The 60,644-nt window shown below is 33.3% G+C and overlaps 3 protein-coding genes across 3 annotated transcripts; 1 reads left to right on the top strand and 2 right to left on the bottom strand.

Annotated features, from left to right (window-relative positions):
- The first annotated feature begins 11,846 nt into the window (after nt 1–11,846).
- LOC127732501 (zinc finger protein 808-like) lies at nt 11,847–15,890 on the top strand. Its single transcript, XM_052241536.1, has one exon. It carries the CDS (start codon nt 12,112–12,114, stop codon nt 14,068–14,070), a length of 1,959 nt encoding a protein of 652 aa, XP_052097496.1. The 5' UTR covers nt 11,847–12,111; the 3' UTR covers nt 14,071–15,890.
- A 10,906-nt stretch (nt 15,891–26,796) lies between these two features.
- On the bottom strand, nt 26,797–30,681 carry LOC127732502 (gastrula zinc finger protein XlCGF57.1-like). Its single transcript, XM_052241537.1, has 2 exons — nt 30,603–30,681; nt 26,797–28,942 (listed from the first exon to the last, which is right to left on the bottom strand). The coding sequence occupies exon 2, from the start codon at nt 28,890–28,892 to the stop codon at nt 27,054–27,056; it is 1,839 nt and encodes a 612-aa protein (XP_052097497.1). The 5' UTR covers nt 28,893–28,942; nt 30,603–30,681; the 3' UTR covers nt 26,797–27,053.
- An 8,590-nt stretch (nt 30,682–39,271) lies between these two features.
- On the bottom strand, nt 39,272–43,874 carry LOC127732473 (zinc finger protein 658B-like). Its single transcript, XM_052241511.1, has 2 exons — nt 43,805–43,874; nt 39,272–42,092 (listed from the first exon to the last, which is right to left on the bottom strand). Exon 2 carries the CDS (start codon nt 41,967–41,969, stop codon nt 39,465–39,467), a length of 2,505 nt encoding a protein of 834 aa, XP_052097471.1. The 5' UTR covers nt 41,970–42,092; nt 43,805–43,874; the 3' UTR covers nt 39,272–39,464.
- Nucleotides 43,875–60,644: the final 16,770 nt, after the last annotated feature.

The following is a 60,644-nucleotide window of genomic DNA, read 5'->3' as shown; positions in this document are numbered from 1 at the left end:
TTGCACAAAGTCACGTTTTTCTCTGACTGTTCATGACGTCTTTACCCTAAATCCATTGGATGTTGGATGTGTATGGATTGATAATTTAGTCTTAGATGCATGATTTTTTTTATTAGTTGTTAGTGGCTTTGAACTAGCTGTCAGTAACTGCGAGTACTCTCAGATCTGTACTTAGTGTCTTTTTGTTGTTTGGATGTACAAGTACCCGGCCACGTCCACTTGTATTTGTAGTATTTGTATTTTTATCCATCTGATGAGTTAAGCCTCTTTCAACTGATTTTTATAGTTCGTTCTTATGTTGTACTGTTACACCACTATCCCAGGTTAGGGGGAGTGTTGGGATCCCGCTAACATGTTCAACCCCGCCACATTCTGTATATATGTGCCTGTCCCAAGTCAGGAGCCTGTAATTCAGTGGTTGTCGTTTGTTTATGTGTTACATATTTGTTTTTCGTTCATTTTTTGTACATAAATAAGGCCGTTAGTTTTCTCGTTTGAATTGTTTTACATTGTCATTTCGGGGCCTTTTTTAGCTGACTGTGTGGTATGGGCTTTGCTCATTGTTGAAGGCCGTACGGTGACCTATAGTTGTTAATTTCTGTGTCATTTGGTCTCTTGTGGGGAGTTGTCTCATTGGCAATCATACCACATCTTCTTTTTTATATTCAGTCATAAATGGACATTTATACATGTTTTATGAATAAGGCTAAATAAAATATATATGTGGTTCCAGTTACCCTTCCAGTAACCTGCCCTACATTTTAGTCTATTTGTCGAGCCTGCGACTTTTGTCGCAAAAGCGAGATAAAGCGATCCTACATTCCGTCGTCGTCGGCGTCGTCCACAAATATTCACTCTGTGGTTTAATTTTTTAATATTTAAATAACTTTCTTTAACTATGCTGGATTTGTACCAAACTTGGATAGAAGCTTGTTAATGATCAAAAGCTAGTATCTAGAAGGAAATTTTGTAAAATTTATTCATGTTTTTCTGTATGTTACTTATACTGTGGATTTATTATTATTCGTGGGATACCATTTTTTTTTTATTTCGTGGGTATCGGTGAACCACGAATTTCAATGTTCGACAAAGTACACATTTTCTATAGGCTTGTATGCAGACTTTGGCAAAACAACGAAATCAAATATCCACGAAAACACATTTTTTCCGCAATCCACGAAAATTGGTACCCACGAAAATAAACGAATCCGCAGTATTACTTTTAAATGTACTTAGTTTTTCTTCCAGTTAACATTACATATATGATCATGATAGACATGATAGAAGTTTAATGTCTTTTTTCGGCTCTTTCGGTTCTTGGTCTCTTTCTCTGCATTGGTTTCCTAGCTATTGACTTTGCCTTGTTAACAACTTAATACAGTTCATCAGAGGCAGTTGTGACATTGTCATGTTTTCGTTTCTTACTGTCCAGTACGAAATTATTATAGAGCTTCCTTTTTTCCTCGTCTGATTTAATTAGTTTTCCAGATATCATCAGCAAAGATCATTCATTGTTTGTAGGAATTGACAGGAATATAATCTCCTGAATGATGCAGTGCTGATCTAAGATAGATGAACTGAAAGTCCACCATGTCAAACAGTTTTTCGACCAAATCTGCGGTTATGTTTTGGCTTCCAGTTGACTGCCACTTTCATTACATGGTTCATAGATTCTGCGTTATTGTTTATCCACAATTTGTTTGTGCCCAAACGTCTATTTGCTGCATTTAAAAACTCGCGAACTCTTGGTTTAAAACTCGGTTCGTAGTATTTTAGAAACTGAGGGTAATGTGAACATAAATCCTTAAGTTGTGCATATGCACTTGCAAATTACAAAGTATCGTCTTGCACTGGCTATGCCGTCGTCCCCAAAGATTGCGTAAATAATGTGTTTTCTTTCTTGTGAGCTGACACCAACACGATCTTGTAAGTAATGCTGCACATTGTCTTTCAAATGTTTTGTACATAAACGTCGTTTTGCTGTTGGAAAAGCCGAACTCTATATTCTCATGGAGTCGAAGTTCGACATCATCTATCGCAAGTTTCAGTGTGGCAGAACTGTGGGAAAAGAAAGCTCTATAGGTTGTATATGATGCATCCTTGTGTAGCAGCATTGGTCCTGCGAAGATTGGATGGTCTTTATTTCTTTTCAGTGTACCCGCAGGTTCTTATAAACTACATAGACGTAACGTCAAAGCTACCCAGATTGAAGGTTCTGACTTTTGTGACAGGAAATATTTTAAATCTGAAATTTGGTCTTCTGTATAACAAACTATTGCCTGTACCTGGTTCTTGTTATGAATAATCAGTTGTACAAACGGATGTACAAGGACTTATAGTATGCCACTAAGATGCGGTGCTGTTACATGTAGATATTGATATTTGATGCATAAATTAAAAATTTTATAGAAAAATCATCACAAATAAAAGAGTTATTGAACATTGTTTGACACGTGCCGGTTTTTCTTTGATATTGCCGAAAATCATTGAATCGTTGTAACAGCACCGCATCAAGTCTTTAGTGGCATACTATAAGTTCTTGGTGCGCTAAGGGCTCCTTCGCCATGTTTAGACGCACCCCAGTACTTTAGGATAACAATTATTTAAAAAAAAAAACACGTCTCATGGTTTAGTTCGTCCTCTGCTCTTGATCTTTCATCCGTTGTTGTTTACGGATATAGGTTCGATGGGCCGGGGAAAAATACATTTCAGAAGTTATTTCGATATTTCATGAGGCTGTATTTGTCATTTATTCTGGACAATAACACCGCAATATCGAAATAACAGTCTTATCGTAATATACGTTTTTGAGGTTCGATGGGCCGGGGAAAAATACATTTCAGAAATTATTTCGATATTACACAATTTTGTATCTGTCATTCATTCTGGACAAAAACACCGTAATATCGAATTACTGAATCAGATATATATCTACAGCACTAGAAAACAGACTATGTAAATTTTGTTTCTTAAATAGTGTTGAATCTGAAAAAAATATTTCTTTTAAATTGCTCCTTATATATGATTAAATATGCAAGTTAATTTTATGATAAAATTACATAAAAATTAAAATATATATTTTATTTTTATATTTTTATACTTTCTTAAACCCCATTCATTTCAGAGTACTGTGATATGTAAATAATTTGTCAATCAATATGTGCCACTATAATTAAAAAAATATTTATTTATTATTCTGAATTGTGTTACATACAACGAATATATATATACTAGCCTTTCATATTTCAAATTTCAACGAAACCAAGGATTTGTATAGTAAAAATCCTTGACGAAACAGATTAAAATTACTATTTAAATATTTTTTCCTTAACTATTGTTAATTAAATTTCACGTTTCTATTTTGAAAGATGGATATCTTAATTATAACATAATTAAATAGTTACATATAACATATTTGTTTATTACATTTTGACATTGGAATGAATACTTTATTGCAAAAAGCATATATATGCTATAGCAACGAAAACATATTTACAACACGACAAATGATAAACAGCAGAGATCAATACATAAAAATCATTAAAAGAAAACAAATAACATTAAGTAACAATATGTGATTTGATTGACCACGCAGATTTTATGTAATTACACAATTTTTATGGCCCCGCAACAAAGTTGTCGGGGCCATATAGTTTTACCCTTGTCCGTCATTCCGTCATTCTGTCATTCCGTCATTCCGCAACAAACCATTATACGGACTTTTTTTCTAAACGCCTTCAGATATTGGGCTGATTTTTAAGTTAACCATGATGAGTTACAGATCAAGTTTAAATTTCGTTCCGCTCTGCTAATGTTTGTCGAAATTACGGGCTTTGGACTTTGATAAATTGTTGAAAATCACAGTTATACGGACTTATTTTTCTAAACGCTTTTAGATATTGGGCTGATTTTTGGTATGTGAGTTAACCATGATGAGTTACAGATCAAGTTTGAGTTTCGTTCCGCTCTGCTAATTTCTGTAGAAATTACGGGTTTTGGGCTTTGATAAATGGTCGAAAATCACAGTTATACAGACTTTTTTTCTATACGCCTTCAAATTTTGCGCTGATTTTTGATATGTGAATCTACAATGATAGGTTACAGATCAAGTTTATGTTTCGTTACGATATGCTGATCTTCATGTTGTTTCAACACATCTTCAGTACATCCACTTCCTGTTTGCTGATAGTTTGAAATTTAACTACTCATTGATCAAGGAAATTTTTCATCAAACTAGTATTGGTCTTGAGAGCTGGATACTATCCATGCATGTTTGTGTCCACATGTGTTGTTGAAATTGCAGATTTTTCAACTTTTTGAGACGGGGCCATTCGTGTCGTTCCGACACATCTTGTTTAATATGTAAAACAGACATTAACTTAAATAACTACTGTAATTTAGTAATGTTTGGCCAAGAACAGTAGAATTTTAGCAAATATTTAGGCATAATTGATCTATAGGCAGGGCATACTAACAAAAAGTGGTACTCGTTTTTTAAACGCACTGCATATTACAACATTTACATACACGTAATTCTCTAGCCATGTCAGTATATCTTCCTGTTTCAATGTTCAGCTTTAGTGCACCACTACGTAATTTAGTTAAAAAGTGTGAATTATAACAGCAATTTACATAATGTTCAAACCTAAATTCTAACTTTATATTCTTATAAATACTAAGTTTTTCGCTCATTTCTACAGATGATAACCAGCTTTTTATATACTGATCTTTAATTCTATTCTTAATTACATCAATAATATGATTGTTGATACCATATATAATTTAGACCACAATCAAATAATAAGTCACGTACATAAGAAGCCCAGTTTCTTTTGCCATTATTGGCATCTTCAAGTAACAATTTATAAACATCATAAACATCATAAACATCATAAACATCATAAACAAAAGGTGTTTTGTTAGTTAGAATATTCAACCAGTATTTCAAAATTCTAAATTTTCTCATAATATACATAGGAAAATGGCCAAATTCTCCATATAAATAACAATTTGGAACAGTTTTTTCAACTTTTAAAATATATCGACAGAAACGATTGTGAATAATCCCAACATCTTTACCTCGATTTAAACCCCATATTTTCGAAGCAGAATTCAGAACAGACGCCATCATACTGTCAAATAGACCAAGTTGTTTCTTCTTTGACAAGTACAAATCTTTGACTGAGTTTAACAATGACGATAAAGCTCGTGAACCCTTTTGGGTCACACGTTTCTGGGTCTGTACGGATTTTCCATTAAAATAAAACATCATACATGTATTCAAACCCGTCGGAAGAAATGATCCTTACTTCAAAATCATGTCCAGCAAACAACATAACTTTAGAAAGACTAATGGCTCAGATACATCGTCAAAAGTCCATTGCTCCAAACACCAGCATTTCGACAATAAATTTAAAATTAATTTTTAAAAATAATGGCACTGCAGATTGGTTGAAAGAAAACACGGAGGAACAGAAAATAATCTTATAGTTAAATGCAGACAAATGGGGGAAGAAAAGAGACAAAGAAACATCAGAGATTTCATTAAAGTTTATAATGAAAAGTCAACAATTATAGAAACAGGAATAAAAGAAAAGGAACTAAAGGAAGCAAAAATTCAAAATGAAAAGGAAAAACTTATTTCGGAAATCAACAATTTAGGTGGGAAATGGACAAAATTAAACAAAATTGATTCTTTCATTTCAACTTGCAAAACCAAGAAGCTTAAAATAAATGCCGTTAAAGCACAAATAACGTATAGAAAAGAAATAGAAGTCCAAAAAGTAGATACCAATTCAAAACATCTTTTTAAAAAGTCTCTTGACCTTCCTGAGCTTACAGAAAATTAAATAAAAATAATACAGCTTGAACAATCTTCTTCTGAAAACAGAGAAGTACATGTAGAAGACATGGAAACCAATGCTTCGACAAATGCCAATGAAAACAATGACAACGGCTTACCAATGAGTATTGATAGCGATAGCAACAACAATGTCACATGTATTATGGACACGTCCATAAATGAAGTGGAAAATAACAACCTTCCAACAAACTATGTAGGCAAACATATACTTCATATATGGGATGAAGGAAGCAACTAACTAACCGAGTATGATGGCAAACTTTTAGAATATAACAGCTGAACAATGGCATTTAGGGTAATTTCCTGCTTCTTGAATACCCTCAAGCGCATGTATTCATCAGCAATGTACTATGCACAATAATACTCCACACAAATTATTCGATGTATTTACACTCATATTGTATTCCATAAAACTTAATCATTTTAACAGTTGTAATGTTGGATTTAAAATGACTGCTTACCCTAAACATCCCATTAGGATATAATCATTTTAACAGTTATAATGTTGGATTTAAAATGACTGCTTACCCTAAACATCCCATTAGGATATAATCCTAACAATTTTTAGTATCACCATAACAATACATGTGATTTAATTTGAATTCATCAAAAATAAATAAATTTGGTGTATTTACTGTCCTCTGATTGGTTAAAAGTATTATTTTCAATGTTGTCAATTTTTAAGGCGACACGCCCACTCTGACGTTGTGTATTCATACGCCAACATGTGTGTACGTTGTTATTGTTAATATAAATAATTTAAAAAGCTCTTTGGTCCTTATTTTTGATAGAAATTTATTTATAATGAATGGCTATTTTTTATTTTGAATTTATTGAACCATAAAATTAATTTTTGACTCTTCACATTTTACATAATCCGCTTCGCAGATTATTCAATGTGAAGAGTCAAAAATTAATTTTATGGTTAAATAAATTCAAAATAAATAATAGCCATTCATTAATTAAATAGGGAAGTTAGATCATAAAACCAGATTTGTTTGGTTATGATTTATATATACTGCAGTCATTGTTTAACACATTTTATTACCATAATGAATAATTATTTTCCTTACTTCTATTAGATAAACACATAATTTTGAATTGAAGCTTCACTAGTTATAATAATAGCAAGAGAATATTTCTATTTTCAAAGCCTAAGTTGTATATCTTAATAAGATAAACGTTAATTAGCAGTGAAAAAATTGTAACTTTAATGTTAAACTGAAGGAACACCCTGAAAAGTAGCTCATACGTATAGAAATGAGAGTTGTGCATGATTACCAATGAGTCAACTCTCCACCAAAGACCAAACAGAAGTTGCTGATTGAATGTTCTTTATTTTAATTGTTATGCTGGTTCACAGGTTCCACTTGGAACTACTAGTAATATTTTAAAAGATTTTGAATTATGTTTCAAGCAAAAACCAAAAATTCAATATTTAAAAAAGAATTGAAAATGGACACAAGGAATTTGTCATAGAGACAACAAAGATCAGAAAACAGCAAAAGGCCACCAATGGATTTTCAACGCATTGAGAAAATCATGCACCCAGAGGCTGGCTTCAGTTGGCCCTAAACAATAATGTACAATGTATACTAAAATGCTGAAATTAATTGTTATATATCTACAGGTACAAACAGGTCTTTAAGATATAGAAATATTTTACGCATAAGTGACAATTTGCATTATTGGTTCTTTTGTTATATAAACAAATAGAGTGGAAAACCGTGTTTGTCATTTTAGCTTTTTCTTCATTACAGGTTGCATATTGGAACAGCAAAAAAAAAGACACAAATTCCATAAAAGACTACTAAAATACGACCTTACACTGAAGAATTTGAAGATGATTTGAAGAGTGGTGATCTAAAAATAATGTAGGTCAATATGTTTTTATGAGATAGATTAATTTAAAAAAAAAAGAGTTCACTCTCTATGCTATTCAGTAAATAATGATTTTTTCACATATTTTCCTTAAAGTTAACTAGTTTTATCAAAACTTACTTCGGGGCCTCGGTGTCCGAGTGTTTTAAGTAGTTACTACTGTAATCACTAGCCAGTCAACACTGAGGTTGTGAGTTCGAACCCCGCTCGTGCGGGTGCACTCGGCTCCAATCTTAATTGACTAGGATTGTCGGTTTTCCTATCGAAGGTCGGTGGTTTTCTCCGTGCACTCCGGCTTCCTCCACCAATAAAAACTGGTCGCCACGAAATAGCACAAAAGCGGTGCTTAAAAGCGGCGTTACAACACCAAAAATCAAATCAAATCAAAACTTACTTCTAAATTAAAAATTTTAAGTACAATGAATAACAAAATTGCACAGAATTAGGGTTGAACCTATTTAATCTAACCAAATTAGATAAAAAAAAATCAGTTCTTGTAATTGTGAAATAATAAAAGATTTTGATTTTTTTTTTAATTTATAATATACAAAACTATTAACTATAATTGTAACCTACCATTCATAGTTGATTTTATATATTCATTTATTTTCAGAAACTAATTTCAAGAAACAGACTATGGAATAAAAGTGCCATTTCATTACATGTGAGCAACAAAAATAAACTTGAGTTATCTCTCTTTGATAAAACACTTTTGATGGAAAATGTCCAAAATGTCCAAAATGGAAAAATTATAAGATTTTGAAAAGTTTAATACTTGATTTAGATTAGCCAACCAATGAAATTGTTTTTAGACAGGTGAAGGTCACCAGATATTGATTATTTAAAGAAAATACATAGGTATTGGACTTGGATTTTTTTCCTGACATAGCTATCATAACCATCCAATATTTTATTTGCTATGAAGAGGACACTTGCTGTATGGCTTTTGGCATAAATTGTTTCGGTTCTTTTGTTATCTTTTCCTGTTCAATCTTAAATCAGCCCACTCAATTTGATGATCCGACTCCGACAAAAAAAACATAAATTGACCCCCCCTCGAAGTTAAATGGTTGCTCCCTTATTTGTTGTTTTATATATAATTATATATATATATGTGTGTATTTAAAGGGTTCTTTTTAATTCCAATAAATTATAGGTACATTGACCTACGGATAAAGAACTTTTTAAAAAGGTTCCACAAAATTCACTATTATGCATTTCAATGTTTGCAGTCGTGCGTTCCATAGGTATATTATCTTTAGAATTACCTCCCTGTGAACTTTGTTTTGATCTGCATGACATCGAAATTAAGAGCGTTTATCTTAACTAGTCTAACAAAAGGTAAGTTTTTATATTTGTTGCATTTTGATATATCAATTTCTATATTCGCTGAACCTCGAATTATAATAATATTGTGTATTTTTAATCAAATTCTCAATAGTTCCTATTTCTTTGTTAGAATGTTAAATGTATGGAAAGTATTTTTAACATTAATAACATTACTGTAAACTCTATGTACAATGCATATTTGAAATAAACAAAATCAAAATGCATATAATGTTCGCACAGGTATTTAAAGGGGTCTCTGAAAAAAAATACCTGTATACTTAAACATGTTAAACAGATGTATTGTCATGATTGTATTAATTAAAGGTATGATTTTTTCAGTGCCTGTGGATGTTCGTCATGTAATATATTGTTTTTCTTGCATGTTTCCATTGTATCTGTTTTTTCTAGTAATTTTATATTGGAGCAACCATTCAATTTCAAAAGGGGGTGGGGGTATGGGTTTTTGTCTGAGTTTAAGACATTTTTTTTTCGGCAAAGCGCAAACATTTTTTTGTAGTTTTTTACACTATCAATCAAATTATATTTTTCAAAATTAAACACTATAAGGCCAGGGTTTTTTTGATTTGTTGAATTACGGATTTTTCACTCTAAAAGTCGGGTCGGTTGGTCGAAGGATTTGGTCGGTCGAATAAAAAAGACCGAAAAATATGTAAAAACAAGAATGTGTCCACAGTACACGGATGCCCCATTCTCACTATATTATTTTCTATGATCAGTGGACCATGAAATTCGAGCCTAAAATCTAATTTGGCAATTAAATTAGAAAGATCATATCATAAGGAACATGTGTACTAAGTTTCAAGTTTGTTGGACTTTAACTTCATCAAAAACTACCTTGACCAAAAACTTAAACCTGAAGCGGGACAGACGGACGGACGAACGAACGGACGAACGGACCCACAGACCAGAAAACATAATGCCCCTCTGCTATCGTAGGTTTCACCTTCCTAACAATATGTTTGGTATGCTATTTTTTTTTTTATTGTCATCATTTCTTAAATCCTAGTTCCATGTAATATTATTGCTCAACTGTTTTAATCATAAAATGCATGCTATCGTCATACAGTTTCCAAAAAGGGGGCTTATGTCCAGGGACAAAGACGAAATTAAATAGTCATTTCACGAACTAGAAAAAAAAACCAGATCCGCATAGCCATGTTAGCTTTCTATCAATTTCAGGAAACTTGGTGAATACTGATCTTCAAGCAAGAAAAATAATAAGTAAAAAATTGAAAACATGCTGTACGAAATATTATAAGCTTTACGTACCAAGGTTACCATTTGTGTCAAAAACGTAATAGACTTGTCCACTGGAAAGACGAGTATATCGGATTCATCAGTTGTCATGCATTCCCGTTTTTGATATCCAAATGGACGAATTTTTTTATCATCTATGAAACAAGAAAATTCCAAATTGTTTGTGATATCTATTAACTTTATCTTGACGAATCCACGTTTGAACAGAGTCGATTTCATCTATAAAAAGAGGGGCGAAAGATACCAGAGGGACAGTCAAGATGATACATCTTGCGGAATTATGACAAAAAAGAGAAACGGACTTATTGTAAAGGGTTTTAAACACAGCTTTCGCTCCACAAAATTATTTGCGCAAACAACATTTCAAGGTCAGTTATGACCGATTTATCTATTTTTAGATACGTAGATATACGGATTATTTTTGATTTTTTTTTTTTTTCACAACACAACGTGTTATCAATTCTGTTAGTGTTTAATGCATTTCATTCCTTAAAAAAAATTATTTTTATTTATATTTCAGGGATAATGTTTTTGTTAGGGTCGGCAGGAATAAAAAAGCATAAAATATCAATTTTATTTTTATTCTGCAAATCGGCAAAACTAGTGTCAGCGGATCCGTAAACCAACAAATTAAAAAAAAACCCTGGCCTAAGCCGGGTATGGGACAAATCTGGATTCTGAATGACCTCAATATGGTTAACCGGATTTTCAAAAGAAAATTGGTTATTGAATTGGGGATGTAAGGCTGGCGGTTAGGTGGGCGAGTGGCTGACAAACAGCCCTTTGATTAACATGAAAACGCTTTGACATTTTTTTTCAAATTGAGATATGTTGTTTTCTTTGAATAAATGAATGTCAAATTCAATTTTTCAAATTTCGCATCAAAGAAATCAACTGTTATGAAATACTTATTAATTTCTCCATCATTACTGTAAGTGTTCAAAGTGAAATAACTCAAATGAATATAACAAAACTTATTTTCACTATTTCCGTTCAAAGGGAAATTACTCAAATTCATATAAAAGTATAACTCCTGGCTATTGAAGGTATTCTCTTGTATACTAATTCTAACAGTAGACTTAGATTTTGGATATTGGACCATAATAGATAAATGTCCAATTGCAATTTTGTCAGTTCTTTAACCACATTCATGTTGTGTCACAAACCTATGCTGTGTCAAATATTCAACCACCAGTCCACCGCACACCAAATTCAGAGCTGTTTTAAGCTTAAATGGTGTGTCTATACTAGCTCAATTGTTCAGGGTTCTACCTCTGCTGGAAATTCCGGTATGCTGTGACTCTTACAGGCTCTTGTTATTTTCTAAATTTAGGGTTCAGGATACATTTTAGGATAAAAACATAACCCCCTTCTCCCTTATATAATTATAAGAGTTCACATTGTTGATAAAACATTAATTCTTATTAATATGTAGCTCAATGTTACTATATTCACTGAGTAATAGTTAAATTTTATCATTTTTAGATCATCTGGCCGAATTACGTTTTAAAGAGTGGACAAGAAGGTGCATTATAAACAGCATAGCATTAATAAAAGGTTTAATCATCATGATCATAGAAATATAGCAGGCATTACTACAATCTCTGTTATTCTAATCAGACTAGACAATTTAGAGATGTTATACGGAAAATAAAGAGATTTTAACAGTTATCTCCCCTGACCAACCTACAGACATTTCAGAGATTTCTTACTGCGGACAGGACAAGACAGATCCTGAACAACTTACAGACAATTTAGAGATGTTACACGGCGGACAGGACAAGACAGAAACACATATGGTTTCTGTTACTGAAATCTCCCCTGAACAACCTTCAGACAATCAAGAGATGTTCCAGGGCGGACAGGACAAGACAGAAACAAATATGGTTTCTGATACTGAAAAGAAAGATAAACTAACATTCATTCCTCTTGATCAGACCAGTTCAGACCAACTGATGGACGAGGCATATCAGACTAAAGAGAAGGTTGATGTTGGTAATGGATGTGATAAAGAGTACCAGGGTAATGATTGTGGTAAAGAATGTCATGGTCATGTTTCTGGTAAAGAATGTCATAGTAATGTTTGTGGTAATGAGTGCAAAACAAGAATATGTGGTAAACAGTGCCAAGGAAAGGCGTGTAAGTCATGTAATAAAGAATGTCGTCAGACTCGGGTCTTAAAGACTCGTATTATAAAACAAAAAGGCTACAAACCTTACAAATGTGGAGTGTGTAAAGTAGATTTCGGTAGGAAGGAACACCTAGAAATGCACATGAGGACACATACTGGTGTTAATCCATATCAATGTGATATATGTGATAATAAGTATAGCCGGCATCATCACTTACGGAGACATATGAATACACATACTGGTGCTGAACCATTCACATGTGATATAAGTAATAAGGCATTTAGCCAGTCTCATCACATGTTACACAATGGTCATGGTGGACAGGAGAGGACAGGAACAGATGGATTTTCAGATACGGAAAATAAAGAGATTTTAACAGTTATCTCCCCTGACCAACCTACAGACATTTTAGAGATGTTACACGACGGACAGGACAAGACAGAAACACATATGGTTTCTGTTACTGAAATCTCCCCTGAACAACCTTCAGACAATCTAGAGATGTTCCAGGGTGGACAGGACAAGACAGAAACAAATATGGTTTCTGATACTGAAAAGAAAGATAAAATAACATTCATTCCTCTTGATCAGACCAGTTCAGACCAACTGATGGACGAGGCATATCAGACTAAAGAGAAGGTTGATGTTGGTAGTGAATGTGATAAAGAGTACCAGGGTAATGATTGTGGTAAAGAATGTCATGGTAATGTTTGTGGTAAAGAATGTCATGGTAATGTTTGTGGTAATGAGTGCAAAACTAGAACATGTGGTAAACAGTGCCAAGGAAAGGCGTGTAAGTCATGTAATAAAGAATGTCGTCAGACTCGGGTCTTAAAGACTCGTATTATAAAACAGAAAGGCTACAAACCTTACAAATGTGGAGTGTGTAACGTAGATTTCGGTAGGAAGGAACACCTAGATATGCACATGAGGACACATACTGGTGCTAAACCATATCAATGTGATATATGTGATAATAAGTATAGTCGGCATCATCACTTACGGAGACATATGAATACACATACTGGTGCTGAACCATTCACATGTGATATATGTGATAAGACATTTAGTCAGTCCCATCACATGCGGAGACACAGGAGAGCACATACGGGTGAAAAACCGAGTAAAGTTTGTAAATGTGATGTATGTGAAAAGGAATTTAGTCAAAGTTCAGAGTTAAACAGACACATGAGAACACATTCTGGTGATAAACCTTATCAATGTGGGGTGTGTGATCAGGCTTTCAGTAGGAAGGAATACTTACCAACTCACATGAGAATACATACTGGCGATAAACCGTTTGCATGTGATATTTGTGGTAGAGGTTTTACTTGTAAAAAAGACGTGCAAAGACACAAACAAAGGCATTTTAGACATGATGAACGTGGTGGAAGACCCTATAAATGTGATATGTGTGATAAAGATTTTATTCGGATATCAAACTTAAAAGTGCACATGAGAACACATTCTGGTGAGAGACCATATTTGTGCGAGATATGTGGTCTAACATTTAGCCTTTCAATTTCTTATACTACACATGTGACAAAACATAATGCAGAAAAGGCCAAATTACTTAAATCAAAGTAAGCGAAATAAGGAATTCCTATAGCTGACACTCCACCTATTTTTATGCCTCCGCCGTAGCGGAGGGGGCAATAAGTTTTACCCTTGTCCGTCTGTACGTACGTACGTCCGTACGTCCCAAAATTGGTTTCCGTTCTCTAACTTGAGTTTACCTCAACCAAATGTTATGAAACATATTCACAATGCTAATTACAACAAAACACAGATCAAGCTTGAATTTTGGTGGCTTCACTCTAACCGTTCTAGAGTTATGCCCCTTTATAAATGGAAAAACTGCAAAATTTTTAGTTTCCGTTCTCTAACTTAAGTTTGCCTCAACCAAATGTTATGAAACTTATACACAATGCTAATCACCACCAAATACAGATCAAGTTTGAATTTTGGTAGCGTCACTTTAACCGTTCGAGAGTTATGCTCCTTTATATAAATGGAAAAATTACAAAAATTTTATTTTCCGTTCTCTTACTTAAGTTTGCTTCAACCAAATGTTATGAAACTTATACACAATGCTTATTACCACCAAATACAGATCAAGTTTGAATTTTGGTAGCGTCACTTTAAGCGTTTTTGAGTAATGGCCCTTCATAAATGGAAAAATTGCAAAATTTTTAGTTTCCGTTCTCTAACTTAAGTTTGACTCAACCAAATTTTATGAAACATATACACAATGCTTATTACCACAAAATAAAGATCAAGTTTGAACTTTGGTGGAGTCACTTTAACCATTCTCGAGTTATGCCCTTTATAAAAGGAAAAAATGCAAATTTTTAGTAAAACACAGATCAAGTTTGAATTTTGGTGGCATCACTTTTATTGTTCTAGAGTTATGCCCCTTTATGAATTGAAAAATAGCAAAATTTTTATTTTCTTCTAAATATCAATTTATTTTTAAAATTAGAGTTATCTTCCTTTATCCATGATTATAGTTGAATCAACTACAATCAATGCTTTATACAATGCAATGTTTAATTTTTTAAAGGATGAAACTCTAAACAAATTAACTATTTGTATTGCCTTACGTTTTTGATATACGTTTGAAAAATATTGCTAACAAATAAGGGAATACTCATTTAGCTCTGAGCGTCAGTGGGACTAATTTAAACATATTCATAGTGAATTTGGAAACAAGTTATTACAACATATATCAATCCTTTTCCACTTTGCGGGTGCGAGTGCTGCCTTGTAGCGGCATTAGCCTGCTCTTTTTCGAAATCTACAAAGATGTATTTTACGTGCAAGAGATATGGCTCTCTTAACACACGGGTCAGCCATTTATCGTCCCCTTCCGACGGACTATCATCGTTAATCAAGACCATGCTCGCAAATGGTGTCACGGAAGAGCCGAAAATTTAGTCCCTGAAATGTTCTCCCCGTAATCGAACCAGAAACCTCTGTGTTAGAAGTCCGATGCGCTAACCACTACACCACGGCTCTCACTGTTAGCAATGCCATAGTTATGCGTTATCACTATTATAATATAGGAGTTTTCTTAGTGGAAATGATTATAAGCTATATATGTAGGACTGTAAAGTATATGAATATATTTAGAAATAGACTGTTCATTATTAAACATTTTGAAGATAATTACAGATACGTTTTATAGATTTTTAAAAGACATTGTGATAAATAACATTTTGGATGGGTTGTTTTCTTTGATAAATTGTTTGAAGAATTTTGTGGTACTAGTCATATTAATACATGTACGTATTTATTTAACTATTTTTATTTATGTTTTTATATTTTGTATGCATGTGTTTATCTTCTCCGAAACCTTTGTATTGCATGGTCTATATGTTTTATGAGAAATAAACTATCTATCATTAAAACCATTGAAACGTGAAAAGCTCTTTTATCAAAATGGTACATAAAAAGTGGAGTCAAATTCATTGATCGGTCAGTGTCAAATTCTTAAAAGAGAGGCGAAAGATACTACAGGGACTTTCAAACTTATAGGTCGAATATAAACTGACAACGCCATGGATAAAGAAAAACCAGACAAACAACAGGAGACAAACATGCAGAAGACAAAAACTAAAGACTGAGCAACAACGTATATACCAAGTGTGGTCTGTTAGTCAGTATTTTGTATGCATGTGTTTATCTTTTCTGAAACCTTTGTACTGCATGGTTTTACATTTTTATGAGAAATAAACTATCTATCATTAAAACCATCTGTTAGTCAGTACAACTTTTGGTTCTACTATATAAATATATATCTGTTATGATTCTTTCATCAATACAAAATATTTACAAATTAAATTTATTAGTTACGACTCTGTCAATAAGGGGGCTTTAGGTTTGCATTCCATCTGTCTGTCTGCATGTCCATCCTTCAGTCCGGTAAATCAGTTTATCACACTTTTTTTCTTCATGCTTGAGAAGATATTGATTTGATATTTGGTGTATTAGGTTATCATAACAAGTTACAGATAAAGTTCGATTTTTTTTCCGGTGCTGATGTTTTTGTGCAGAGTTATGGTCCTTTGAATTAGAAAATTCACTCAGCTTTCGGCACTTTTTGTTGTCATTCCGGAAGATAATTGTTATATGGTTTTATAATGACAAGTTACAGATCAAGTTGGAATTTTGTTCCGGTCTGATGATTTTGTGCAGGGTTATAGTCATTGGACTTAGATATTCAGTTTTCAACACCTTTTTTCGTCATGCTTGAAGATATTGACTTGATATTTGTAATATATAGTTCACACCATGACAAGTTATAGATCAAGTTAGAATTTTATTCCAATACAATGAATTTTTAACTGGTAGGGGCCATGAATTATTCTCATAATTCTTGTTCTTCTAATTTTCGTCCTGAAACGAATACATGTAGATTGATACGGGTTGTGCGGTTTCTTATCTGGAACAAATATACTTATTTTCATCTTAATGTTCGGTTGTATTTCTTTCAAATATACACTATAGCTGAAATTCAGACGGGATTTTGTGTACTAAAACCATCTATCGCATTCTACACTTGTAAGCCTGAAGCACAGAGCGATCATGACAAGCTTTGGAATTTTGTCCTTGTGTAAAAGTATTATAGAAATACAAAGGATACGGGGTGTCCATCCATGACAAAATATCAGTACATTTTTAGCAAAAAAAAAAACAAAAACAAACCCACACAAAATATGTCTTCGAACGTTCAGGTGAATTTCCCGGAAAAATGCACCAAAAATAATTACAGGAGTTGTTTCCCCTTAACCAAGCCAGATTCATAATGGCGGGCCTTTTTTGTCAATGCACCATTCTAATATGACGTGCTTCTTTCGCTTTGTAAATAACACCGTGATAAAATTCTCGATATATCTATACCTAACCTAACCCCTAAATAAAATTGTGTGCTGGTTCAGTGAAAATGGGCGTCACACTTAACTCCAAAACATATAAATGAACTAGAATTAAAAAAACATACAAGACTACCAAAGGCCAGAGGCTCCTGACTTGGGACAGGCGCATAAATGCGGCGGGGATAAACATGTTTTGTGAGATCTCAACCCTCCCCCTATACCTCTAGTCAATGTAGAAAAAAAAACCACATAGTTATACGCACAGTAAAACTCAGTTTAAAAGAAGTCCGAGTCCGATGTCAGAATAGGTAACAAAAGAAACTAAGCAAAATGACAATGATACATAAATGAACAAAGGACTACTAGCAGTTACTGACATGCCAGCTCCAGACCTCAATCAAACTGATTGAAAGATTATAACTTCATCATATGAAAATCAAGTACAATCCCTCCCATTAGGGATTTAGTATCATACCATCATAAAATATATGAGAAGAACATAACCCGTATTATGCCAACAACGGAACCTATTTGCAAACGCTATGCCGATTTTATTGTTTTGAAAATTGCAATTAAAAAAATGACTACAGAACTTTTATTCTTTTTCGGATGTATGACAAAAAGAATTAATGCACCAAAGCTTGAAGATATACAAAATTAAAATAAATTAAAATTCCGCGAAAGTCCATTTATGCTTTTGGCGCATTGAAGTCATTTCAAAACATACAAATGAAAATGCTAAAGCTGAAGGTTTTTCCGTTACTTGAACCATCGAAATTCGTGTAATATTACATTAAAATGCATTTTTGAGGTAGGTGTTGTTTTATTTTCTATTCTTTTGCATTATTCGCATATTTACTGATTTCAGCAAGTCAACATGGCGGCTCCTTAGTTACGAAATGTCGCTTACGAGAAAAACATATAAATTAAAAGTGCCAAATTATGTGTTTGAGAATTAAAAGAATTGAGCACATTTTTATTAGCAGTTATTTACGATATAATTTAGGCAAGCTACAGATTTATTGTTTTTTTTAGCTTTATCTAACAGGGAGTTTAAAAAAAAGCCATAAGGTTGCGTACGATGTTCCTACAACACGACGTTACACCAAAAATGGGACGCCAAAGAGTGTTTTCTGAAATTTTGACATCGATTAATTCGGTTTTTATATAATATATTGCTGGATGATTCTGTCTCTGTTTTTTTGTGATGTATTTTTACCATGAATAACCTAAAGTGGTAGACATCGATTTAACAATTAATTTACCCTTAATTCACCTTAAAATGCTGTATTGTCGTAAGTAATGTAGGAAGGAAAAATGGGACGGAAGTATACGGTTTTCAATAAATAAACAATCTCATTAAAATCCGATGTTCTGTTTTAATGAGATTGAATAAATAAATTAATACAAAATTTTAGATGTACACAATTTTAATCACATGCTGCTAAAATTTCATGGTGCATATCATCTGTCATTATAAATTTTCCTTATCTTGATTCAACCCCAATACAAATATATACTGTAAGTAAATCCAAACATTTTACCCTTGATTTATTTGAATTGAATTGTATTTTCCTTGACACACAATTTGTCGGAATTATACAACCCTTCAAACCACTACACGGAATCCCGGATTTGAAGAGGTATGCAAATGTAATGTAAATGTATTCAGAGACCGACATTTAAATATATTTACAAACCGCTACATTTAGTTTATCTTGTCTTTACATGTAGTAAATATCAACATTTCTTGTGCTATACTCTCCTATGGGCGGTTATGAGAGACCGCGGTTTATAAAATATATTAACACCTAATCAAACCATTTTAAAGTTTAGAATTTGCATATATTTATGACCATCTCAAAACTTTTGCAAACTTATGCTTTTGTATACCTCTGCAAATGGAAATCTTTGTCATGTATTTTTCTATGATGTAAATTTATCCGCAAATGTGTTTCTTTGTCTAGGTAGCAAAGCATCATTAATCAAATAATTTTATAGGGGTTATAAAGTGTAAGGTACATCTACATTTGCCTGGTATGTAAACCAATTCAAAAGGAGAACTTTATAAAGAGGTGTAAAGCATCATTTCCTTTAATCTGCAGAGACCTGTCAAATATATTGTAAAGGAATATTTTTGTTAGTCTTTATAGTCGGCTGAAATGTATGTCAAATCAGAACACATCAAAAGCCTTTGAACATATTCCTAAATGTATTATTATTATTAAACTTTTTACAAACATTGTTGACAAAATTCAGTAACGTTTCAATGATGTTTTAAAAATATCCTGGACCTGTTATGGAAAATGTTTGGAAAATATTTTTAGCGCCATAAAACGTGATTTTGATATTTTTCTACGATATTTTTACGACATTTTTCAGAATTTTACAGATATCATATTTGTCTCAGTTTCTGATGGTCACATGCATGTACATGAGGGTATTCCATCAAGAAAGGTTGTCGGGTAAATGTGGATTGCGGATTAAGAAGTTAGATGTCAAAATTGAATTAACAAACTGAGGCGAATTTAACACGGATATGTATTTTCTCTTCAACAGTGTTTTATTCTCTGTTCTTTATTTTCATTCAAACTAAACTAAAAACGTTTTGTGGCAAATTGAATAAAAATAAACTTTATATGTATTTGAAGGCATTGTGTAAATAAACAAGTATAAATTCAGGCAAATATATCACGTCTTCAATAAGAATGATTTTAAACTGAGACTACTATAACAGTGTGTCACAGCAAAGATAACATAACACAAGTTTGAGCTTTCTAAAAAGCTATGGACTGCCTCGCTCTATCCTAATTTAAGGTAATATGTGTGCATGTGGTTGTTGATTTAATATTGGAAATGTGGTATTTTTAGATATTGATTGATATAAAATGGATTTACTTTAAGAGTGTGCCTAGATTGTCAGAAGTTATAAAATACAGATAATGTATTTTTGTAAATATTGTATAGGAACATTATTGAGCAAAGCAAATCGTGCATATTGCAGATTAAATAAGCAAATAAACACGTATTAATAAATTGATATTTTAATATTGAATTTATCTGTAAAATATATGCATAATAAAAACAAGCATGAATTAATTAATAACAGTTGATCGGAACTGAAATACACATAGTTAATTTTCCGGCATTTGATGTCTTATCCTGAGACGTGAAAAGTTTGTAATTCTTTATCTCATTTAAGCCAATGGCTGTTGCTGTATCTCAGCCGCATCATAATGCAACCAATCAGAATCTATATGTAATAAGAAATTAATTCAAGATGGCGTGTATGTCGACTGAAACTAATAGGTGGAACGGGGACCCAGTTATTTCCCCCATTGAAACGCATTGAAAATCATAGTAAATAAATGGAGTGCTGTCCAATAAATAATTTTGATAGCCACCTTGGGACTTCTGTTTCATGTTAGGCATTTGTTTCGAAGTTTCTAAGTACAATCTCAGTGCCTCATGACCGGCATTCCGTTGCAAAATTTTGTTTCGATTGACAACAGGGTAGGTCCATCTACTTCCGGGGAAGAATAAAGGCTAGAATTTAGGCAATTTACTCTATGTACCGACGCCTGATTACATTTAAATCAATCAAAATTTTTACAGAAATTCACGCTAGAAAGCCTACCCTTTCAAATAAATCTACATTCAGTTACAGAACTTGTGTAATAATAAAACTACACCATTTTAAATAAAAGTTATATATTTTTTTTAAGAACTGCATTCGTGGGTACCGGACTGGTTGCCGTAACTGGGATCCTATTCCTGTCAGACTTTAATTTTTTTTCCAGACTTAAAACTGCACTTTTAAAATAAAGATATACATCTCAGTAGTTATATATTGTGCAAAGTTTCAATAGATTTGATCCAATAGTTAAAGAGTTATTGATCCTTATCTATGACATCTCAAATACCAGAAAATTGATCGGATAAAATCATAAATTCATGAAGAAAATATTCTTAAAATCAGCAAAACTTTTTTATTTTAAAAGATATTTACATTCTGTAAATTGCACATGATAGATAAAGTCATTATTTGTATAGAAATCTAGTTAAAATTTTGCTGAAAAAAAATTAATTATAATTAATTTTTTAATTAAAAAAAAAATCTTATAAGAATTACATATGCAAAGAAGCATACCCCATAACAAGGGTATAAATCATGAGACTTAGTCTTCAAACAGTCAGCTAAGTTCATTTAATATACAATGGAAGAGGCTAGATGCATAGAAATTCTCACTTGTAGCTAAAACCAGTCAAGACGGCACCTCCTACAGTTTAACAAATGTCGAGGGAAATCCTGGATCTGCCTGAATGCTTAATGCTACTGTGCATTGTTATACTTGTGACTGTTCTAAATGTCCCACTAGTTCATACGTGTGTGGTGGTGGTGGACACTCAAACTGTTGGTGGCTGAGATCTATGTACTTGAGTCCAAACAAGTTAACCAACCTGAATATGGATAACAAAGACAAGTTAATAATGCAGGAACTTTTAAAAATGAAACTTAGCGAAGAAGTATTTATGAAAATGAAATTTAATCATAATACTCAAAAAGGTGAAGCTGTTAAGGGAGCACTAAGTGTTTCTTTACCAAAGAATGTGAACTTTTCTAGAAATTTGAAGGGAGGGCATCAGCAATAATTCACAATTTGAATAATGGTATAGCTTATTCCTTGTGACAAAAAGCAGAATGTATTGGTTTTAAAATCTCAATAGGTTCATTAAAACACTTCGACCAGATGTAAAGGGAGTGTGAACGGAACAAAGTAAACCAAAATACTCCAGAAAGGAAAAAGAAAAATTTACAACGCACCGGATAGAAGACTAAGGTTCATGTGGAAGAAAAGGATCGAAGTAAATGTACAGATATAAAAAAGGGCAACCTGATCCAAAACTTGATGCTGCATTTGTAAAAGCATAAAGGACGATCATTCATATGGTAGAGTAATACCTGCTAAGAAGAATATACCTACCAGAAGCTGTTCTTCAAAAGTTCCAAAATCAAAGGAAGATATAGCTGCATTCATCTACTGCTGAAAAAGATACAGACAAAAATAACGGTCCTTTTAAGGACCACCAAAATCTTTAAAAAGGAGTCTAAAATTGTTGTACATTCAGTTAAAATTGTTAATATAAGCTATAGCCCTACCCCTTATATATCTTCCAAAAAAATCCAGGCCCCAATCTTTAAAATTGGAGAGCCCCTGGCAAAATTTTCTGAGTTTACAAAATATTCTGTCGTTATTTATGTGATGCGGCTCTTCAGTAATGTGAGCCGCATTCTCACACAAACTTTTATGACACATAAAATGGCATAACGTGTTTTATTTAATATTTAAAACTTATCAAAAACTAATTAAAAACCATAAAACTGAATCTATGGGCTTTTTTCTTTTTCCAGGTCCCAGAAATAGGATACTGGAAAGAAATAAGCCCATATTTTCAATCTTTTGTTGTCCCCTGATCCCATATAAGACATTTGTTATTTCTTGCCAGGTGGCTCTTTTCTAATATTCTTTGCTGATATTTTTTGAAAATTCCCTCCATTTTAACTTACAAGTGTATGAATACATAATACCATCAAAATGACCTTACTTTGACCCCTTCTGAAACATTAAATTGAAAAACAAACTTTTAAAAATTTCATAAATTTAAATTTCAGTTTAATTTAAAAAGTTTAATTTAAATTTTAAAAATAATTACACCATTGTTTTTCTTATTGAATTTTCAAGTTTCTGGCCAAATTTCATCCATGTAACCCCAAAAATAAGCTTACAATTGCAGATTGAAGTGTTCAAAATATGCCCTCTGACAGGAACGGGGACCCAGTTATTTCCCCCATTGAAACGCATTGATAACTCAATAATGGTTAAAGTGACACTAACCAAATTCAACTTGATCATGTTGATCTGTGTTTTATCAGTGGAAGTCAAAATTAAACATTGCATTGTATAAAGCATGTAGTTGATTTAACTATAATCATGGTCAGACAAAGGAAGATAACTCCAATTTTAAAAATTACTTGATATTTAGAAGAAATTTTGCAATTTTTCCATTTATAAAGGGGCATAACTCTAGAACGGTTAAAGTGACGCCACCAAAATTCAAACTTGATCTGTGTTTTGTGGTAATAAGCATTGTGTATAAGTTTCATAACATTTGGTTGAGGAAAACTTAAGTTAGAGAACGGAAACTAAATATTTTGCAATTTTTCCATTTATAAAGGGGCATAACTCTAGAACGGTTTAAGTGACGCCACCAAAATTCAAACTTGATCAGTGTTATGTGGTAATAAGAATTGTGTATAAGTTTCATAACATTTGGTTGAGGAAAACTTAAGTTAGAGAATGGAAACTAAATATTTTGCAATTTTTCCATTTATAAAGGGGCATAACTATAGAACGGTTAAAGTGACGCCACCAAAATTCAAACTTGATCTGTGTTTTGTGGTAATAAGCATTGTGTATAAGTTTCATAACATTTGGTTGAGGCAAACTCAAGTTAGAGAACGGAAACCAATTTTGGGACGTACGGACGTACGTTCGTAGTACGTACAGACGGACAAGGGTTAAACTTAATGACCTCACCGCTACGGCGGGGGCATAACAAAATTAAGTGACTCAAAATGTTTCTGAAATGGAAGTAAATTAACAGGCTTTGCAATAATGCATCTGATTATTTTTTTTACACCGCTGACTTCATCTCAAAGCCTATGCAATATAGTATTTAGAATGAAATCAGCGGTGTTTGGAACATTGTTAGCCTTTAGGTGGGTTGTTGTCTCTCTGATATATTCCCTACTTCCATTAATTATGAATTTTATTTAAATATTTCAATTGATATTTCAGCTGCTGATCCAGTGGGCAATTCTACCCTTGTAACTACAGATTCATGGAAAAGTTCCTGACACCGAAAGTGCCACAAAAAATGCCAGACTTAACTAATTGGCAAGGTCAAGGCTCAGCTTTACCTCTTTACTGTATTGTCATCAGAAAACATTACAAATAATGACGAAATAATTTATATATTTTGACTGTAACACGTCTTCTGATTGGTTCTACACTGAACTGCGGTCAAGCTTAGCGAAAGGTCGTGCAACATAATCAGTCAAACAAACTTTATTAGATTAACTCGTTAAGGAACGATCGTTTTCATTGGTCAATTCAAACCTTCGACCTCACACCTGCGAAAATAGAACACGCGTACTATAAAGCTGAATGGACTGATCAGTATTCACGTAGCCGGTCAAGGTCGTTCAAAACTTCCATCGTCATATTCCCGAACATGATTGTGTTCTTGATTATCGCATGGCAATTCTAGCTTTTATACATGTGCATGTAAAATTTTAAACTTTAATCTTAACAGTCACGTCGAAATATTTAATTCAACTGTCTCCTCTCAATTGGTCCTGGATTAAGGGAGCTACCATTTTATTTTGATTGGGGGTGAAGGACTTGGATGAAACATTTTGTCCTGCATTTTTTTTAGTTGTTATCTCTGTCCTGTCTTTCTATTTTTCAGTCTGTTAGGTCCTGACTATATTTATTCGTTTATCCTGATTTTTTACATAAATCGTCATCCTGCCTTTTTTTGTCAAGTTGCTCACCCTGCCTTGTCTTTTATTCAATGGACTTGATGAATTAACGTTGTACTTGAAATGAAACCGTACTTAACTACAAAAATAACCAAATTACATACTAAAGATATTGCTCGATTTTTATAGTAAATGGGTTTGTGTTATAAACTGTCATGTTCATTATTCATATTCTTTCATAAGTTTTAGGATAGTGTGATTTTTTTTCTGATTTAGTTTACTTGATTTTGAAAAAAAAATCCCGAAATTCTAAGTAAATTCAGAACATGTAACCAGCCATGCTTTGTTTAGAGAAAAAATGGAGATGGCAAACCATGGCACAGTGGAAGGAAATGTACTTTATAAACTCTAGCGATATACTTTCTTAATTTATAATTAACTGTTTTGCTATCCTCGGTTGAAAATTATATATTGTAAATATTTAAATAGTTGCATAGAAAACAATCAGTTTTAAAAAGTGTGGTTATTCACTAAATGTATTGATAAAAGGTGACTCCATTTTCAAGTGTACATACTTTTACAGTAGTCATCCTTAATTTCTTAATATTTCGTTTATAAGTTTATCATACATGTATGATTTTGTATTTCATTTTAATACGCACGCAATTACAAGTACAAGTGCTGCATGCATAAAGAATATTACTTAACACAAATTATTAGTATAATATTTCAACCCCACTATTTGAAATTCACAAAATACTTATTTAATTATTTCGACCAAAAATCATTGTTTTTTACGTTCGTAGTAACGTAGTATATTCCATTGTCGGTCACCTGTGTCAATTCACGTGCACACAACAATTGTTGTTGTATTTAAATCTTTCGGCCAATGAAGTGAGACGTTACAAGTTGTTTGTTTGTGATACGCTAGAATGTTGTCAATGAATTATCAATCGCTAAACTTGACTGCATTTCAGTGTATCAGCACAAAGACATAATTTTGTTTTTGACCGTGACGTTTCAACGTTGTAACATGATTTATGCCTTTTTAGAATTAAATTATAAGGAAAGATTGTAATATTTTTCTTTTCTTATTCAGTGTGCACCACATTTTTTAGGTTATTTCTTCATAGAAAGAAAAAATATTACAGTCGTTCATTAACTGTTAAACTGCTGTAGTTAATATGTTATAAGTTCGAAGTATAAGTACAAGTTCGTTACAGTTTACATTTAACATGTTTAAAGTTATCAAGGATTATGAATGCCAAAAAAAAAAATTAAAAAAATGGGGAATGTGTCCATGGCACACATATGATGCCCCCGCTTGTCAATCATATAAAGTTATAAAGGGACATAACTGAAAAACGATAAGCATCAAAGTGATGATACCAAGAGTTTTGTGGTAATATCAATTGTATATAATTTCATAATTATTTGGTTGAGGTTAACTTAAGTTAGACAACGGAACCGAAAAATTCAGCATTTTTCCATTTGTAAAGGGGCATAAGACTAAAACAATAAGATTAAAGAGTGACACTCCAACATGCCCAAAATTCAAACTTGATCTGTATTTTGTGGAAATAAGCATTGTGTATAAGTTTCATAACATTTAGTTGAGGCAAACTTAAGTTAGAGAACGGAAACAAAAAATTCAGCATTTTTCCATTTGTAAAGAGGCATAACTCTAGAACGGTTAAATTGAGGTCATCAAATTTCAAACTTGATCTGTATTTTGTGGTAATAAGAATTGTGTATAAGTTTCATAACATTTGGTTTAGGTAATCTCAAATTAAAGAACGGAAACCAACGGACGTACAGACGAATAATGGTAAATTTAACGAAATGCCCCCTCTGCTACGGCAGGGGCATAAAAGAAAAGTACTATCACAATCAATTTTGGTTTTATATTATTCAAACTGAGTAAGTACATGATATACGACATTATTCTACGTGTAATATAATTATATGGATTTGAGGATAACTTAGTTTGAGAGTTCAACATGTTCAATATTAGAATAAGATTTGGTTCTGACTAAACCATTAGCGCACACATTTTATTTGAAAAGTCAGACGTTCATATTCTGTATGTGAGTATCTGAACATTAAATTAGATACATCATGTCCATTTATCACATGTTTAGGATTTGTCAATGCGTTCTCATATGCATCCGTAAGTCTTGCCTATGACGAAATTTGGTTTCACATACATCACATCTATAAGGTTGTTCACCTGTATGTGTTCTCATATGTTCCTGCAAGGTATCAATCCGACTAAATCCTTTACCACACACATCACACAAATACGGTTTTTCACCAGTATGTGTTGTCGTGTGATTCTTTAAATCACTAGTTTTACGGAATCTTCTGCCGCATACACCACACTTAAAATTATGTTTTTCACCAGTGTGTATTTTCATATGCATACGTAGTTTTGATCGTTGGCTAAACAGTTTACTGCATACATCACAGTTAAAAGGTTTATCACCCGTGTGTATTCTCGTGTGTACCTTTAAATGGCATTTGTAACTGAAAGATTTACCACATATTTTGCATGTATAGGGGTTTTCGTCAGTATGCGTTCCCATGTGTATTAGTAAATCTTGTCGTTGTCGAAATACTTCATCACATACTTTACATTTTTTAGGTGTTTCAAACGTATGTGTTCTCATATGTCCATTTAAGGTATCACGTCGACTAAATCCTTTATTACATACATCACATATATATGGTTTGACACCAGTATGAGTTCTAGTGTGTGTCTTTAAGACACTATTTTGACGAAACCTTCTATCGCATACGTCACATTTAAAAGGTTTTTCTCCAGTGTGTATACGCATGTGTGACTTTAAGTGCTGCTTATAACTAAAACATTTACTACATACATCACAGGTATAAGGTTTATCACCAGTGTGTGTTCTCATGTGTGGCCGTAAGCTACCACTTTCAGCAAATCCTTTACCACATACATCACAGGTATAAGGTTTATCACCAGTGTGTGTTCTCATGTGTGTCTTTAATTGACTAGGTTGATGAAACCCTTTACCACATACATCACAATTATAAGGTTTATCATCATTGTGTAAACGCATGTGTGAACTTAATTGACTAGATCGTTTAAACGCTTTCCTACACACGTCACAATTAAAAGGTTTCTCATCATTGTGTATACGCATGTGTGAGTTTAAGATCTGTTTATGACTAAATCCTTTACCACATACATCACAGTTAAAAGGTTTATCACCAATGTGTATACTCATATGTCTTTGTAAATTTTGTCGGTGATTAAAATCTTTACCACATACCCCGCAATTATAAGGTTTGTCATCATTGTGTATACGCATGTGTGAATTTAGTTGACTAGATCGTTTGAACGCTTTCCTACATACGTCACAGTTAAAAGGTTTATCATCATTGTGCATAATCATGTGAGAGTTTAATTGACTGGGTCGTTTAAACGCTTTCCCACACACGTCACAATTAAAAGGTTTATCATCATTGTGTATACGCATGTGTGACTTTAAGTGCTGTTCAAGACTAAAACTTTTAGTACATACATCACAGTTAAAACGTTTATCATCAGACTGAGTTCGTTTTTGAGTATGCGACTGTATGATAAGTGTTTTATTATTTCCTTTATTGTATATGTCACATTTAAACGTTTTATTGCCAGATCGAATTGTTATATGTTCTTCGGACTTATCTACCGCTCTAGATCTTTTAACACGCACTTGACAAGTAGTGTCGGATTTTTCGTAACTTTTCAATCTATTACCACACACTTGAAAAGTTTCGGACTTTTCAACACTTTTCAACCCTTTATCACACACTTGACAAATATTCTCGAACATTTCTTCTTTTTCCAATCCTTTACTACACACATGACCAGTACAATCAGCAGTGAGTCTCGTGTCTTCCTTTGAAAAGTGACCTGTGTTTTGACCAAGAGATACATTCATAGAATTCGCTGTATTTTTGTTGCCCGTCATTTCTCTTGTTTTGTTCAATCTTTTTTTCCCTTTTTTTTCTGGCCTCAAGTCTTTAAAAAAGAAAAAAAATAGTCATAAACACAGTTTATTCCATTTTGAATTTCTAAACAAGGCTCTGTGTTGAAGGCCGTACTTTGACCTATAATAGTTTTCATTTTACAAATTGTGACTTGGATGGAGATTTATCTCATTGGCACTAGTACCACATCTTCTTATGCATGTTATATCTACTAGTATTTAATTATCTTATTATGAAGATTGAGACTAAATTTTAAGAAAGCCTGGTAAAACCGCATGACTGGGCGACATTGTTTCCAAATTTACACAGACAGTTACATGTATAGCGATCAACGGCGTTATCTAGTTATTTGTTGTCAAAAATAGTATTATAATAAATATCAATAATCTAGATTTTTTTCAATGCTACATGTTCATGATGTTATTATTGTTTTATGTCTATCGTTTTCACGGTTATTTGTTTGTTTGTTTGTTTGTGTGTGTGTTTGTTTGTTTGTTGTTTGTTTGTCTGTTTGTGTGTTTGTGTGTTTACTTAGTAACAATCCTATTGTTTGGATTTTAAACTTATAAAATTCTTATTCTTATTCTTAAAGTTATACACTTTCAAAATCATTACTGCATAAACAATGATAAAAATGTAAATTAGTTGGCTGTTGATCACCTGAAAGAAAAAAAAATTCAAATAGTAATAATAAATAGCTGTGCCATGAGCGCATGATATGCCCGTCGCATTTTCAAAGAATTAAGTTCAATAACTTGTCAATGTTATATCAGAGACTTATGAACACAAAAGGAAGCTTACGTAAATAAAGATATAATCAATTAACCAAAGTTTCATGAGAATTGCAAAAAGCATTTTTAAGTTATTGTTCGAAACCTTATTTAATGAATAAAACCCCATAACTGGGAAACGTAAAATCTAAAATTTATAAAAATCAAAAGGGAGCTCAGGTCAATAGATATAAACAATTTGCCAACGTTTCATAATAACTGCTGTAAGCAATTTTGAATTATTGTCCGAAAACTGCAAAAACACACCTTTTTTAATGATTAAAACCCCATAACTCGGAAACATAAAATCAAAAATTTATAAAAAACGAAAGGGAGCTCATGTCAAGAGATATAAACAATTCACCAAAGTTTTACGCAAATTGGTTAAAGCTTTTTTGAGTTAATGTCCGACATGTTGACGACGGACGGGCGGACGGACGAACAATGGTAAAACTTAATAAAAACATACTCTTTTGAAGTTGAATGGTTGCTCCTGTATAAAATTATATAATTCAGTCTTCGAAATAACAGGAAGTATTAACTTGGCCACAGATACAGTGGAAACATGCAAGAAAAACAATACATGACGAACCTGATAGGCAATTGTCTCTGTAAAAAAATATCTTTAAGTATACAGGTTGGTTTTTTTCAGAAACCCCTTGCATTAAATGCCTGTGCAAACATCATACTCATTTTAGTTCTCATGTATTTGAAATGTTCAATGTACATCGAGTTTATGGTAAAAACTAGGGGCGATTCTTATTATTTATTAATGTTAAATAGGCTTTCCTTACATTTTCAAATCCAACAAAGAATTTTGATGATATTGATTTTAGTTTAAAATACACAATATTATTATTATTTCCGGTTTAGCCTATATAGAAATTGTAATATTAAAATGCAACAAATATAAAAACTTACCTTTTGTTAGACTAGTAAAGGTAAACGAGCTTAATTTCACAGTTACGTGACGTGCGTCTCAAAACCTTATTCAAAGGGAGACAATAAAGATATACCTATGGAACGCACGATTGCAAAAATCGTAATACAGAGAATTCTACGGAACCTTATTAGAAAGTTCGTTATTCATATGTCTATGTACCTCAAATTTACTGGAAACAAAGAGAACCCTTTAAATACCAATTTTAAATATAGAAAAAACAAATAATATGAACAGTTGGTGAGTATGTCTTTTATCTCTGAAGCCATATCTCGACAGAAAATACTGTATGAAAAAGGTCAAGAGGGGGTGCCGGGTCACTGGGCATTACTACAACTATTTATCATTTAAGGAAACTTTCCTATGAGAGGATAAATTTTCCAATTATTTTCCGAGTTTCTGCATGGTGTATGAAAATATCTTCAGAAGACATAAGCGAAATAAATTGTGATTTAATATCTAAACTACTAAAATTTTTAAACCGTTGTTTTATTTCATTTAAAATGCAATGTCTTTTAGAGCTTTCCGTGACAAGGATTTATCAGAAACGATTCACTGGAACTTGTCGTTTCGTTCCATGCCGATTCGGCCCCAACATGCCAAATTTAAACAAATATTTATAAGAATAAAAAATATAGAATATTGATTTGTTATGAAGTCAAAAATGTCACTAATGAATTTTATAAAAATATCAACGATGAAATAAAATCAAAACACTGTAAGCGCTATAGGCAGTTAATAAATACCAAGGCAAAAGTAATTATGAAAACAGTGGCAGTGTTGCTTTAATTGTTTATCACAGCTTGTTATATCTCATGTATCAGATTTTTTTTGTACATGTGCTGAACTGATTTCCAATATCCTACACCCTTTTCTCTAACAATATACCATTTGTTTTCAAACGTTTATCATTCGTTTTTAAATTACTTTAAAATATGTATCCTTTCGATGATTGAATGTGTGAGAAGAAGTATGTACACTGTCCTAGGTTAGGGGAAGGTTTGGCGCCATTAAACATGTTTAACCCTGCCAGATTATGTGTGTGCCTGTCCCAAGTCATTCAGTGGTTGTCATTTGTTGCTGTATATCATATTTGTTTTTCATTTTTGATTTGTACATAAATCAGGCCACTGGCTTTCTTGTTGGAATTGTTTTACAATTGTCATTTCAAGGCCTTTTATAGCTTAATACTATGTGGTATGGGTTTTGCTCATTGTTGCAGGCCGTACAGTGACATACAGACGCTAACTTCTATCAACTTATCAATACACTGATGAATGAATTAAACTTATGCAGGAACAATGTCATCAGAATTACAGTGTTCCACAGTGGTATATAGTTTAATTCCACTATGTACTAAGAGTTTTCATATGCCACATTAGCATTTTTAGTTAGATCAGCACGTGCCACTCAGTACACAAACTGATTTAATAATACTGGGAACAATATGAGGTGGTGTAATTTAATTGTTTGTCATGCATGGATCATATTACACAAAATATTGATGTTGTTAGCCTAGCAATGATGCAACATATTTATTTTTTAATTTTCTTTTACATTATTGTACTTCTATTAGTGTCCAATGTATTTAATTTACATCAAATTTTATACAAATATTTTGTCTGTCTTTTTTTAATATTTCAATACGAAGTTCTTCATTTCTTACATACTTTATAAAACATATTTCATGTATCTGCACAATGTATCATCATTATGAATTCAAACTATCTTTATACAACTGATAACTGGGTGTACTTCTTATATATATATATTAATAGTGTGCAATATTACAATGTATCTCCCTCTTTGTAGTAACAGTTACACAGTCATATCATAGTTCTGAAAGTATCTGTCATTAGACAGCCTCTAAAAATAGCTGGACTGTTAAATTTGTCTGAATAGTCGTCATATGATAAGACCTGGTAAAAATCTTCACAGTACATGTACTTATATCTGTAGATATACATGTACAGATAATTATATTCAAAACGTCATAATGGTCTCGAGTTTCATAGCTGTCATGGAATTTTTTTTGACGACTAGTCAATGCAGCTACTAGATAGAATCATGTATTGTACATGTATGTCTTTTCACTTCTATGATATTAAAGCCAAGAATTGGAATCTAACTGAAATAAAAACAAATACAAATATTTATATTGTTTATTTAGACGTACAATCATGATAAAATATATTTACACAAGTTTTGTTCATGAAATTAAAAAGAAATCGTCATGGGATATACTTTTTTAAGTGTCAGATCAAAGTTTGATTTTTTGACAAAAAGATGTGCAGTTTGAGAGATAAAATTATGTTAAATTTTTTTTTTTTTTATTCAATTTAAAACAAACATGTCATTTAATATATTTTGTTTTAGTTTGCGTCTGTTGTAAGTTGACACATGGTCTCTGATAGGTCTATCAGATAGAATTACATTGTGAGTTTCAAAATTTAGTAGTTAATGTTGGTATGAGTTGACTTTTAGTGGTACGAATTGACATGGTACGAGTTTGCAATAGTATGAGTTGACTTAATTTCCGGGGGAGAACACTGAGTTTGGTCAATTTAAGTTCTACAGTACAACAATTATGAGACAAAAATCAGACAAAGGATTACTATTACAGGGATCAAAGGTGAGGTCTGATTGACCTGTCTTTAGTAAATGTTAAGGCCCAGAAATAAAAAAAAAGTTTTGGTTTAGAAAAAATATCATAAACATTGAAATGTCAAAGTCTGACCACAGGCACTTGTTTCTATGCATGGGAAGATCTACTATCATCTTATATTTTGCGCTCCTAAATATACATTGATACTGGATCTTCCCATGGTTAGAAACAAGTGCCTGAGAGTCGGACACTGGCTTCATGTCATGATCATGATGATGTAGACCGAATTCTTCTGTCCGCATATATTTCCCAATTCACATTTGCTTTTTATTGATTTTCGCTGATTTTATACATTTTCAGACATCCGTACCTATATACAGTAATGTATAAACAGTTTTTCTACATTTGCGTGTGTCTTATGACCAACGATCTTTCTGAGTCTTAAATCCATATCACATTCTACTTCGTTCTCGGCAAGTTTGACATCTTGAAAGGGTCCCACTAATTAGAGACAAGAAGCGACAAGAAGCATCAAGAAGTACGTAGTGCTACTAAATATAACATTATTTTAAACTTTATAAAACAGAAAATAATCAACTGTAATTAATTGACTTTTCTCTAAATGTATTGTTTTTAATTAGTAGTATATAAACTTTCTTGTCGCTAAATGTGTCTTCTTATCGCTAACTTTTTTCTTCTTGTCGCTTCCTGTCTCTACAATTCTTCTTGTCGCTAATTAGTGAGACCGTCTTGAAATATATCGACCAATCAACGTCGATTTCCGGTTAATTTTATTCATAAATAACAACAACATCATAATTTAACAAGGTCAGTTATGTGATAAACGGAATAATATAAAAGGAATTCAAATGTGCATACATTTAATTGAAATCAAAAAGAATATCATGATTAACAATGATTACCTTTCTATCATCAGAATCCTCCAAATTTAAAAGGTACGTAAATTTCGTCTTCTAAGTTAATAAAGAAGTACGCCGCAGAAGCGAAGCTCCTGCTAGAGGAGGAAGATAAAGACTAGGTAACAGCATGTAACAGGTAAAATTGCCGCCAACTTGGACTACTGTAATACGTATTGCCGACAAACAATATTCCTACGACTTTTGCCATTTGGGAAATGTAAACGACTTGTCTTTAGAGATTTTATGCGATTAAATATTACATACAATTGTTCTTTGACATCTTAGCCAAAAGTACAGGGGAAAATAAACTACATAAGGATTTCTATTGAGCAGTACTTCCTATGTGCAACTTCAAAACTTTTGGGTTGTTCGTCGATCATTTAAGGTTTTTCTGGTCATATTTTTTGTATTCCAGAATTGATAGTATAAAAAATGTGCCCAATTAGTTATTAATAACATATTAGCCAGATAGATAACAACAACAGCACTTTTTTCAACATTCAGTGGGAAGAACACATATCTAGGGTGCTAGCATATGGCAGCTTAACTGCCAAAAAATTGTGCCTTTGGCCATATTCAAATATATAATTTTCATTACATGAGACATTTATGAGGAATGGACAGGGGGTAATAAATACATAGGAGGGAGCATTGGAATGAGTTGGCAGGAGTCAAAAGGGGGGTATACTACCCTTCTTTATAAGTAGCCTTGTCCTACAGACAGCTATATTGGTTATCTGTCGGACAAGGCTACTCTTAAAGGAGGGAAGTTTAGTACCTAACCTAATAATGACTTCACGGTTCAGCTAGCAAGCAAGCTACCCAAAGATATTACCGTTACCTACACACGCAATGCAACCGGCTGTAACTTTTTTCAACATATCAATATATGAATGCCAAGTTTTGTATGCTCATATTTCCTTCTAGTAAATTTCATAGCTATATATATATACAGTTTTTACTTGCAGAAATTTAGAAACCTCATGAAGAGCAACAGTAACATACTAGTAAGCTATTTAGTCTTGTTGTTTTAAAAACCCTATCAAGAGCAACAGTAACATAAGCTACTAGTATCTAGTCTTGTTTTGAAAACCACTCGAAGAACACTATTAACATACGTTATTTAGTCTTGCTGTTTTAAAAATTCCCATCAAGAGCACTATTAATATTAGCATCAGCTATCTAGTTTTTTGTTTTAAAAATCCCATGAAGAGCACTATTAACACACATTATTTAGTCTTGTTGTTTTAAAAATCCCACCAAAAGCACCATTAATATTAGCATCAGCTATCTAGTTTTTTTTTTATTTAAAAGCCTCATGAAGAGCACCATTTACAAAGGCTATATCTAGTTTTGTTGTTTTAAAAACCCCACGAAGAGCATTATTAATATAAGCTATCTAGTCTAGTTGTTTAAAAAAAATCCATGCAGAGCATCTATAGTTTTGTTGTTTTAAAAACTCCATGAATAGCATCGATATCATTAACATAAGCTATCTAGTCTCACTGTGTATCATCGCCACCGAAAATTGGGTACTAACGAAGCTGAATGGAATGGAAAAAAAAGTAAACAAGGTAAGAATTCATTAAATTTCTTGGCGTATTGAATAAACATCTGTCTACTTGTTACACTTGGGACAAGATACAGCTTGGCATAGGGACATCTGTCTACTTGTTACACTCGGGACAAGATAGAGTTTAGCGTAATAAATAGACATCTGTCTACTTGTTACACTCGGGACAAGATAGAGTTTGGCGTAATAAATAGACATCTGTCTACTTGTTACACTCGGGACAAGATAGAGTTTGGCGTAATAAATAGACATCTGTCTACTTGTTACACTCGGGACAAGATAGAGCTTGGCGTATTGAATAAATACCTGTCTACTTGTTACACTCAGGACAAGATAGAGCTTGGCGTATTAAATAGATACCTGTCTACTTGTTACACTCGGGACAAGATCGAGCTCGGCGTATTGAATAGATACATGTCTACTTGTTACACTCGGGACAAGATAGAGCTTGGCGTATTGAATAAATACCTGTCTACTTTCTACACTAGGGACAAGATAGAGCTTGGCGTATTGAATAAATACCTGTCTATTTGTTACACTCAGGACAAGATAGAGCTTGACGTATTGAATGGATACCTGTCTACTTGTTACACTCGGGACAAGATAGAGCCTGGTGTATTGAAACGATACCGGTCTATCTACTTGCTACACTTGGGACAAGATAGAGCTTGACGTATTGAATAAATACCGGTCTACTTGCTACACTAGGGACAAGACAGAGCTTGCCGTATTGAATAAACACCTGTATTTTTTAACACTGTAATAGCAATTTAGATGTATTTATGATATATATGGGTTTTCTTAATCTCACTGAAGTTTACCTCACATATCATTATGCAAAGTTTGTTGTCGCCATTTGTTCTCGCTATTTACACATTTTTATTTCTACTAGTTTAGTACGGATGTGTGTATGTGTTCTAAATTATACTGCGTCACCGAATGGTAATTTGGTGCTGCGTATATGGTCTTTATCATACTGTGTCTCTGAGTGGTAATTCGAAACGATGGAAGTTTTAACGACCTTGACTGGTTATACATTTTGTACAGCCCTTGCACGGTCTGAGTGGTAATTCGGGTGTGCGTATGTGCTTTTTATTCTACTGTGTCTGTAAGTGGTTATTCGTTCGTGTGCATGTGTTCTCTATCATACTGTGTCTCCGAGTGGTAATTCGATTGTGTATATGTGCTCCATATAAAACTGTCTCCGAGTGGTAACTTTGTTGTATGTATGTGTTCTATATTATACTGTGTCTTCGAGTGGTAATTCGGGTGTGTGCAGTGTGTATAGTATATTAAACTGTGTATTTGGGTGGTAATTCGGTTGTGTGTATGTGCTCTTTATAATACTGTGTCACTGTGTGGTACATTGTTGATTCGTTTGAATGTATGTGCTCTTTAGGGAGCTACCATTTGAATTTTAGGGGGGAGGGGGGGGGGGGGTATTCGGTCTTGGCTTTTTTTTTTATTAGTTTATCCTGACTTTCTTTTACATAAATTGTCATCCTGCCTTTTTTTTTGCAAAGTTGCTCATCCTGCCTTATTTTGTACTCAAAACTCCTGTCCTGCCTTTTTTTCGAATTTCATCCTAGCCCCCCCCCCCCCTAAAAATCAAATGGTAGCTCCCTTATCATACTGTGTCTCTGAATGGTAATTCGGTTGTGTGTGTGTGTGCTCTATACCATACTGTGTTTCCCAGTGGTAATTCGGGTGTGTTTATGTACTCAGTATGAAACTGTGTCTCTGAATGGTAATTCGAGTGTGTTCTATATCTTACTGTGTCTCTGAATGGTAATTCGAGTGTGTTCTATATCTTACTGTGTCTCTGAATGGTAATTCGAGTGTGTTCTTTATCTTACTGTGTCTCTGAATGGTAATTCGAGTGTGTTCTTTATCTTACTGTGTCTCTGAATGGTAATTCGAGTGTGTTCTATATCTTACTGTGTCTCTGAATGGTAATTCGAGTGTGTTCTATATCTTACTGTGTCTCTGAATGGTAATTCGAGTGTGCTCTATATCTTACTGTGTCTCTGAATGGTAATTCGAGTGTGTTCTATATCTTACTGTGTCTCTGAATGGTAATTCGAGTGTGTTCTATATCTTACTGTGTCTCTGAATGGTAATTCGAGTGTGCTATATATCTTACTGTGTCTCTGAATGGTAATTCGAGTGTGTTCTATATCTTACTGTGTCTCTGAATGGTAATTCGAGTGTGTTCTATATCTTACTGTGTCTCTGAATGGTAATTCGAGTGTGTTCTATATCTTACTGTGTCTCTGAATGGTAATTCGAGTGTGCTATGGTAATTCGAGTGTGTTCTATATCTTACTGTGTCTCTGAATGGTAATTCGAGTGTGTTCTATATCTTACTGTGTCTCTGAATGGTAATTCGAGTGTGTTCTATATCTTACTGTGTCTCTGAATGGTATTTCGAGTGTGTTCTATATCTTACTGTGTCTCTGAATGGTATTTCGAGTGTGTTCTATATCTTATTGTGTCTCTGAATGGTATTTCGAGTGTGTTCTAAATCTTACTGTGTCTCTGAATGGTAATTCGAGTGTGCTATATATCATACGATGTCTCCGAGTGGTGATTCGAGTGTGCTCTATATCATACTGTGTCTTTGAGAGGTAATTCGAGAGTGCTCTATATCATAATGTGTCTCCGAGTGGTAATACGAGTGTGCTCTATATCATACTATGTCTTTGAGTGGTAATTCGAGTGTGCTCTATATCATACTGTGTCTCCGAGTGGTAATTCGAGTGTGCTCTATATCATACTGTGTCTCTAAGTGGTAATTCGAGAGTGCTATATATATCATTCTATGTCTCCGAGTGATAATTCGAGTGTGCTCTATACATGCTATATAATACTGTGTCTCTGATTGGTAATTAGGTTGTGTGTGTGTTTGTGTGTACTCTATACCATACTATGTTCTACAGTGATAATTAGGGTGTGTTGATGTACTCAGTATGAAACTGTGTCTCTGAATGGTAATTCTAGTGTGTTCTATATCTTACTGTGTCTCTGAATGGTAATTCGAGTGTGTTCTATATCTTACTGTGTCTCTGAATGGTAATTCGAGTGTGTTCTATATCTTACTGTGTCTCTGAGAGGTAATTTCGAGTGTGCTCTATATAATACTGTGTCCCTGAGTGGTAATTAGAGTGTGCTCTATATCATACTGTGTCTCTGAGTGGTAATTCGGGTGTGTGTATGTGCTCTATCTTATACTGTCTCCGAGTTGTAATTCGGTGTGTGGACATGTTCTGTTGTGTCTCTGAGTGGTAATTTCTGTTTGTTTCTACTAATGTGTCTATTAAAGAAACACTTCGTTTATTTGTGTGTGCTCTGTTCGTAAAAAGTGGTTATTCCTTTGTATACGTGTGTATTCGTATATGTTTTAAAAACTGCCAATTCTTGTGTGTGCCTTGGTGTCAGTTATGCGTCTCCTTTGCCAGGGAACAACCATTTTAACTTCGACATCGAGGGTTTGGTTTTTTTCGGACCACACAAGCTTTAATATTTTTTTACAAGAAATTATCATTAATTTTAATGACGAATACATTAATCAGAATATTTTTTTAAAGTTAAATGATAGTTCCCTATTTATTTAACACTATTTGTCAAATATATAACGTTTATGAAGATATGGTCATACAAAAAGGCAATTCGTTTAGAGTTTCATCCCTTAGAAATATAGGTCAGAATGTCAGCCATATGAATTCCTTATTTTGCTTATTTTGAACTAAACTAATTTGTCCTTCTCAGCACCATGCTTTGCCATATGTCTAGCATAGAAAATTGAAAGACTAAATGTTTGACCACAGGTTTCACATTCATATGGGTTTTCCCCTGTATGTATTCTCATGTGATTCTGTAAGTTCTGTTTCCGAATAAAATCTTTATCACAAATATTACATTTATAAGGTCTTTCAACACATTTAGAATGCCTTCTTGAGTGTCTTTGAACGTCGATTTTATAATTAAAACCTCTACCACATACATTACATGCAAACGGTTGATCGCCAGTATGTATTTTCATGTGTAGTCGTAAGTGTTCCTTCCTACTGAAAGTTTTATCACATACCTCACATTGATGAGGTTTATCACCCGTATGTGTTCTCATGTGTCCGTTTAAGTCAGGACGCTGACTAAATTCCTTTTCACATACATCACATTTACATATTTTACACGGTTTTTCACCTGTATGTGTTTTCTTGTGGGTCAGCACATGAGAACTTTGTCTAAATGCCTTATCACATATATCACATTTGAATGGTTTATCACCAGTATGTGTTCTTGTGTGTATCCGTAAGTGATGTGACATGCGAAATACTGAACCACAAACTTCACATCTATAAGGTTTATCAACAGTATGTATCCTCATGTGTTGTTGTAGGTATTTATTCTTACTGAAATCCACTTCACACATTCCACATTTAAAAGGTTCATAGCCTTTATGTTTTATAATGCGACTCTTTAAGACCCGAGTCTGATGAAATCCTTTACTACATAAGCTGAATGCCTTTTCTTGGCACTGTTTACCACATGCACTAGTTTTGCACTCTTTACCACAATTATTACCATGACGTTCTTTACCACAAATATTACATATGCACACTTTACCGTTGAAATCTTTTCCACATATATTACTTGGGTAATTTGTATCACACACATTACTTTGGAACTCTTTACCACACAAAATACTTTGAAACTCTTTACCACACAAATTACTTTGAAACTCTTTACCACACAAATTACTTTGGTACTCGTTACCACACACACAATTTTGCGACTGTTTACCAAAAATATTACTTTTGCACACTTTACCACACATATTTCTTTGACATTTTTTACCACAACCAATACAATGACATTCTTTACCACTAACATTACCATGACATTCTTTACCACACTCATTACCATGACATTCTTTACCACAAACATTACCATGACATTCTTTACCACAAACATTACCATGACATTCTTTACCACAAAAATTACCGTGACATTCTTTACCACAAAAATTACCGTGACATTCTTTACCACAAACATTGCCAAGACATTCTTTACCACATTCATTTCCATGACATTCTTTACCACAAAAACTACCATGACATTCTTTACCACAAAAATTACCATGACATTCTTTACCATACACACAACCCTGGTACTCTTTACCACAACCAATACCATGACATTCTTTACCACATTCATTACCATGACGTTCTTTACCACATTCATTACCATGACATTCTCTACCACAAACATTACCATGCCATTCTTTACCACAACCAATACCATGACATTCTTTACCACAAACATTACCATGACATTCTTTACCATACATACTTCCCTGGTACTCTTTACTATGCCATTCTTTACCACAACCAATACCATGACATTCTCTACCACAAACATTACCATGCCATTCTTTACCACAACCAATACCATGACATTCTTTACCACAACCAATACCATGACATTCTTTACCACAAACATTACCATGACATTCTTTACCACAAACATTACCATGACATTCTTTACCATACACACTTCCCTGGTACTCTTTACCATGCCATTCTTTACCACAACCAATACCATGACATTCTCTACCACAAACATTACCACGACGTTCTTTACCACATTCATTACCATGACATTCTCTACCACAAACATTACCATGCCATTCTTTACCACAACCAATACCATGACATTCTTTAGCACAAACATTACCATGACATTCTTTACCATACACACTTCCCTGGTACTCTTTACCCCATTCATTACCAGCATCAAACTTCTTCCTAGTCTGATATGCCTTGTCCATCAGTTGGTCTGTACTAGTCTGATCAAGAGGGATGACTGTTAGTATATTTTGAGTGTCAGAAACCATATTTGTTTCTGTCTTGTCCTGTCCACCATGGATCATCTCTAAATTGTCTGTAGGTTGGTCAGGGTCTGCCTTGTTCTGTCCGCCGTGAAACATCTCTAAATTGTCTGTTGGTTGTTCAGGGTCTGTCTTGTCCTGCCCACCGTGGAACGTCTCTAAATTGTCTGTGGGTTGTTCAGGGGAGATTTCAGTATCAGAAACCATATTTATTTCTGTCTCGTCCTGTCTGCCGTGGAACGTCTCTAAATTTTCTGTTGGTTGGTCGGGGGAGATAACAGTTAAAAGCTCTTTATTTTTTGTTTCTGAAAATCTATCTTTTCCCGTCAACTCCTGTCCACCATGACCACTGCGAAACATCTTAGAATTGTCTAGTCAGGTTAGAATAACAGAGATTGTAACGGAGAATGCTAAATTTTCACGATAAAATCTTTTCTAATGCCATGCACCTTCTTGTCCACTCTTAAACATAATTCAGCCAAACTAAAAATGATAAAATTTAAGTATAACTTAGTTGATAAAATCCAACTACATATAACATATATTCGTCAAAGAAACTTAATCAGCAATGTGAACTTATGTGTTATGTTAAGAGAGAGGGGGTTATGTCTTTTTTCTAAAAAATATATTCTGAACCCAAATTAAAAAAAATATATTGTGGTCATGCAGATGACAAAAAAAGTTCTGAATCCAGATTCTCTCCTCAATTTAAAGTGTTAAATATTGAAAAAAATAATTTGATTGATAGCGTTGAAAAACAAAAATATTCATGCTCTCCATGGAATAAAAAGTTTCCGACTCAGACGAAAAACATAACCCCTCCTTTGTCCTTGAAGTTAAATGGTAACTTGATCCCTTACTAAGTGAATAAAATAAAACTACACATTAGTCAAAACATTTTCTTGTTCGTGTTGCCTAGTGATCTTAGTCTTAAGTTTAATATGTTGTGTTGTGTCTTGTGTACTATTGTTTGTCTGTCTTTTTCTTTTTTAGCCATGGCGTTGTCAGTTTACTTCGATTTATGAGTTTAAATGTCCATTCGGTATCTTTCGTCTCTCTCATCTAATATAAAGAATGAAACTAAATTTTAACAAGCATTCTGTGAGTATTGCATGACAATACGTATTCCCCAAACGGTTAATTTATTGTATTGGAACAAAATTCTAACTTGATTTATAACTTGTCATGATGTAAACTTTATCACAAATAGTCAATATCTTCAAGCATGACAAAACAAAATTGTGGAAAACTGACCGCAACAAAATTCGAACTTTATCTGTATCTTTTCATGATAAAACTATATGCCAATTTTCAAATCAATGTCTTTAAACATGACGAAAAAAGTTCGAAAAACTGATTATTTAAGTGAATTTTCTAAGTCCAAGGACCATAACTCTGCACAAAAATCATCAGACCGGAACAAAATTCGAACATGATCTGTAACATGTCATGATAAAACTAATCACCAATTATCAAATCAATATCTTCAAGAATGACACAAAAAAATGAAGAAAACTGATTATTTTAGTGAATTGTTTAAGTCAAAGGACCATAACTCTGCACAAACTCATCAAACTGGAACAATATTTGAACTTGATATGTACCTTGTCATGATAAAACAATATACCAAACATCACTGAATCAATTTCTGCATGTTGAAGACAGACAGACCGACGGACGGAGTGCAACCTAAAGTCCCACTGTCCCCTTCGACTTCGTCGGTAGTGGACTAAAAAAGGGCAAATGCGCATGACTGGAGAGACATTGTTTTCTCACTCACACTGACAGTTACAAAGAACAATACTGAATGAACATCAAACAGGCCTCAAAACAACAGGCACCTGCGGGGGGGATATACCTTTAATACAAATATATTATCATGATTATTATCAATATATGTCATATATTAAAGTAAAAAGGTAATTATCCTCAGAGACAAATTCCTGTGCAAATATCATATGCATTCTAGTTCTCATTTATTTTAAAAGTTCATTGTACATCGAGTTGATGGTAAAAACTAGGGAGATTCTTATAACTTATTAATGTTAAATAGGCTTTCCATATATTTTCCAATCTAACAAAGGACTTCGGATGAACGTGATTTTGGTTAAAAATGCACACTTTTTTTTTATATTAATCTTGATTTAGCGAATACAGAAATTACTTTATCAAAATGCAAAAATACAAAAACTTACCATTTGTTAGACTAGTAAAGGTAAACGAGCTTAATTTAACCTTAGCGTGACGTGCGCCTCAAAATAAAATTCAAAGGGAGATAATAAAGATATACCTATGGAACGCACGATTGCAAAAAATAGAATGTAGTAAGGAGATATTTACGGAACATTAATTTTAAATCAGTTCTTCAATTGTTATGTCACTGTACCTAAAATTAACCAGGATCAAAGAGAACTCTTTGAAGATGTTGAATACAAGTTTTGAATATAAACAAAATAATAAATTATAGGCTTTTAGCGGCACCATTCGTTTTTTAGATTAATTCTAATATTTAAAATTTACATGTGTTCAAAATAAGCTTTTTTTCAGTGCAAATTTTATTTTGAGAACCCAGATATCACGAAAAACCTCTTTAAGCGTTTATACAAATGAAAAGCATTATTTGATGTGAATTAAATCTACACTAGTAAATTTCATTGGAATAATATTTGACCGGCATATAGTGGATGTTGGAGCCCTTTCTATTGTTTTCACCTTGTCCGTCCGTCTGATCTCCAACAATTTTAATGTTTTGATCGCAAAAACTCCAATAGTATGGGTAAGAGGCAAATAATATACTGCCCAGCTGATTTTAATCATTTGACGATGTGCATATATATAATGTCTTTCTGTGATTTATGTTACATATCAATCAAATCATTTAGGGTCAAAATTATAAATTTTGTTACTTTTTTAAAAGCATGGGTTGGAGACAAATATCATTTTTAACAGTTATTGTCTTTGTTTGACATTTGTGTTACGATTTAAAAAGCTATCAATGTATTAATTTAAGTTGCAGTATAAAAACAATATTAGGTCAATGTCATAAAAATATAAACTTTTTTGTACTCGGCGCAAAACTGGGGAAGGGCTCGGTAGAACCTCGCCCTTCCCTAGTTTCTCAGCCTCATACAAAAAAGTTTATATTTTCCTGACATAGACCTAAAATTGTATATGTATTTTACCCTTACATTCATTCACAGTTGACATCCTTCGCCGCCTTGGTTACACAAAAAGCCAACCTAAAGCCTGGAAAATGTAATACTACTTTTCCCTATAATATCAGTATGATCACATGCATGTTTTCTCATTCTTTTACCAAATAAATCACAGTCATTATTGTTACCACCTGTGTTTGTTCTCGTATGAATCTGTAACGATGTGCCATGCTCACTTAACACTTTACCTCATACATTACAGTTATAAGGTGTTTCACCTGTATGTGTCCTCGTGTGTCTCTTTAAAAAATAAAGCTGATTAAAGCCTTAACAACATACATCACAGCCATAAGGTTTGTCGACGGAATGCGTTATCATCATGTGTCTTTTTAAGCTATTATGCTTACTAAAGGTTCTTCCACATACATTACAGTCCTCATGTGTATCTGTAAATAATCAAGCCGGCTAAACCCTTTCCCACATACATCACAGTCATACAGACCTTCTAAAATTCAAACTGACCATTTTTCCGTGCGTTCATCGTGTATCGTGCGTGTTTCGTGCGTGTACCAATCGTGCGCTCATCATTCATCATTCCGTGTGTTTTCCGTGTAATGTGCGTGCATCGTTCATTCATTCTTAGCCGTGTATCGTGCGCTCATCAATCATTCATTCTTAACCGTGTAACGTGCGTTCATCAATCGTATATAATCGTGGAACGTGCATTCGTCAATCGTTCATCTCTAATCGTGTAACGTTCATTCGTTGTGGTTTTTATATGATAGTCGGTTATAGAGCTCATCAAAGTTTATATTATATCTGTTATAGTGTATATATGTTCCAACTTTAAATAAAATTTATATTCTTACTTACTTTCTTATGAACTCTTAATTAACTTCATCGTACATAACGTTCATTCAGATTCATGACTTTTTGTGTAAAATTTATTTATCTGTCTGTAAATATTTCGTGTTTATTCAGTGAGTCTTGGCTGGGACTCAGAGACATTTTAATATAATGATACATGTTAGATACGTACAAACAATAACATGATGACATTTCTACTACAGAACAGTTAAAATTTGATTTTCTATTCAACTGAGCGAAATAGGCTAAAGAAATATTTTATGGAACAACTGTTTCTTGTTAAAAATATTCTGTCAATTAAAAACCAACAGTACTTTTGCAAGATTTAGATGTGGGGTAGCTCCACTAAAATAGAAACTGGAAGGTATGAAAGAAAAGAAGTCCACGAGATGACATGTTTTGTAGCTCTACTATTGAAGATGAACTTCACGTCCTTTTAAAATGCCCATTATATGTAGATTTAAGACAAATCATAATACATTAAGCTTAACATTTTAATGAACATTTTAACCTATTACCAGATAGCGAAAAATTTATATTTTTATTTAATAACGACAATGTTGCTGCTATAGTTGCCAAAAACATCAACAATATTTTATTGAAAAAAAACGGTATTTTATTTTACTAGTTCTTAAAGAAACAAATGTTTTAATTTCATTTAGTATGGACACTGTAAATTTTAAATGTAAATGAGTAAAAAATATGTTTATATGTATATATTATGTCTTAAAAGTCTCTCATAAATCCTTTTAAGATTGGTGCATATACAGTGGAAATGTTTTAATGTTTCATGTTTATTTCTGTGAATCCCATTTTATGTGTGTATGTGGTGAGACTATAATAAAATATTGAATCTAAAAATATTGAAACAATAAACTTTACTTAAATCTATACAATCATTTAAGTTTTGATAAATACCATTACAAATATTATATTTGTCTCAGTTTCTGACGGTCACATGAACATGGGGGTATTCCATTAAGAAAATACAATATACAAGGATGTCGGGTAAATGTGGATTGCGGATTAAGAAGTTAGTTGTCAAACTTGAATTAACAAACTGAGGCGAATTTAACACGGATATGTATTTTCTCTTCAACAGTGTTTTTTTTTTATAAAACTAAGCTAAATACGTTTTGTGGCAAATTAAATAAAAATAAACATTATATGTGCTTGGAGGCATTTTGTAATTAAACAAGTCACGATAAGATCAGGCAAATATATCACTTATTCCTTAAGAAAGATTTTTAATTGAGGAACTTTTTTAACTTGAAATTGTGTTTACGGGTTTAAAATACAGTTTTTTTTTAATTTTCTGAAAAAACAGTTAAATCTATGGTATTATCATAACAATTCTTTATTTAAATAAAATAAACATGTAACACTTTCTCGGATTCACATTTCATTGTGCCATGATTGCATATCCGAGACACCGTTTTTAATGTTTGTCTAAAAGATTGATATCAGAAAAAAATTTTTTTTTACAATAGTACTTTGTTAACCTTCTAGGATATTTTTTGTCCTTTACGAATCCATATGACCAGTTTGACTCCAATAGGGATAAGTTTTGTCTCAGAAATTTACCCGATAGATTTTTTTTCTTCATTTTTTAGTTGTTTTGAAAAATACAAACAATTCACTGAAGTTTCGTATGCATCTATCAAGATCCAGCAACTTTTGTCTAGTAATACGTACAAAAAAAGTACACCATATGATATTCAACTTGTTATAAAGAAAGCCGTTAGTTTGCTGAATTGAATTGTTTCATATTTTTTTCATGTCGGGGCGGGGCCTTTAATAACCGACTTTACGGTTTCCGTATTTTTCATTTTTGAAGGTCGTATAAATATAACTGCTAACATTCCTCTTGGTTTGAACATTCTTGAATAGTTGTCTCAATAGCAATAATACCACATTTTCTTATTTTTACATAAGCCTTCAATCCATCAAAGGCCAACTTAGTCTACTGTAGCTGAACCTACGTTCAACTTTCTTAAAAAAAAATTCTAAATTTATATACTGACAATTTAAGAAATTTTTGTCATAGATATCTGTTCGTGACATAAGTATTGAAATATTTTAGCTATGAAGATGTGTAAACCCTTAAATAAACCTTATTTCTTTGGGCAATCCCTACGGGAATTAAAATTATTACTTTAATACAATAAAAACCATTATCAGAAAATTTGTATAAAAGTGTTTGCAATTATCAAAATCAAGTAAAATAAATGTATATAATTATATGTATGACTCGGAGGTGCAATGGGGATCATGAAGTTTGATGGTCACGCGTGAAGTGCTCTGGTGTGCGATGGTTTATATAACGCGGGCTACCTAGATTAAAGTCTACAGATGTGCAATTATTATGAGCAGTATATTTGTTTCAATGTCAATATATAAAGCATTTACTAGTGCCATTGTCTATAGATGTATTTGTTACAGATGCATATTCTGATTGAGAGATCGTCCTTTTTGATGTTCTGCATGTGGAAATTATTCTTGCTTCAACATGTATCTTTACTTTGTTCCTCTAATGAGAACTTCATTTACCGTTATATTATAACAAGAATAGTTTGTGGACCCGTATGTATTTAGGGAATGCCACTCTCAATCGTACGTAAAAAAAAACTTTAGTATATTTCACGTTTCAGAGTCCTACATGTATATTGCATTTTACTCAGAACTCAGAAAGTTGATACCAGCGCGGGTTATGCTTAAACCTCTTATTCTAGATGTCAGGTAACCCACTTGTGTTTATGTTGGATTGCTGTCTGATTGACGAATACCCGTCATTTTATTATATATTTTTTTAATTTGATTTTAGGGATGCATCCAGTTGCACCTTTTCATTTAAAATATATTTCCGTGACGTAACCTCAAAAGATTAGTCACTTCAATAAAAAAATTTAAGGGAAAATCAATCCTCTTCTCGCATGTTGCTCTTTGGGTAAATGTTCTCTTCGACAAAATACTGCCTTGAATTTCAATTCTAATATAAATATAAAGAAGCCACAATCTGGTTCCTAAACGGTTTTTATTTAAAACCCCTAAAGCTAGGTAAAGCCTATCTTTTGATATAGGCTCTTAAATTCAGCAACTTTTAGAGACCGACCGTGCGAGGGCTGTATAGCCAGTCAAGGTCGTTAAAACTCCCATCATCCTTTTAGAGATTTTTTTGAAAATACGATGGTTTTTGCCTTTTTCGGAACTAAAACGTGATAAAATATCACTGGTGGCCTTCGGCTGTTATCTGCTCTTTTCGGGTTGTTGTCTCTTTGACATATTCTCCATTTCCATTCTCAATTTTAAATAAACTAAAAATATGATAAACAAATATATTCTTGTTGTCAGATCAAAATACATTTAACAAGCCAGTGCGTTGATACAGGCTATCTGTATTCTTCTGAATTTACTATATCGATGATCATCGATAATTTTGCATTCGTTACTATTACGTAATATATATATAAGTCCTGTGTCCAGGTGAGAAATAACAACATGTGGTTTGTATGTCAGTTGAGAAGTGACAACGGGTGGTATGTATACTAAAATGTTTATCGTCTTCCATTATACATGAGGGTGTGGATGGGGATGTACAGAAAAGAAAATTATTGACAAAAAAATAAAGAATACAGAAAATAACCAGACAAATATATAGAAAAGAGTATGATGAGGTACTAGAATATAGTCAATAAAGAATGATCGGCAAAAGGTATAACGAATAGAAAAAAATGTCTAAAATGATAGAATCCCCATTCAGACCCTCATGATCTGACGATCATATTTAGCTTTAGGGCAATTATGGGCATATGATACAGCTTTAAACCCACAGTGATTTTTTACGAAAGTTCACATACAAGCTATTTTTTACAAAATCAATTTGAATATGTAATAAAAATTATATCTTCATGTGCTAAATTTAAGTTAAATGGGTTTTTTCGAATTTTTCGACATTTACTTAAAAATTTCGGTTTCTTGGACATTTCTGTCCTTTCAAAAGACATCCTTAACTTTTTTGTTTCAAAAGATAAACATATGCGGATTTCGGTAAAGAGATTAGGAATATCTTCGTTACAAAATTGGGTTCTACATTTGTGTACTTACAATTCTTTGTTAATAATTAATTTTTGTTACAAGAAATTGATTTTAGAAAAAAACGGCATTTTTGTTGTATATTTATCTAGTTGAAAAAAGAGGCGGTTATTTCTTCATAAAATTTGAAACGAATAATCTTCATACAGTATCAAGCCAAATGTCATTTTTAAAAAGAGGGGTCCATGTGCTCGTTTTTAAGCTAATGGTTAAATCTCGAAAAAATGCATCTTTTCCCGATATTTCACAGTTTGACGTCGAGAAAAATAACATTTTACGGCAACAATTAATGGTCATTAATGTGTCGATAAAGAGAACAAATTCGAATTCTACAATTATATAAAATTCTGTAAAAAAATCATTGTATAGGTAAATATCAATAAGGTCATCCGAAAGAGTGATTAGACTGATAATAACATACTAATTCAATTTCATGCAATTAGGTTTTAATGCTAAAAGTTTTAAAAGAAAGAGTTTAATATCTGCTTATTTAGATTAATTCTGCGAATTGTTTTGTCTGCAAAAACATCATAGAGAGAGATAAAAAGAATGACAACCAATTGAATAAAATGGAGAATGGAAATGGAGAATGTGTCAAAGAGACAACAATCTCACCAAAGAGCAGAAAAGGGTGCGTCTAAACACGACTAAAAGGGGTGCTATACCATATAAACAAATTTCCTATCATGGTAGAGATTGATATTTAATGCATGAATTCAAATTTAATCAATAAAAAAATCGCAAATTATAATTGAACAATGTCCATTTCGGGGCCTTATATTTCTTTGATTAATATTGATTATTGGTTGCTTAAACGTCCAGTGGCAAAAATTGCATGCATACTCAGGACGAGAAGTTGTTTCAGAAGTCTATATTATGAAGTATTAGGTATCACAAATGTTACAATTTTCTCATTATTTGGTAAATGTTATTTTCTTAGCTATTTTTAATTAATTTGTACGAATCATATTTTTCTGACAAATTTATATCTTTTGCTCTAAATTAACACATACGATTCTGATAATATAAGGAACATTGTAACTCAAGTAAAAAAAAAAGATTATGATTGTTAAATCAGTTGTTATGTAAGTTCGCTCGTGTCAATCGGATCTCTGATTTTCGGCAATATCAAGGAAAAACCGGCACGTTCCAAATATTGTTTAACTACTCATTTATTGGTGGTTCTTTTTCCATAAAAATTGGAATTTATGTATTAAAAATCTATCTCTACCATAATATGAAAACAGTATACAAGTAACACCGCCCCTTCTAGTCCTCAGTGGCATATTATAAGTCCTTAGTGCACTAAAGAGTCCTTAGCATTGTTTAGACGTACCGGCAGAAAACAGCCGAAGGCCACCAATAGGTCTTCAACACAGCGAGAAAATACCGCACCCGAAGGCGTGTTCCAGCAGGCCTCTTAAACAAAAGTGTATTTTAGTCCAGTGATAATGGACGTCATACTAAACTTCGAAACATGCAAATATTTAATAAATTTTTGAACGTAAACAAATGATAAAAAATTAGTAAAGGTTACAAATTAAGGCAGATAAAAAAGGGGGGTTGGTCCTGGCGGTTGGAACACCCTTTTTTGACGATTTATGCTTTTGAATGGGGACATAAGGTTTGAAACACCCCTTTCATCCTGGGTTAAGAACCCTCTTTTTAAAAATGGGTGGAATCGCCACTCTTTAAAATGTAGCAATTTATAAATATTTTTTTTAATTTATTTTAATATTAAGTAGAATTATAAAAATCGATGAGTTATATAATTTGACAAAACGTATTGATATTAGAAATACACTAAACGATATACGACAATTAATTTATTCAAGACATGGAATTTGTCGACCAATCAACACGGAAAGCGAGATATTTAAAATTTATATACCCTTATTTATTTTCATTATCATACATCAATTTTAAATGCAATTCCAAATAAAATGGCTTTGCAAATCGTGTATAAAGCGCTTATTGTTCATTCGTCAATGAATCATTCACCGTGCGTGTATCGTGCGTGTATCATAGTTCATTATTCATCATTCATTTTTCGTTAATCCTCCGTGTAACGCTCATCGCTCATCGTGCATGTATCGTGTATCGTGCATTCACCGTGCATTCATCGTGCATTCACCGTGCGTGTATCGTGCGTGCTGGTATCGTGCGTGTGGTCAGTTTGAATTTTAGAAGGTCTGTAAGGTGTGTAACCTGTATGTGTTCTCATGTGTCTCTGTAAATGATGGAGCCAAAAAAAAGCGAGTAAATTCTCCAGCACAAACATAACATTTATGAAGAAGATGATCATCAGTTTGTGTTCTGTTGTGTCTCTTTACATTACCATTAATCACTTTATCCTCCACCATATTCATCTTATTGATAAAAGTTATCTCCAGAATGTGGCTACCACGTATCTTCCACGTATCAATTAAGGTCCGACAAAAATATTAGCCAATTCAAAGATGAATCTATAAAAAAACAAATGTTATGGAAAGGAACTTTAGCAAAGACATGTATAGAAGTACATCAAGAAAAAAGTATTATTACCTTGATCAAAATAGTAAAGTCAAATTTCAAAACATAAAACCTTAATATAAAGAATATCATTTGACATATGTACATTTCACTCGGCACAACTCGGCCGATTCCGTACCTTCAGAAGGAGAAAATATAAGGTCGTTAGTTTTCTCGTTTGAATTGTTTTACATTGTCATTTTGGGGCCTTTTATTGCTGACTATGCAGTATGGGCTTAGCTCATCGTTGAAGGCCGTACGGTGACCTATAGTTGTTATTTTCTGTGTCATTTTGTTCACTTGTGGATAGTTGTCTCATTGGCAATCATACCACATCTTCTTTTTTTATATAATAACGAGAAATTCCAAATTATAGGGTATAAGGCGATACTTAACAATTCAATAGTCCTAGGCCAGGTTTCATGAACGGAGGCGTAATAACGGTTGCCCTGGTAGAGGGTCCTTGGGGAAGCTCAGAAGCTCAGCCTAGATTTCAACAATTTAGCATCAAATTATGAAGTAGCCAGTCTGATAAATATCTCTACAAAAATATTAGCCAATTCAAAGATGAATCTATAAAAAACAAATGTTATAGAAAGGAACTTTAGCACAGACATATAGAAGTACATCAAGAAAAAAGTAATATCAACTTGATCAAAATTGTAAAGTCAAATTTCAAAACATAAAACCTTAATATAAAGAATATCATTTGACATATGTATATTTCACTCGGCACAACTCGGCCGATTCCGTACCTTCAGAAGGAGAGTAGCGGATTCACCCGAGGATTGCCAATCGATTTACATATAACAAAGGAAAATGTTTGATCCTGCTGGTTCCCTATTCAGCCCCTTATGTTACGGAGTAATGATTTTTTTTGTAAAATCGTTGAAAAAAAAACATTTATTTCTTGGAGACACCGATAACAGTCAATCAACAAAGATACAAAAAAAAAGAAAAGAAAAAAGAAGATGCAACCCATTCACGTTTTGTGATTTAATCTTAAGCAAAGAATAACAATAGATAATGCCAGCATTATATATTATGGGGTAATCTTTCATTGGAGGAAGCTACCTTTTACAGTTGCAATTGTGACTCCTATCTGTCTACTGTCTATTCATCTATACGTGTCTGTATATTCACAATTAACCAATATTTGTACTGCATTGATTGAAAAACAGACAATACTCAATAACATGACAATCTAATTATGAGGTACTCCTTCCTTGGAGGAAGATTCGTTTTACAGTTACTATTATGACTCCTATCTGCCTACTGTGTATCTATCTATACGAGTATGTTTACAAGTATTCACAATTAACCAATATATGTGTACCGTATATTAAAAAGAAACCCAGACAGTACTCAATAACATGACAATCTAATTGTGAGGTACTCCTTCATTGGAGGAAGATTCGTTTTACAGTTGCAACTATGACTACTACATGTATCTGCCTACTGTGTATCTATCTATATGTGTCTTATATTCACAATTAATAAATATTTGTACTGTATATATTGAAAAAGAGACAGTACTCAATAACTTGACACTCTTATTATGAGGTATTCCTTCTTTGGAGGAAGATTCGTTTTACAGTAACAATGTTGACTCTTACCTGCCCACCGTGATTTTTTCACTATGTGTCTGTATGTTGTATATTCACAACCAATATTTTTACTGTATATTGAAAAAAAAACAGACAGTACTCGAAAACTTGACACTCTAATCATAAGGTACTCCTTCATTGGAGGAAGATTCATTTTACAGTTACAATGTTATAACTTCTATCTGCCTAACGTGAATCTTTTCTATTTGTCTGGATGTTTTATATTCACAACCAATATTTGTAGTATATATTGAAACGACAGAAATTCACAATACTCAATAACATATATGACACTCTAATTTCGAGGTATTCCTTTATTGGAGGAAGATTCGTGTTACAGTTAACGTTACAATGTTGACTCTTACCTGCCCACCGTGTATCTTTCTCTATGTCTCTGGATTTTTTATAATATTCACAACCAGTATTTGAACTGAATATTGAAAACAGACAATACTATATAATAACATCACACTCTAATAATGAGGTACTCAGATTCATTTTGCAGTTACAATGTGTACTGCTACATTTTGTACCTGCCTACCATGAATATTTCTCTATGTGTCTGGATGTTCTATATTCACAACTAATATTTGTATTGTATGTTGAATTGACAGACAATACTCAAGTGCATGACACTCTTATTATAAGGTATTACTTGATTTATTTCACTTGACTGGGCAGAGTTTAACCAGTTCTCTCATTATAGACCGTTCGATCCATCTATATAGACACGGGTGTTTTGGGATAAACTCATGAATGAAGTGTCCAGTTATGGTTATTGGTCCGGTTGAAATATGTAAACACTATACATGTATGTGTATTTGCAAAATAAATAATGAGACGCAACCGTTAATTTTCTTGAAAAGCGAAGTTTAAAAACATGTAAAAATTGTCACATTTTGGAATTTGTAGATATGAAAGTAAAACTATAACGACAGCAGTTGCAAAATCTGCATAAAATTATGACGTTATTCTATAATATTTTGGTGACACTGATAGGTGATTATAAATCAGAAATAATTAACACGGCAATCATCCTTATCACACACATCATCAAATAGACTGTCCTTATGCAAATTGAAACGTAAGCTCCGCCCGATCAGTTGAAAACACATTGGTAATACTCCTTCATTGGAGGAAGATTCGTTTTACAGTTATAATGTTGACTCCTACCTGCTGTATATACTGTATATTGAAATGACAGATTCTAATCATCTTCTTAGATATCTTAGATTGGTGATTTCAAAACAGAGAATAATTGACAAAAAGTGCAAAATAAAGGACACTAAAAAATAAAAAATAGAGAAAAAAATTGGCAAACATAGGAATAGAGAATAAAAGGCATGTGCTTACATATAAAGAGTACCCTCTGCAATTTGGAAAAAGAACTCCTTTATGTTAGTGTGACATCGGACTTTTACAATATGTTTTAGTAACACAACTGTTCCTAGAGCTCTCTCCGACTATAAATATAGTTACCACTGATCCAGATAATTACTAAACATTATTGACATATAATATTACCAACTCATTCGTCACAACTTGGCCGATTCCGTAGAGTATGTTATTCATGTCCACCGTCATTTTACATCAAATTTATGAAATTTTGGAAGTCTTTTCGAATGATTGTCTTGAAAACATTTCAGTAAATATACACACTGCTGTTATTCATAGACGAATCAAAAATATATTGTACCCTTACATCCAATCACAGTTGATTTCCTTCACCTGCCTTGGTTACGCAAAAGCCGCCAACTTAAAGCCGGCAAATTGTAATACTACTTTTCTCCTATAATAAGTTTCTTTTTTAGCCTTTATAAATACAAAGATACATAACCTCTCAACAAGGGCGTATCCAGGATATAAGGTTAGGAGCGCAAACTTAAATTTTGGCCGAGTAGAGTGAGTCGAATTTTGTTTTAAAGGTAAAATCTTCGAAATATTCTTTATTAAGCTGAGGACAACCCATGATTTGCAAATATTTGGGATGGGGCACGCCTGCCTCGCCCCCGCCTGAATCAGCCCATGCTCTCAATACCTGTCGACTTGCAATTACTTACTTTTCGATGCACATATACTTCCAATTGACCGTTTCAGAATCTAAAGACTATGAGTAATTTCATTGTTCGTACCCCAAAATGAAAAAAAAAAATGTCACGTCATTGGTTGTATTTCCATTGTCTATGACATTTTAACCAATCGCGACGTTTTGGTGTACTCTTTTGAAAATATTACCCAGGATGCATTAGATTCTGAAACGGCGAATTGTGACATATGGGTGTGACATATGCAGAATCGAAAAGTATTACATGCGGGAAAAAATTCAACTACAATTTTGTCGGCATGTGCTAAAAATGAGATTTTCTTCACCAAATTTTATGACATATTGAGAATTTGGTCGTATACAAATCACATCAATAATTACCATAATATTAGTAAGAACGGTGCTTTTTTTATAAACTTCTCGCCAATGCTATGTTTAGACTCAGCAATTGCCATTGGGTGTAAATCAACTAAAAACTTTCAGAGATAAAATCTTGAAGATGCATACATTCAAAAAGGGCATAGGCAAATTGACAATTCTTCCAGAGGAGAATTCTACGGTTTGTTTAAATCAGAAATGTTTGGTTTAGAAAAGTATCTTGTACAATTATCACCAATCGAACGTAAATATATTTAATAACTAATTAGATGCTCGCGGTTATGTAAAAATTCCAGTAGAGCTAGGTAGATGGTACAATATTCCGAAAGAAGAGAGGATATTATGTAATTTGTGTTCAAATGAAATTGTTAATGAATACCATTACTTATTCGAATGCAATTCCATCCTAGTAAAAAATATCAGAAATCAACACATACCAGAAAAACATGAAAGGATTACTATCATTGGGGCCATATAGATTACTAAAATATAAATTTATTCGCCGACTGAATCTTATACCACAACCGACCGTGCGAGGGCTGTATAGCCAGTCAAGGTCATTAAAAACTCCCATCATCATTTTACAACATCAATCACAGTCATGGGATTTATTACATGTTTTTTTCTTCTTCTCATGTGTGTATATTAATGACCGAGCTTACTAAACCCGTCACCATTAACATCACCCTTATGAGGTTTATCACATGTATGTGTTCTCGTGTGATTCTGTAAATAACGACGCTGAATAAAGCCTTTACCACATACATCGCATTTATGAGGTTTCTCCCCTGTATGTGTTCTCGTGTGATTCTGTAAATCACGACGCTGAATAAAGCCTTTACCACATACATCGCATTTATGAGGTTTCTCACCTGTATGTGTTCTCGTGTGATTCTGTAAATCACGACGCTGAAGAAAGCCTTTACCACATACATCGCATTTATGTGGTTTCTCCCCTGTATGTGTTTTCGTGTGGTTTTGTAAATGGCCATGCTGACTAAACCCTTTGCCACATACATCACATTTATAAGGTTTATCACCTGTGTGTGTTCTCATATGTATCTGTAAAGAATGAATGTGACTAAACCCTTTACCACATACACAACAGTCATGGGGTTTATCGCCGGTATGTGTTCTCATGTGTCTCCGTAAGTTACTACGCCAACTGAATCCTTTACCACATACATCACAGTCATGAGGTTTATCACCTGTATGTATTCTCATGTGATCCTGTAAGTCACGACGCTGACTAAATCCTCTACCACATACATTACAGTCATGAGGTTTATCACCTGTATGTGTTTTCATGTGTCTATATAAATAGTCAGGGTAACTAAATCCTCTACCACATACATTGCAGGCATGTGGTTTATCACCTGTATGCGTTCTCATATGTCTATGTAAATGTCCTACCACACTAAACCGTTTACCACATATATCACAGTCATGGGGTTTATCACCTGTATGTATTCTCATGTGGTTCTGTAAACCACATCTCTGACTAAACGCTTTACCGCATACATCACATGCATGAGGTTTACCGGTATCACCTGTATGCGTTCTCATGTGTCTGTAAATTACCTAACTGACTAAACCGTTTACCGCATACATCACAGACATGAGGTTTATCACCTGTATGTGTTCTCGTGTGACTCTGTAAGCTACTACGCTGACTAAATCCTTTACCACATACATTACAGTCATGAGGTTTATTACCTGTATGTGTTCTCATGTGCCTATATAAATGGCCACGCTGACTAAAATTTTTACCACATACATCACAGTTATGAGGTTTATCACCTGTATGTATCCTCATGTGATCATGTAAGTCACGACGCTGACTAAATCCTCTACCACATACATTACAGTCATGAGGTTTATCACCTGTATGCGTTCTCATATGTCTATGTAAATGTCCTACCTCACTAAACCGTTTACCACATGTATCACAGTCATGGGGTTTATCACCTGTATGTATTCTCATGTGGTTCTGTAAACCACGCCTGTGACTAAACTCTTTACCGCATACATCACAGGCATAAGGTTTACCGGTATCACCTGTATGCGTTGTCATATGTCTATGAAAATTACCTAACTGACTGAACCGTTTATTGCATACATCACAGGCATGAGGTTTATAACCTGTATGTATTCTCATGTGACTCTGTAAATGGCTAAGCTGAAGAAAACTGTGAGTACATAAATCACATGTATAAGACAGATCTCTAGTATGTGTTTTCATGTGTCTCTTTAGATTACTTTCTCGAAAAAACTCTTTACCACAAACGTCACATTTATGAAGTGTATCCCTATCCTGTGTTTCATTTTGTATGTGTACGATACCATTACTCACTAGATCCTCCACCTCATTACTCACTAGATCCTCCACACAATTACTCACTAGATCCTCTACACTATTACTCACTAGATCCTCCACCTCATTACTCACTAGATCCTCCACACCATTACTAACTAGATCCTCCACACCATTACTCACTAGATCCTCCACCTCATTACTCACTAGATCCTCCACACCATTACTCACTAGATCCTCCACACCATTACTAACTAGAACCTCCACCGCATTACTCACTAGATCCTCCACCTCATGACTCACTAGATCCTCCACACCATTACTCACTAGATCCTCCACCTTATTCATCCTATTGATTAGGTTTATATCCTGTATTCTTGTATGACTGTAAGAAACAAAAAAACGAATGTTAAGTCTTAAAACACTGACATTTTCCTGCAAATGACAGTAGTGTTATAATGATTATAAGAAAACGGTAGAGCCGTAGAGCAGGGTAGAGCACTAGGTTTTTGGTATTTGGTCAAGGTAGAGCCGTAGAGCGGAGTAGAGCACGCAGGGTAGAGCACTAGGTCATTTGCCCAAGGTATAGCCGTACCATAACAATACTAAAGTTGGCAAATGTAAATAAAAATGAGAATGGAAATGGGAAATGTGTCAAAGAGACAACAGCCAGACCAACGAGCAGAAAACAGCCGAAGGCCACAAATAGGTCTTCAACACAGCGAGAAAATCCCGAACCCGGATGCGGGCTTCAGCTGGCCCCTCAACAAAATGTGCAATAGTTCAATGAAAATGGACGTCACCCCAAACACCAAAACATATAAATGAACTAAAACTAAAAAACATACAAGACTATCAAAGGCCAGAGGCTCCTGACTTGGGACGGGCGCAAAACAAAAATGCGGGATTAAACATGTTTTGTGAGATCTCAACCCTCCCCTATACTTCTAGTCAATGTAGAACAAAACAAACACACAGCAATACGCACAGTAGAACTCAGTTTTAAAGTGGTACGAGTCCGATGTCAGAAATGTGAATGGATTTTCTTAACAAAACATGTTTAACCCCGCAGCATTTTTGCGCTTGTCCCAAGTTAGGAGCCTCTGACCGTTGTAAGTCTTGTATGTTTTTTTAATTTTAGTTCATTTATATGTTTTGGAGTTTGATTTGACGTCCGTTTTCATTAAACTAGTACACATTTTGTTTAGGGCTTGGTGAAATATATATTACACTCCCTGAAGTCCTTACAATTTGTATAATTAAATTGTCTTAAACCGTTTATTCAATAATGTCATAAAGTTGTTTTAACTCTCTGAATCTACTCAAACCTTACTTAAAAAATACGATATATATCTGCCGCCTTTTTGTTGTTTGTTGTAAACAAAACATGGTAATGTAACTCTGGAATATTTCATTTTGAATTTTAACATTTCTCTAAATTTCAACACTTGAATAAATAGGTTCTGTGACGTGGAGACTACATGGGCACCACCCTTAAAAATACCCTTATCATCAACCAACTCTCTATCGTACATAATGTCCTTATTAACCAAATACCTAAGACCTAGCTGCTCTACCCTACTCTGCGGCTCTATCTTGGAAAATACCAAAGACCTAGTGCTCTACCCAGTATACGGTTCTATCTTGGCCAAATGCCAAATACCTAGTGCTCTACACTGCTATACGGCTCTACCTTGACCAAATACCAAAGACCTAGTGCTCTACGGCTCTGTCTCGACCAAATACCAAAGACCTAGTGCTCTACGGCTCTGTCTCGACCAAATACCAAAGACCTAGTGCTCTACCCTGCTCTACGGCTCTACTGTTTTCTTATCATCATTATAACACTACTAATTAAATATAAGATCTCTGTTTTACATACAGAGATTTTGGTGTAACGTACTGTACATTTATGAATCTGCATGTTTGTGTAAAATTCTACTTCAATAATATTTATGACATGTATAGGTAATAGATATTTTCTTACTGGTGCATACCCAATTATTTTCTTATTCATTTTGTGCATATATGATAAAACCAATCAGTCAAACATCGAATTGCTTTCTA

This window comes from Mytilus californianus, unplaced genomic scaffold (assembly GCF_021869535.1).
Source record: "Mytilus californianus isolate M0D057914Y unplaced genomic scaffold, xbMytCali1.0.p SCAF_25, whole genome shotgun sequence".
NCBI lineage: Eukaryota > Metazoa > Mollusca > Bivalvia > Mytilida > Mytilidae > Mytilus > Mytilus californianus.
This window is presented reverse-complemented; position numbering and strand designations above follow the sequence as displayed.

Coding starts and splice junctions, on each gene's coding strand:
- LOC127732501 (XM_052241536.1), top strand. CDS start 12,112: ATGTTACACGGCGGACAGGACAAGACAGAAACACATATGGTTTCTGTT.
- LOC127732502 (XM_052241537.1), bottom strand. CDS start 28,892: ATGACGGGCAACAAAAATACAGCGAATTCTATGAATGTATCTCTTGGT.
- LOC127732473 (XM_052241511.1), bottom strand. CDS start 41,969: ATGTTTCGCAGTGGTCATGGTGGACAGGAGTTGACGGGAAAAGATAGA.